Consider the following 66,193-nt stretch of genomic DNA (forward strand, 5'->3'; position numbering starts at 1 on the left):
CAGGTGCTTTTTGTTTGTGGACTTGTGGGAGCAGCAGAATAGAATATTTATTTAAGTATTCATTGAGAGGCAGAGTAATAGGAAAAAGGGAAGCAAAAGATCTTTTATATACAACAGGAATAGTTTTTAAATTAGAAAATTCAAGTGAATATTCTTAGTTTAAGAGTTGATAATTTCCCTACTGAATTTAAGATTATTTCTGGCTTGTTGGCACCCATTTATCTTTGAGGCATGTTCTATTATTTTTCATTCAGCCTCTGGAGTAGGTTTCTAACAGGATTTGAACACAGTCCAGGTTGTGGATTCTTTTGCAACAGAAACTTCGGTATATGTTTGTGTGAAAAAAATACTCAGTTATCACTCAGAGCTTCTTCAGATGTTACCTAAACTAAGGACCATATTCTGCAAAGATTTTCAGATACCTGATTTTAGCTGAAGAGAGTAGGCCTATTCCAAAGGTAAAAGTTAACACTTGCGTGTTTACAATGTATTTTCTCCAGGCAATTAGAACCAAAACTTGGAAGAGGTGCTTTAGACAAGGCTTTATCTTATTTCTGCTGTATTTATTGATAACAAAGACAGCTAACAACCAAATTTTATCCGAACTAGAGATCCCTAAAACATTAATACTAATGTAGTGGGACTAACTTTTGGTATACCTAGTCTTCCTTCTCACCTCCCAGATTTTTATTAAACTTCCATCTGAGCTCTGAATTTGAGATCTACAAATCAGGGACTAAGTAGCTGGGCTACTTTGTAAGCAGCATAACACTGACATGACATTGCTTAGACACTCCTGCCAAAATCTAATTATCTGAAATTTTCAATCAGGCCAAGATCAACTCTATTTAGATTGATGGCTCAACAAGTAGCTGCTTGTTCAGGTGTAACCAACTCCCATAAACTTATTAATTCAAATACACCCTTACCTGCAATAAATAGTAAAGTGGCACTTGGCACTGATTTAGGAATATGCCAGACTATTGTACTGGTTTATCCACAGACCTTGCATCTTGGTTTAAAGCCAAAGGTGCTGCTGCTGCTGCTGCTGGAGTTTACTTAAGTGAGAAAAAGAAAAGGGAGTACTGCTCTCCATGCCTGGTGTGAGAAAGGTGGTTCTGGTCATGAAATCTTTAACATCCATGGCATGAATAATGTTGGCTTTGACTCCTTTCTCAGCTCTAAGTCTTTTGTTAAATGGGACTTCATACATTCCTCTTCCAGTGTTTTTAATTGCCAATAAATTTTCCTGCAGTAGCTCAGTACACATTAAATGTTACAAATATATTAGAAAATGAAAAAGGAAGGAACTCTAAGTTAGACTTCTTTCTGCATTTAGAAACTGAAAGAAGTAGCCACGGTTTTAAAAGTAATGTCTACAGCAGTTACTGTAGTTGGCCCATGTGTTTAAAGTCATCTTTTCTAGATGTTGTCCTTTTTTTACTAGGTCCCGTATTATTATAATAAGAATAATATCACAACACTTTTAATAGGTAAAAGTTGGGGTTTTTAAAAAATTTAAATGGCAATCTAGATGCTTGCAATAATGTGCATTCAGAATTAATGTATTTAAAAAGCCATCCCAAATCAGTAAGAAGAGTATTATGTATATTTAATACATGCAATACGTACATTTCATAATCAATTTTTACTTATAAAACCCCCACATTCCTCATTCATACCTAATAATATTGAAAAGCTTGAGAATTAAAAAAATGGCAAGTAAAAGTTGCTTGAGACAAATAGACCTGAAAGCTTTTCCTCACACTTTCCCCTACAAATACATACTTGGAATAATAAAAATCTGAGAAATTAAATAAGAAAAAGATTGTCAGAGCTATAAGCTGCTCAATATTTAGAAGAGTTTCTTCCTACCTTTTACCTAAATGTACAGGATGCAAAGCACAACCAGCGCAGTCTAGAAGGAGACAGGAATGTGAGATCATTAAAAGCAGCATGACAAAATGAAGATAATAACATGTTACTGCACAGACCATGCTAATCACTCTTTTATACGCATTCTTTTCCCAGGAATACATTAGAATGTAGTCGATTTGCCATAATACAGCATAACAATCCCAAATTTTCATGAAGATACAAAGATCTTAGAAGCAGACTTTCTGGGGTTTTTTTGTTTTGTTTTGTTTTTCTTTTTGTTTTTGTTTTGGTTTTTTGGTTGGTTGGTTTTTGTTTGTTTGTTTGGGGTTTTTGTTGTTGTTTTGATTTGGTTTTTTATCTCTGAGATAGTACTTTCCATTTCTCTTTACTGCTTAAAACAGTATTCATATTTGTGCTTGATAGAATGCATTATGAATAATATAGATTGAAAGTGAAATACCAATTTAAACATCTATTCTCCATTGTTAAACTTGTCTTTTCAAGTGATTGAAGACAAAACACTGTTAAATACATGAAATTAAAAATCTGTAAATGTTGTTAACATTGTATTAAGTATAGCTGTTTGCAAGGGCCTTGAATAATATTCACACTCATAGAAAAGAAAAATAGTAAGACTGTAAAATTTTATGCTTATAGTATCATTAGATAGTTACAGAAAACAGAAGGGAAAAAGTAATACTGCAGATAAATATTTGCCTTAAGTAGAGCATCCATAATTAGTAGTCGCCTGTGAAAATACCAATGAAATTGCAAACAGTAATTTTCATTCCAGAGGAGTTGCTATACAGATGAATTCATAACATTTTAGAGACAGTCAAAAATGTCTGTAATTAGCACTATAGGGAAACTATTCATAGCAGGATTTGTGGACTATAAAGCAGCAAATGAAGAGTAAATATACAACTGTCTCACCGAAAAAGAACAGAACACAGAAAGAAGCTTTAAATATTATATTTATTAAATACGTGTAGACAAGCTTTAGCTTTGTGTCAAATCAGTTTATCAGTGACACCAATTAAATTTATTCATAGTAGCCTAAAATGTTTTCAGACATTTTCAGAGTATCCAAAGTAGTACTTTGCCTTCCAAAATTGATTTGGTATTTCAGTGGGTATATCAATTTTATTTCAAGTTAAGCATTTTGTACAGTGTGTTGTCAACACTATTCTCATCCCAAATCCAAAACACAACACTGTACCAACTACTAAGAAGAAAATTAGTTCCATCCCACCCAAAACCAGAATAGTGTTTTACTTATTTCAGTTCATGTGATTAGATGAAATCAATTCTATCCTCTTTTCTTGTTGAGATTCTGGGATACTTTCAGGGATATAAATCCATCCCTTCTGGTCTCACATTTTCTCAGTTGGAAATACTTCAGGATGGCATTATGTATCCTGAGACTACCCAGGATAGTTTTCTGATGAAGCAAGATTGTCTTTTTTCTGGTCATTTACTACACATGACCTACATTTTTACTATTTGTTTACACTGTATTTTTCTATGGCAGCAAGAAATTCAGGAAAGGACTAATATATTGAAAGCAGCAGGTGTTCAGGCTTCTCATATTTCTAGTATATTTTTACTTTACACAGGGAAGTTAAAGAGATTGATCTAGATTGTAAAAATAAGATAATTAAAAGAAAAAAGGTTCAGCAATGGGTAATTCAGTAATGGGGAAGAGTAAGTAAGGCAGGTAAAGATCTGAAAGGACTATGCACAAGGAATCACCATCTTCAGTCATAGGCTTGCCAAGATGGTAAAGAGGCTTTAAAGTTGCTGAGAGAGGGGGACCTCTATCCATCCTACTCCTACCAGTTTAATGCCAGTGCCAGCAAGAAATGCCCAGAGTCTAGAGGAGGATCACAGGTCATCATGAGAGCACCTGAAGAGCAGCACAAAGGAATTCCAGACACTCCAGACAGAGAGTTGGCTTCATCAAGGGGTCCAACTGATGTGGCTTCATGCAAATGCTCATAGCATGGGGAATAAACAAGAGGAGTTAGAGACGTGCACTCACCTGCAGGGCTACAACCTTACTGGAATCATGGAGACATGGTGGAGACAAGACTGCAGTGTTGGAATGGAAGGATATAGACTCTTAAGGACAGACAAGGGAGATGCAGAGGTGGTGTTGCCCTCTTGTGAGATCCTGGATCTGAATCTCACTGAATTATTGATATGGGTTGGAACCTACTCACTGTATGTGTGTGCATCTAGGGACGGGCTGGGCCTGGACCTGCAGGTACGTAGCAGAGCCGGAAGGCCTGCACATAAGGCCTGTGCTGAGGGCACAGGGCAGAGCTGGAAAGCAAGGCCTGCTGCCCACGCAGAGCACATGGCAGAGCTGAAGGCCCTGGAGACGGGCCGTCGGTCAAGGCAGACCTGCCCGGTAGCTGACCCACACCACACCCCTGCAGCCTGTGACTGGCTACAGCACAGCTCACTCTGGCCTAGAAGGCACTGACCGGATGTCCTGCCGGGGAGGGAAAACTGAACTCTGTAAATATATGTGGTGTCTCTCTCTCTTCTCCCTCTCCAGCTGGCACCATGTCAATCACTGAATTTTGTTGGTAACTATTCTCCTCTCCTTTCTCTCCTTCTCTCTTTCTTTACCCCTCTTAATCTGTTTCTTCTGTTACTCTTTTCCTTTTCTTGTGGGTAACTTAAAACTAATGAACTGTGTTTTACTAAAGCTGGTACATGGATTGTTTTTAGTGGGTGTTTCCTGTGGAATGGGTATTTGTGCTGCATGTTTTAGTGATATGCTTTTTTTCTTGGTTGTATTTTACTCCTGTAAAAACCTTTTGCCAAAATCTCTCATTTTTCTCACTATATTAAAAAGAACTTCTCTTAGAGAAGAGTGTGTGACTCTTTCTCTGGACACTAATTAGAGGTTTTAACGAACTAAAAGGCTTTTAAAAAAGTCTTAAATAAAAATGTAACTGCTCTGGGCAGTTTATAGCTTAATCTGGAGTGCAACACCTCTATGTCAATGACCAGTTGGAGTGCGTGGAGCTCCACCTGTGGATAGATGAGGAGCTGACTGAGAACTTATGGGTCAGGATTAAAGGCAGGGCAAGGACAGGTGACATTATAGTTTGGGTCTGCTACAGGCCACCTGACCAGGAAGACCAAGCAGATGCATCTCTCCTGGACTTCCAAACCCTCAGGGAGTCCCGAAATGCAGCAGCAGCTAGAGAGAGGGAGAAAGGAGCTGAAAACCTGGAGTTTGCCCTGAGAGCTGAGCCAGGACGGAATGCGGAGGTGGCCATGCCCTCTGCTGCTGCCGTTGCTGCTTCTATCATGCTACTGAGCTGAGACAGAGCAAAAGAGCTTTGGTAAGACTGAACTGAAAGCTGCCTTCAATGTTCTAATCCAAGAGGAGCGAAGATCTACAAGGAAATTCCCTGAAGGCTTGGGCTCAGGGTTGAAATTTCCACAAAGTAAGAATAAAAATCCTGACTGCTACATTTAAATCTGCTGCCCCTGGGAAAAATGGAGGACACTAACCAGTGCCACCTTGGCTGGATTCTAGGCACCCACTAAAGTCACTCTGAGCTGGGAGAGGTCACACAGGCAAAACAAATTCAACGTGGGGTTAATACTAAATTTATTACTAACAAGATCTAAAGAGTGAGAAATAAAACAGCCTTAAACTTTTCATCCATCCCTGCTTCTTTTCATATTCTCCCTCCTCCCCCCGCAGCGGGGCAGGGAGACAAGTCCACCCCCTCGGGCAACAGGTCTTCCAAATCTGCTGTTCTGTAGGTCACTTTTCCATGGGCTGCAGGGGGACAGCCTGCTACACTATGGTCCTCACCACAGGTTACGGGGGGGCCACAGCTCTGAGTCCTTCCCCTACTCCGTGAGGTCCCTCCCACAAGTAACAGTCTTTGATGGACCTCTCCAATGTGGGTCCATCCCTCAGGCAGTAGTTCTTCCATATCTACTGTCCCGAGGGTCACTTTTCCATGGGATGCAAGGGGGGGGTGTCTCTGCACCCTGATGGTCCTTCAAAGGATGCAGTCCTTCATAGGGTGAGCTGTACCAATGTGGATCCCCCACAGGGCCATGAGCCCTACCCGGGAATAACCTGCTCCGGCGTGGATTTTCCTCTCCACGGGCCACAGGAAGGACTCCGCTCCGTGCTGGGCCTTCCACAGGGGGTAACAGCCTTCTTCCATGCATCCATCTGCTCCAGCGTGGGCTTGGCTGCACCAGGGCGGGCCACTCCAGCCCCGGCCTGGCTCAACTCGGCCGGGAGGGAGGGAGGTCAGTGCCCACTGGCAGGGGCCACTCTGCCGCCCTGGCCTAGCCCACGGGACACTCCCCCACCCCTCGCAGTTCACCTTGGGGGCTTTGGCGCTGTCGGTGCTATTTGGTTCCTCGGGCAGGACGGGCTCCAGCATGGGCTGCTCACAGGGCGGGCCCAGGGCTGTGGGGCCGCTCTCTGCAGGGCCGCACACTCTGGCCCTGGCCGCTGCAGGGCCGCTCCCACATGCCCTGGCCCTGGCCCCAGCCCTGGTCGCCCCTTCGCAGAGGCCGCCCGTGCCTGCTCCAGGCTAGGTGCGGAGAGGCCCAGGTCGGGCTGCCGCCACCTTCCCCCTTCCCCCGCCGCCGCAGTGGGGGAGGCGACGGGGCCTCCCAAGAGCTTCGATCAGCTCTCCCCTGGCTCGAGAATACTTCTGTGCAACAAACTTGTTCTTAAATATGTTATCACAGAGGCGCAATTATTGACTCTCCCTTGGGAAGCAGCAGGAAGTCCCTCCTGTAGCCAGCTATCATTGGCTTCACTGGGGGGGGAAACTTCTAGCAGCTTCTAACTGAAGCCACCCTATGTAGCCCCCCCCACTACCAGAAAAAAACCCAGCCACCTCAACCGATGACATCTCCATAGACAGATAGGAGCAACGTCATGTTCATGGGAGACTTCAACCATACCAGTATCTACTGGAAGGACAACACAGCAGGGCGTAAGCAATACAGGAGATTCCTGAAGTGTGTTGATAACTTCCTTCTCCAAGCGATAGAGGAGCTAAGAAGGAGAGGTGCTTTGCTGGACCTTGTTCTCACCAACAGGGAGCACCTGGTGGATCACGCAAAGCTCAAGGGCAGCCTTGGCTGCAGTGACCATGAAATGGCGGTGTTCAAGATCCTTAGGGCTGTGAGGAGGGCACACAGCAAGGTCACTGCTCTGGACTTCAGGAGAGCAGACTTTGGGCTCTTTGGGGATGTGCTTGGCAGAGTACCATTGACTGGCATCAAAGCTGCATCTTGGCTCTTTATCACTGTATGAGGTAGAGCATAGTCTACGCTGACAGAATAATAGCTATGCAAGGGAACAGGATTGGCTGGCTTTTAGATTTAGATAACTTTTAAATTATTCAGAATCATTAAGTTACATACATTTTTATCCTGTGAAAACACATGTCCTTCCACATCTGCCTCAATACACATGGGTGTAACTTGTAATACATAATGATTCAAATCAGCAGTTTGACCTGTTTAGGCAGACTGAGAAGAAGTGATGGAACTATGCACATATATATTTTTTCTACATAGATCATAGTTCAGTTTTAGGATCCTGTTCTGGTTTAAGCCCAACTGGCAATTAAGAACCTCACAGCTTGCTTACCTCACCCCCAACCCTGGTGGAATGGGGAGTAGAATCAGGGGAGAATGGGGAGCACAGTTTAATAATTGAAACAAAGTAAAATATATTAATAATAGTAAATAATACTAATAATGATAATAAAAAGTAAAACAAGTTATGCACAATACAATTGCTCACTACCCACTGGCCAATGCCAGACCCAATCCCTGAACCCTCACTGGCCCCCCTTCCAGATAACTCCCCCAGTGTATACACTGGGCACGATGGTCTATGGTGTGGAGTACCCCTTTGGCTGGTTTGGATCACCTGACCCAGCTATGGTCCCTCCCAGGTGTTTTTTGTTGCGTACCTCCTCACTGGCAGAGCATGACACACAAAAAAATCCTTGGATAAACACAACTTAGCAACAGCCAAAACACCAGTGTGTTATCAACATTATTGGCATACTGAATCCAAAACACAGCACTGTACCAGCTACTGAGAATTAACTCTATCCCAGCCTAAAACAGAACAGATCTTTACCAAAAGAACTATGTCACATTTACCTTTATGGTGTTAGCAAACAATTCTCGTAAATACCGCTGAAGATTATTTTCTTGTTCTCCTGACTTCAGATATCCACACAGTGTCATAAATGGGTATTGAAGCCCTGGAAAACCCTGTCACTGTACACAACACGCTAAGGTAGCACGATTGTTTTAGTCTCTGAAAAAAAAGTTTTGAATAGCGGGGGGGTGGGGGTGGAAAGCATTCTTAATCTGTGGAAAGAACCTTCATTTATTCCCTAGCATGGTCATAACAAACATAAACAAAATGTAGTGCTCTGCTTTTCTAGATAATATGAGATCCTTCAGTTTTGGGAAGTCTAGGACATCACTATAACAACAGGAGGTTGCCAAATCTTGCTACATTTGTTATATTTTCTTGATGACATTGACATTGGGTAATATGGATGCAGAAATGAGAATGACTTGGATTCAAACAAAATCGTCCCAGAAGAAATCTTGAAGAAATAATAAAAAGTAAATTATTTTAGTAGAATGGATCATGATTTTTTAAAATATATTTTGCACTCTTCTGTCTTGAGACTTCACCAGCCTGCTTATTATTTGAGACTTCCACCTGTAAATCTGTTCAACTATCTGGAATTCATCCTAAATGTTTAATTTCTCTTATGTCAGCCACTGATTTAGAGGTAAGCCTTAGGCATGCTGGAGCTGTTCCAGTCCTTGTGAGCAAAGTACTTGCATTGAAAAAACCTTTTTTTTGTTCCTAAAGATTCAAACCCAAAAGAACTTTTGTCAAAGGCTTTGAAAACAAGAAACTCAAGAACTCTTCCAGAGTCAATACTGCCACATGGACAGCTTCTGAATTTTTATATTTTTTTTCCTGAAAACTGATCTTACAGTTCCACTAGAAAATGCTCACATCCAAAATATAACTAATAAGGAAAAATTCTCTGTACAATAATTAGGCCACTAGTAGCTGTTGGCCGACGTAAGGTACTGAAACTTTTGCAGAAATGGCTCATGGCATGATGTTCAAGGATTCATTGTCTTGGGACACTTGTATATATGAAAGTTAAGTTGAGTCTATAGAAGTCACTTTCTCCTATTAATTAAAACGAGGAGATTCCTGCAATCTCCTTGTCCCCCCTCTAAAGTCAATTGACATTAGGGGAACTGAACAACAAGTAAAGAAATTTTTCTTTCTCCGTTAACTAAAAGAGAACACTTTAATGATAAATTTATACTGCTTAATAAAAAAGTAAATAGCAGCTGGGTACAGATGAAGCACTGACCTCTCAAGAATTGACATTGCTTAATTATAAACTTAATTTCCAGATATATTTGGACTGCCCTGAGGAGACATTTCCAGGAATTCCCTAGAGAGTGGGCTAGTCTAAGCACCAGTTGGCCTTGAGGGACTGTATCCAAGCCCACTTACTTAGCAGCACAGCCAAAGTCAAATATTAACCTTCTGTACCGTAAACTGGGGCTTCTGTGACTGTCATCACCTTCCACTTCTGTTTTCTTGTCAGGTTAAGGTTCCCGAGCTTTCCTGAAAATAGCATAAAGAAAAGATGTTTGGAACTGGACAAAACACTTGAAATTCTTTCATTTTCCTACATATTCATAGTTCAGATTACGTCTAAGAATAACAGTAAAGTGCTGCAAGAAAAGCTGAAAAATTGTCCTGGCACCAAGAGTCATGTCTTTTTCAGGTGGTATGAAAAGACATCAAATGGAAAAAACTAAACAAAACCCAAACAAAATAAATCACATAAGGTCATTACAGATAGTTTTTGATTGAAAAAACCCCCACCTGGATACTCTGGTCCTGAGTCACACCCTAAACTGTTGCTGTTCCCCAACCTGCTGCAGCCCTCTTTTTAAAAGGGAAAACTTAGCATGTTTCCAACTCGCATGGACATATTTTTGAATAAAAATTGTCTGACTCCTGTCAGCAGCCTCCTGTCTCTTGCTGTTCTGTCCTGCCCCTGTCTATGGAGATTGCCATGACTGTCCTGTCACAGAACAACTCTTAGCACACTTTCATGACATCAGAGATGTTCTCCTACAAAAGCCAGACATAATCCTTGTAGATTAGTCCTGTCTCTGTGGCTCTGCAGGGCATCCATAGAATAATAGAATGGTTTGCGTGAGAAGGGACTTTAAAGATCATCTACTTCTACGCCCCCCCCCCCTCCCCACCATGGGCAGGGACACTTTCCACTAAACCAGGTTGCCCAGAGCCCCATCCAACACGGCCTTGTCACTACCAGGATGGGGCATCCACAACTTCTCTGGGCAACCTATTCCAGTGCCCCATCACTTTCATAGTGAAGAATTTCCCTAAGCCTACCCTTTTTCAGCTTAAAGCCATTCCCCCTTGTAAAAAGTCCCTCTCCAGCTCTCCTGTCAGTCCTTGTTTCTAGGTACTGGAAGGTGCTATAAGGCCTCCCTGGACCCTTCTCTTCTCCAGGCTGAACAACCCCAACTCTCTCAGCCAGTCTCCAAAGGAGAGGTGCTCTAGCTCTGTGATCCGGCTTCATTATTGCCAACCATGTACAAATTGCAGAACTTGCTGTCCTGACTCACACCTCTGCACTTGCACAAGAGCCATCGGTTTTCCTTAGCCATCTGTGTTACACTAATTTCTGATATGCCTTTGGGGCTATGCACAACTGTGGGTATCTTTGAAAACAACTGAGCTTCTTAACATCCCTTGGCACTCTCATGCAAGCGCCTTGCTGCTATGTCGAAGGTCTTCTGCAAGCGTTACTATTACCTGCTCTTCTAGCAATAGTAAAATGCTAAACTCATGTTTTCCTTATGATGATATGAGAAAATGCCTTAATTGATCAATCGGTGGGCCTTTCTGGCTGGCCCACTCCTGAATATGCTCTCATCAGCCTTTCCACAGAACAGTCACCACTTGCTTCTCTTTCAGAACAGTCTGTTTTACAGGACCCAGCCCTGGGAGATGAAAACACTGTCTGGTTGTACCAGGGCTGCCAGTTACACCTTGATTCCTTATGGTCCTCCCTTGTTGAACCTCAGGTTCTCCTCCCTTACCTTGCTGGTGTGACCCACCTGGTGGGGTTATTGTAGCAGTGTAACAAACATGGTTTGCCCAAAATTTTCTGTAAGAGCATAACAATACTGCAGCACTTGTCCAATTTGTTCAGTCCATAACATCAGATAAAGGGTGAAAACCAAAGTTGCAGCATACCCAGTCCCATGGGTTTCTTTTGTAAATTTGCAAGTGGATTTTATGGAGATGTCCAAATGCTATAACTACAAATACACTTCTGTAATCATAAACATTTTCTTAGGATGGGTAGAGGTCTGCCTGTGTAGAAACAGGCAACTACTGTCACCAAGAAACTTTTGAGAGAATGCATCATTTTGATTCCACACAGTGGAATACCCCTGGTACTACAAAGAAACCAGGGGACTAATTTCTCAGGATGTGTTGTCCAGGGGTTCTGTAAAGCCCTACAAATCCAACAGGATTTACACTGTGGAGCTGTTGAAAGGAAGAAATCTGTTTAAGAAATATACTGGCCAAAATATGTGAAAAAGCTGGCCTGAAAGGGCTGGATACTTTTCCTTTGGCCCTAACATACGTCAAGATCACTGTGAATAAAAACATATGCTATGTCCATTTGAGGTTATAATGGGTCAACCCATAAGGTTACTGCATATCCCACCTAACCCACCACATAGATCCAAGCTACAGGTGACTGTTGAGGTTATGTTGAATTACTGCAAGGCTCTTAAACTGGGAAGACTATTTGTTCACAGGTTAAAAAAAAATAATCCTTCCATAACTTGCCTCTGAATGCGACACTGTTGGGGACCATAGACCTGAGTCTACACTGAGGTGCCACACAGATGACTCAAGATAGACAGCATGGAATCCATACAGATGCTCTGTCCTCCAACAGTGGAAAGTCTTTATATCTTCGTATAGACTATTAAAATAGCTTTCTTCAGTTGGCCTACCATTACACTAAAGACTTAAATGTTTCAAAATGCTGGGTGTGTTCTCATATCCCTCTTCACTCTAGTGAAGGTGTCATCATGCTTCCCATAGCATGTAATTTGTCAGTAAAACAACCAATCCGGAATCCCCTGAGGGCAGAAATTCCTTGTCCAAGGTCATCCTCACTGAGAACAACTGGGAACCGATCCAAGTTGATCCAATAAAGACATGCATGAAGCTTCAACTCCTACTCACCAACTGGGATTACTTGCACCTGGGAATACTTGTTACTTTAAAGCAAATGCAACATGCCACCCGGGACAGAGTACTTCTCAAAACTGCAGGACATGATAGGATATTGCTTCTATATGTTTCTAAAGTGTTTTTAACAAAAAGAATGGTACTCTACCTTTCATACATAGATTACAATGCTACAGTACAATTTCACACTCCTCATCAGAAAAGAACCTAAAATAATTGTATGAAATTAATGGGAAGTGTATTTTTTCACTCTTTCTCCTTCCAACATTCTGCATGGAACCAAACCCATTGCATTATTTATCTGTCAAATAGAAAAGTTACAATTGCTTATATTATTTTAAATCATGCTATTCTGAGCTTTTAGTTTAGATTTTATGTTTTAAGGAATATTTGAAGTATCTAAAAAGCACTGAGGAAAAACCATGAAAATATCAAAATCATGGAAAGTGGTGCAACTTAATCTTCTGTATATGTACTTGCGTATATATCCAAGTGTAAAAAGTTACCACAGACAATTGATCTGTTAAATATCTCTAACCTGGCTGTGGCATCCACACACTATAAATAGCAATATAAATAACTATAATCAACCATGTACACAATTTAAAGAATGAAGGAACACAAATCATCCCATCAAAGGGCAAAAAAAGCATTACACACCACAATTTTTGGGGTTCACCTTGGACTAGGTGTACAATAGAAGTACAAAATCAACTACAATACAAACTCAACAGAAAAAGCCTACAGTCTTCTTTGCCTTAAAGACGGCACTAGTTCAATGGTTCAGTTTCTGACCTTGCTTGTTTACTGCTCCTCAACATGCTATTCACTTCTAGGAGTCCTACTGAAAGGCTTGTGTAGAGTCTCCAGTACCAGCACAGGATCTTCAGTTGAAAACCTGTCTCAGTTCAAAGAGACTGGAATGTTTAGTAAAGAGGATGAGTTATGAGATAGACCAAACTTCTCTCTCTCAGCAATTGTATAAATTCAAAATTAAGGGGCTTTAATCGAGGAAGTGTGGAAAAACAGAAGAAATAACAACCCTTTTTTAAAAGATATACGTATGTTGGCAAAAACAGTAACAGAACACAAAAAAACTAGACAGTAGTCCTGTACCCAAAAGTCCCCTTCAAACAAAAGAAAAGGCCTGAATACTTCTCTGTCTTTAGCGCAGTTCTAATCACGGCCGGCAGGGGGCGCTGTTGGATCGCTGGAGGGGCAGAGCTGCCGTTCTCTGTGTTGGCCTGCAGGGGGCGCTGTCGGGCTCTGGCGGTCACCACACGGGGAGGGGGGTCTGGGGGTGGTCTCGGGCGTGGGAGAAGCCGAAAAGAGAATGGGGACCCTTCCCCCAATGGAAGAAGGGGGAAAGGAAAACAGTCCACCCCCACGGAACTCACTGTTGTCCTCAGATGACGGTGTCCCAAGGCTCCTCCTTTCTTCTCCCAGGAAGCACAAAAACTCTCCGATGAAAATGCAGCAGGTCCGGGCCGGAGACAAAGACAGCCTGCCCGCAAGTCGAGGCCAGCAGTCAGCGCTGACCAGGGCGAGAAGCCAGAAAGACAGGCCTTCTCTCCAACAGCACGCATGCAAGAGCTTGGCCAAACCTGACCTCTCCCTTCTGAGAAGAGCCAGCAAACCTCTCCCCCAAAACTCCTCCCCTCTCCCCCCAGCTTCTGATGGGCCACCCATTAGGAATGTGGTTCGGCCAGCTAGGTTCTTTTGTAAAGCTAATTGCCCCCCCTTTCCATTCAAACTCCGTCTTTCCTACAGTGGGGGCAGGGGGAAGAAAAATTCCCCCCCTTGGATTTCTAACCTATAACAAAACCTCTGGGGATAAAGGGTGCTGAGGTTCCCTAGAGGAAACTGCCATTCTTTTTAGCAACATCTAACAGGAGGAAGTTAACTGCTACTTGAGTGTGTTACATCTGAAGTTACCTACAGTGATTATTTCATGTTCCTAAAAATAAAGCCTCTTCCAAAAGAAAAAAGCTTCTTGTATGCACTTTGTAAAAGACAGAACTCTCAGAACCAGCTCTTTCATCAGACTATTAATACCTGATGTGAAAACCTAAAAACACATTCTCACATCTTCCAGATTTTAAAGAAGTCTTCTTTAGTAACTGATAGGTACCGAATAATGGAACAGTCATAAAAATGAGATTTTTCTCATCACCAAATGAATGTCTGAGAGCATATCAGTGTGACTGATTCATATTTTAGCATTAACTCACCATAAATACCAAAGTAAAGATTACAGTCTACTTTTTTATTTGAAAAGCTTTTATAGTCTTGTTCAAAATATCTCATTTTAATCTCCTATCTCATATAAGTATCTCATATTTATACCTTGTAATTTTAACACATCCAAGGGAATATTCATTAAGGCATTTAATATAATTTGCTCAGATATATCTCTTGGTAAAATACTATTTGATTTTAAGCATATAATGAGGCAAGTATTTAATTCTATCATTTACTGTGCAGCTCTGTCTGCAGTTTGAATGTGACTCTTTGTTCTTTTCTTCAAACTTACTGTTTCCTCTAATTTTTACTTCTTTTTACTTTCATATGTCTTTGAAGATAATTAACTGTGTTCAATAAAACTTGTTTACATTTAATGTTTATTTTGAAGTTGGATGTTCCTTCTTGGATAGAAACTGCTTTCTTCTTTGGAAGATTTCACACAGGTTTCTGTTAAAAAAAAAAAAGGACAAAAAGAAAATCCAGAAGAAATAGAACAACAAAATGACATGAAATTGTGCAACTACTGTAGTGCCAAATTATGGATTAACTGAACATTGTATCAGCTGGCACAGGCAGAACACAGGAACAACCACAAAACCAGGGAAGAAATGCAAAGAATACATTTATTTTTGTTACCTCACCAGCAGGGGGATCCCCCCTGAACCTATGATTGTAATTGACACTTACAATGCAGGAAGAACAAAAACAATCATACAATTAGCTTCAGTCAAACCTTACAGTACCAAAACATACAAAAATGTCTTTTATATTCTGAAATGTGGCCCAGTCTTTATAACTCATATGGGGCTTCTGTAAAAACAAAGTTCACTTTACTTCTTATAATTGAATGGTAAACATGTTAGTAATTTTCTGCTTCAGACTTTGAAACAAATCAAATTCCATGCTCCAGTATTAAAATGTATGCTTTCCTATATTTTAAATTATTCAGTTTGTACTTTACTGAAAAAAATTGTTAGTATTTAATACAAAAATTTCTTCTTCTGCAGCAATATAATGTTTCAAAGGCATGAAGTCACAGTCAGCTAAAATAAATTTTTTCTTTTAAATTTACACATTTTTAGACATAATGAAACACTACAAAATTTTCTTGTCTATTATCCATGCCATAAGCAAGAAAGTTTCTTAATGTTTTCTATTTGAATGGCAGCTCCCTTGCAGTTTTCGAATGCTTATGGCCTCTGTTCAAATGTGTAGGTACCAAAAATATCAGAGAAACACATTGTTTTTACAGGTGTCATTTTATTCCCTTTACAGAAAGGAATTTAAAACTATCAATTTTTCTGTTGACTGTGATGAATCTGCTTCTTCCTGAAAATTTAGAATTACTTGCCTGATAACCCTGGATGACATTAAAAAGCAGGCAGTATCAGATGACTGAAATGAAAGAAGGGACATATGATACCACAGGATATGCAAAACCACTGGAAGATTCTCAGGATCTTCTTTTACAAATGGTTAAGTGCCTCAGAGAGAAATTTATAGTACAGATCATATAGCATTGTTGAATAAATGCAGCATACTTGTTAGATGAACAATAGGCAAATACACAGAAACAACAGAGTGGGAATACCCACATTAGGTTAATTTCCCATAAACAGCTGCTGTTTTGCCAGTACCAATTTTCCTTCCCAGTCTAGAAGATATTAATACTAATTTCCTTCTGGTGTGTGAAAATACTTAGAAATAAAGGTAACTGTACAAAGGAAACAGGAAACAGATATGCAAAGTTCTGGGGATGCCCAAGTAGGAAATGTGTGCTGGGAGGGAAATTTCTGCAGCTTATATTGTAGTGATACTGAAACTTCTCTGTAACTACAGTGGATTAGATTTCAGACACGGACATAGGCACCTAGCAATGTTTAGGAAACCTGCTTGACCTCCAGCTGCTACTTCAGAAAGTTTTCAGTAGGTCTTGTGTCATATTTGCATATGTTTTAGTGTTGTGGATTATGTAAAATAGTGTAAGCCTGATACTTAGAGATCCCAATTATTTAAACAGAAGTACTGACACAAATAACACACTACTGTAGAATGACGGATACCTGGGGGAAGGGAAGGGCGAAGGAGGGAAGCAACAAACTTTGAACTTACTTCATTCTTCCCTGTAAATATCTTCACAGAATCTACACTTTTTTAAACAGAGAACATTAGAGAAATTTAGAACATGAGATACACATTCCATTACTCTACCCTGATTGTATGAAGGCAAGTCATAGTTTGTCCAGTTAGGTCAAAAAAAGAGGGTGAAAAGTGTTTTGAGCAAAGAAAAGTAATCTTTCTTGGCACAACGTTTTGGTCTTTACAAAGCATATACATTATCCACTCTCTCTATTCTAGTTGGATCTAAAGAAAATCTAGAGAGAAAGGCAAAGAAGAAAAAAAATAGTAATATGATCCTAAATTTTATTTTGGTGCTTGTGATTTTATAGCACATTATTCACTAAAAAAACCCCACCAAAACACTTTAATAATTCACCTTCAGGAAAAGCGCAAAGAGGCAGCCTTCTTTCTCCAAGTTTGAGAACCATGGCAAATCTGCAAAGACATTTAGCATGCGTGATAATTGAAAAGAAACTCTCAGGGACTGTGCTAGAAGTTTAAAAAGGCAAGTTTTGTGAATTTTCCCGGAGACACCAATCCCACTTAGAAAGGCTTAATTTAAAATTAGGTTTCTCCTTCCATGCCAAAAAGCCATCAGTCAGCACCTTGGTAGGATGCTGCATCCCTAAACAACCAACAAGGTAGTGTTGCCTAAAAGTGGCACTTAAAAGAAACCTCTGAAACTCAATCTATGAGTTTTAGCAGGCAGGCTTTCCTTATTACAGCGTGCTGGATGATTCCATCATGCTAGGTGCCCTGGTAATCATTTTGCCAATGTTCACATAGAGGTATCTTTGTTATACCTTATAAATTTACATTGTGTGAGTATTCATTTTCATTCCCTGCATTCCTGTTACATATTCCTAACTTTTGACAACACTTATTAGCATCTATACATAAGGTCTCTGAGGGGCTTTGCCAAGGGTCTTTGGAGGTCTTTTCTGTTTGGAACCCCCAAAATTCTAAGTGACCGCCTTATGAAAGACTTCAAGACAATTGGGTTGTAGAGTGGTTATAGAGTGACTTGGTGTTGCCTGCCTGGCTGCTTCAGTTCCCTTCTTGTTTCTTTATTTGGCTTGGCTGGTTTCTTTAAATGGAGGCTTTGGTTACACATATGGTACATTTCTGTGGCAAGCAGTGCTAGCTCTCAAAACTCTGTTATGAGGAGCAACAGGATGCTACTTTGAGATATGAAAATAAAACACATGCTTGAAGGCGTTTATGTAATTGCTCTACCCTCTCCAGTGCTCATTTGTCACTTCTGTCACAAAAGCCATTAAGGCCAATCTGAGTTTCCAAGCAGTTATGGGTCTGGACAGCTTTGCAGAAAACTCCTTCTTAAAAATTCTAACAGCAGTTTAGCTGCTGTGAGGGTGCAGGGGGGTTAATGTCTGAACATCGGCTGTTTTCTCTTCTTTAGAAGCCTGGGTTCTGTTGGGGGGAGGGGGGCAGGAGGGCAAGGGCCCCACCAAACGAGAAAGGGTAAACAGCACCCTCAATGAGCACCCAGGAGACCGCAAGCCCCGAAACACCGTGGTTGGCGTAGCCCGGACGGCACTAAGGGGAGCTGCTATTGACACTCCTGCGGCCGCCATGTGACACAAGCCTCCTCACGCAACGTGGTGCCCTTCAACAAGATGGCGGCCTCCCCCTTGCCTCCTCTACCAAGATGGCGGGCCGCACCCCCATTGGCGCTCGCCCCGTGCCACCGCCACGCTATAGGCTGAGCCTCCGGCTTTCTCCGCTCCCCGCTTCTCACAGCCTTGCCGTACTAGCAGTGAACTACATCACCCAGGATGCCCCGCGCTAGGGGAGTTGCCCCACCCCTTTTTTACGCAGCACGGCGCTGTACCCCCGGGCCGAAGGAACGGGGCGTGGTCTCGCGAGAGCCGGCGCGGGCCGACGGGGGGGGGCGCAGGGCGCACCCAGACCGTTGTCGTGGGCTCATGGCGGCCGCGGAGGCGGCGACCGCGCCCGACCCCAGCGGGCTCTCCCCGAAGGAGGAAGGGGAGCTGGAAGACGGCGAGATCAGCGACGATGACAACAACGGCTTCGGGCCCTGCGGCGGCGGCTCCCAGTCCGGCGGCAGCCGCGGTAGCGGCAGCAGCAGCAGCAGGCCGTACTCGAGGCGCCGTCCGCCCCCCGGGCTCCACGGGAGCGGCTCCGTGTCCTCCTCCCCCGGGCGGCCTTTCCCGCGATCACGGCACCAGCCCCCGCCCGACACGGGCCACGGGCACGGCCACGGCGGGTACCGGCCCAAGGACTCGTTCCGCTCCCACCCGCCTGCGCCGCGGATGCCGCCGGGCTCTCACTCGGAGCCGGGCCCCCGGCTCTCCTTTTGGGAGCGCAGCCACAACGCCCTGGACCGGTTCCGCTTCCGAGGCCGGCCGTACCGGGGCGGCGGGCGCTGGGGCCGGAGCCGAGACGGCAGTGACCGGCCAAGCAACCCTCCGGGAAGGCCGCCCGGAGGGGGTGGCGGCGCCGGCTTCAGTGGCAGCCAGGGCTGGAGGGAGCCCTCGCCTCGGAAATGTATCCTTGAGACCTGGGGGGGAGCGGGGGCGGGGTGACCGAGCTGCTGCGGTGGGCCTGGGTGTGGCGGTGCTGCGCTACGTGGCCGAGTGCTCTGGGAAAGGAACGCGTTTCCCTCCTGCTCTGGGAGGGGGATTCCCGCAGCGATAACGGAGAGGGAGGTTCCCGTGCCAATCCCGGGGGTTGGCTGGGGCAGCCAGCCCTGCTTCTCAAGGCTGCTGGGAATCCGGATTACCGCCGTGACCTGGCTTGCGACTTGGTCGATCGGTCCCGTGTAGGGAAAAAGAAAAAACGTAGCCTGGGAGGAAGCCTTTGTCGATTGGATCCCGGGCGGTTCCTTTTCTAGCCCGAAGTGCAGATATTGTGAAGCGGGGTCAGTCTTTGGTGCGGCAGTTTTAATGTGTATAATTAGTGTCACAATTGTAAAGCTAAAACCCTGAGCTTGTTAATTTCCCATATTGGGAAATGAAGGATCTACTGTTTTTTTTTTTTTTTTTTTTCATTTTTACTTCCTGCCTTTCAGAGGCCGTTACACGTAGGTTTAGCTTTAGTCAGTATTAGCTTAGTTGAACTGGGTCTGCACACGCGAAATGTGTTTTATATGGGAGTTCAAAGGAAAGCCATAGTCACCATTCCTTGTAGGATGTTCTCCACTGACTATTCTTAGAGTTGTTTAGGAATAGAGTTCTGATATTTTGTCCTTCTATGAATGAAAATGTTGGGAAAAGCTCCCCAAATTTTTCTTTTTTAGTATAGGAAGAAACAGAAAAAGGTGATGCTGAGAGTAGCTTAGGGCAGCCTGGTTACTTGATGTAACTTCATTGTTGCCTAACTGAAAATGTAAACAAGTGTACAAACCACTCAGAGAGATGCTGGTTAAATCCTATTCTCCAGAATTTTACAGTGTTTTATTGTCCTCCATACCAATAGTCACAGGATGTGTGTTTGCTTGACTGTGCTGGTTGATCCTGGGAGCAGGAGTTTTCCCGACTTGTGGCAGCACTTAAGGCTTTAAAAGCTACTCCTTGGATCCTTGTATTCTTTCAGATACAAGATTATTTATCCATGTAACTTTTTTATTTGTTTAAATGTGGATGGAATATGTAAACTAGTGATAGAGATGCTTTTATTTAATCTTGCCTGGTGCAGTTACAGCATTACTGAAGTCTTCGTTGGAACTCTTCATTTAAGGATGCTGTCTTGAGCGGCAGCAAGTGAAGAACTGATTTGCCCAAGGTTGCACAGTAAGATAATTCTAGTGCTGAAAATAGATTTTAAGGCTTGTAATTTGGAATGTTGCTCTGAGTAGCTGAAGATGGTTACTTTCTGCCTAAAGAGTAATTTTCAGGGCAAATATATCTATTGTCCTAAACAGACCCTGCGATGTTTGTTAATACTGATACCGAGTCTCCTTCCCACTTTTAATGAAAAGAACTTTTAGAAACTACTAATTCCATTTTCAAACTGAAAGTAGAAAATGAGGAAGTTGGAAGTATTTTTATTCCCGATACTTAAGATGCACTCTTCTGTTTAAACATGGTAGAGAATGTTCTAATATTCTTGCTCTTTAATAAGTGAATATTCAGTTTATGGATCATATAGTTAAAGAAGGCCTATGATTTTCTCTTGATACAGGTTCTTTTCTGTATTTTTCATATCCTTGCCATCTAAAGGAGTCAATATTAAGAATTCCTAAATATTAAGGTACCTCTGTGTTGCTAATATTAATGGAGTAGGGGTGTAGTTTATTGGAATGTGATTTCAGAAGAGCTGGTACAGGGAGGCTCGTGGCCCGGAATTGTATTTGAAGTCCCCCAGGAAAGTAAAATGTTTTAAGAGGCTGAGTCCTGGTTTTGGCCAGGAAAGAGTTAATTTTCTTAGTAGCTGGTATAGTGCTATGTTTTCGATTTAGTACCAGAATAATGTTGGTAACACAGTGATGTTTTAGTTTTTGCTGAGTAGTGCCTACACTAAGTCAAAGGCTTCAGTGTCCTGTGATCTTCCAGCAAGGAGATGCAGAAGAAGCTGGTAGTGAGCAAAACTGAGCCCCAAACTTGGCCAAAGTCATATTCCATACCACAGAATGTCATGCCCAGTGTATAAACTGGCTGGGAGCCACTGGTGTCTGCTTGGGGACGGACTGGGCATCTGTCAGTGGGTAGCGAGCAGTTGTATTGTGTATCACCTGCCTTTCTTGGACTTTATTCTGCTTTCTCTTTTGGTTATCTTTCTTTTAATTATAATTTTACTTGGTTTCTATTATTAAACCATTCTGTTTTCAACCCACTTTACCTCAACCCACATTAGCTTTTTCTGAGTCCCCAGTATGGAGGGGAGGGGAGAGTGAGAGAGTGGCTGCGTGATAGTGAGTTGCCAGCTGGGATTAAACCAAAATAGTCTGTTAAGACAGAAATTGCTTACTTGCTTTATCCTTGGAACTAGTGCTTTGCACAATGTTTTGTAGGAATATATATGTAAGTGGAGTAAAGGGCACAGTGGAACGCTTAAAGAATTCTTAGCTTTTAATAGGCTTTTCTCTTTTAATTCCTGGCAACTTTAACATGAAGCTGTTAGATAATCATTCTGCAGTAATTCTTGCATGGAGAATTGTGGAATCTGAGTCTGAAATATGGAACCAAAATGAGACTTTCTATTTCCATTGAATTGTGAACTCTTAACAGTGTACATTTTTCTTTGTTTCTAACCCCCCAGTTTTCCAGTTGCTTCAGTTAGTCCTTTTTTTTGGTTGTAGGATGATGTTTCTCTTGAGTTGATTGAAGCGCAATTGTTTTAATATATATATGCCTCTCTGCCTTTCACAGCACTCCATGGAGTCTTGCATTCTGTGTGTAGAACCACATATAAAAATTTTCTACATATGCAAACCACAGAATTTCTGGTTAACGTCATTGTGGGAGCCTTAATGATTGTATTATCCTGAGCACAGAAACCATGGCAAAATTTTGTCTTATTACCCAACTCTAGATGACTTTAGAAGCTATTGAAGGATTTCAATATCAAATAGTAGTTACTTATTTTTATAAATTATATTGTCACTTAATTAGCTTCTGAATTTCCTGTGACTCAAAAAATCACTAATATAACCGGCCTTTTGAAAGTAGAAGTGTGTTGGAAGTGAATTTGGCAAATATGCTTATTGCATAATTTGGTGTTATATTGCACACAGCTTTTAGTATTTGCAGCCAAATTATAGATTGTTTGATTGCTTTCTGGATTTGGTATAGTTTATCTTTGGTAGTTTATCCTTTTTGGGCTGACACATGAGAAAGTATCGTATAACAAAATGTTTGCTGGTATTATGGAAGTTGCTTTTGTAGGATACATATCAAGATTCTTCATACTTATGTTAGAACTTAACATAGTGAAACATCCAAGTAGTTTGATGCATGTTATGAGCAGAAGACAAATACAAAGTTAATTTCCTCAGAATTCAGCATGTCTGATGTGGGAACAAGCTGAGTCAGTCTGCACCTGCATTTAGTTAATTGGAACCAAATTGGATCGACCTTGGCTAAGTGTTTTGACAGAGAAAATGCTGTGTTTCTCAAAGTGGAAAACCACTTAATGGTCTGCATGTTTTTCTCATGGTGGGACACAGCCACCACATGATGCAAGTGTGAATGTGTGGAATCAAAACAGTAGTTTAGGATGATCCTGGGAATTCTGGTTAACTAAAAGACAAGACCAGGTTCTGTTTATAAAAGAATATAAATAAAAGGGAAATGCTGAAAAAGATCTGTGGAGAAATCCCGAAATCAAATTCTGTGTGTATGTGCAGCCTCGTTTCTTCAGCGCCCATATTTGCCATATCTGACAGCTATTTTAGCTTCCAGTTTTAGTCCATTTATTGTTTTAAGGGATGATGTTGATAAAAAAGCATTTTGCGTAACTGGGTCTGAGTCAGCTGTTATCACAGTGAGGTTGATACTGAAAGTTGATTGAGTCAAACGTGGCTTGGTATCCTCCTAAAAGATTTCCTCTGGAGCGTGATTATTTTTCAAGTGTCAGGTTAAGGTGAGAGGAATTGAAACTCTAATATTGAGAACTTTTAGTCTGGATACAGTTGCCTAAGAATATTTCCATCACCTGTATTCGACAGCATGTTGTTAAGAAAGTCTATCCCTTGGGCATGCGTGGACAATCTTTTCTGAGTAATTAGTAATTCCCAATCCTCTCTAGCATTTTTGAATGTTTTGATTGCAAGTCTCTAGTCACTTTTTTAAGTTCCCTGCAGTTGTTGATTGATTCTTCTGTACTTTTGCTGAGCTAGATTTACTGCAGTGTGTAATTGTGCTATGGCCAGATGTAGCATTTTATGAAAGGATAAAATGAGTACAAATGAATTTAACTAGTCTTTTTCAGAATGTCAGATGGGGAATCAATACTTGAGTTACAAACACTTGAAGTCTGACTTTGTGTGATAGGGAACAATCTCAGCATTACAGCTGTTGTTTCTGGGAGGATGGTGTGAGCAAAAGAGAAGACTTTTCAGCAATTCATTACCTTCTTGTCTTAAGTAGGATATTTCCAATTGTTGGTTTGAGAAAATGTTTATTTAAGCTGTCAATATGTAATAATGGTTATATGTTTTTCATGCTGTTTGTATTTATAAAGGATATTTTTCAAGCTAGCCTTAAGGTAAAACAAAAATGTAATAGAATGATCCTAATTTACATTTGTCTTAATTTAGTCTTCAGTGGTACTATCGCCACTGTGTTAAGGTTATACATGTTCTTGTCTTAAATTTCTTGACCAGTAATTCAGCCAAAACTTTTGGAAGGTCCCCATCTAGAAAGCAGAACTACTCTTCTAAAAATGAAAGCTCTGTGGAAGAAAGTTTTGAGGATCTGCTCTTGAAGTATAAGCAGATACAATTAGAACTTGAACACATTAATAAAGATGAAAGACTGGCTTTGAGCAACAGGGAAGAAAATGAACAACAAGATGATGATAAAACAGTGGACACCGAGGACCAAAAAACTGTAGAAAATGACAGTATTAAAACGGATACTGTAAAAGAAGTACCTCCTGAGGAGAAAAATCCGGTTATGGGCTTTCAGGCATTTGAACTGAAACCTCTCAGACAAAAGCTGCCTACTCCAGCTGAGAGGAGCAGATTAAAAAAAGGCAAAGAAGGAATGAAACAGTCCTTGCAAAAATCTGAAGTTACAGAATCTGGCCAAGGTAAATACTTGTAAAGTTGTTTTAGCTTGTGAAGTTCTATTTGCTTGCTATTATTATCATAGTATTTATCAGGTGTTGGGGAAAATTTTACTTTATGAAAATGTTAAAATTTCTAAGTTAAAGGTTTAATGTACTTTTGTGTTTTGTAATTCCTTCAATTACATAAGCATGCTTGGTAGCATGTTTTTCATTTTTTTTTTTGTTTTAAATAATGTATTTTCTTAGATTGATAGTTTGGTAGAAAGCATGGGGACAAGACTTGAAGGTTTAATTGCTGTGCACGGTAGAAATTGTTGACTTTTCACTGAAAGTTTTACTTCTGCTTTTCCCTTGTTCTTTCTTGCAGAAGCAAAATGTGGTTAATTTTTAGCTGAAAAGAGAACATTTAGAGACCTCTTTTTCTGCATTTCATCTTTGTTTGCTTTCTTTAGTCTTTATAAGATATTTTCACCAGGATTATTTTGGTCATTATTGATATCCACGAGTAGTGAAGAAATCATAGGCCAGGAGTAGAAAAGGTCTGTGTAAGAAATGCAGCCAAAGGGTAGAGTAAGTGTCTTGTCAAAGATAGTTCTGGACTGCAGACCAAAGAGTGTAATTGCTCAGATGCATTAACCAGTTCATGAGAAACAAGTGGTTGTGTCCAGCTGACCTGTGGTAAAAGTCCTTGAGCTTACTACTAAGTCTGCAGCAAAATAAGACAGCTGACTTCAGCTCCCTACTCTAAGGCTTCATGTAGTTCTAATAAGTGTTTGCTGTGGTTGAGGGTGGTGCTTGTGGATATCAGTTGTCATCTGATGTTAAGTAATTTGTCAGTGTGTGTCAACTGCCAGTTTGAGTGGGAAGAGACATAGTGAACGAGTGGATTAAGAGCACTGGTGTGTAATTAGGAATGCGAAGAAAGGTAGGACTAGAGCACTGAAAGTCAGAATTACTTATGTGTAACTTCAGAATGAGACTTTGGAAGACAGAACCAATAAAGAAAAGAAGAGAAAACTGATAATTAGTAATCAAACCGCCTTATTCTAGGTAATTGTTCCCTCCTGTGTGTTTCCTATTAATAAAAAGAAAAAATAATTCTGATATTCTTTAAGAGGTAATATAGTTTTTATTGGTAGACATGAAGAAACCAATGAATTTTTGCCATAGCCTACGGGAAGACAACATAGCAGGGCAGGAGTAAAACAGCTATTTAAAAAGCAAAACAGTCTCAGAAAAAAATCCAGCTTCAGAATGTAACAGTACTGAAATTGAGAATACAGTTCATACAATAGTGAAAATAGATGCTATAGTATATATAGATAATATATATGCTATATATATTATATACTATCCTATATGTATATTCTATAGATACTTTAATAGATGCATATTAAGAGCATTTAATTTTTGCATGTCGCTCAAATGCATGACGTGAATGATGTGAAAGCAGAGAGATTATGTATGAGTGCCTGTTTATGGCAGTGTAATACAGCCTTCCAAGGAAAAAATCACCTGATCTGAGTTTTTGCAAATTCACATGTATCAAGTGAATGTATGCTATATGATTATGCATGTTTTGGGAAATCAGCAAAATTTGATTTTCCTGTTATATTTAAATGGTGTACTGGATGTTTCTACAGACCTGTAGCATTTTTTAAGTTTCATTTTTGTTTAGGTGTAATGTCTTGGTATGTTTTAAACAGTGCCTTTCTGAGTGTGCCTTTCATAAAATGTTAGGAAGAGTAAAAGCTGTACAGACTGCAAATTTATTTTCTACCAATTTGAATGATGGGAAGGAATCTCTCTTTGAAGAAAGACTAATATAGGAGAAGAGCACCAAACGTCCCTAAATGTGTACTTCCTTCCTCTGGTGCATAAAACATATATATCTGTGGTTAAATAAAAATTGTGTAATTATATATTTGCCATCAATTATATTAATAATTATTGGCTATAATAATTATGTAACACTACAATATATACAGCATTATGTATGTTATATATAAACCAGTATGTTAATATGTGTGTACATACATTACAATAATCAGATGGTTATATTGTGGGGAGTCAAACAAATTAATATGTCAATATCTAAATGTTTAGTGGGATATCATTACTGTTTACTATTCATTTATATAGGATAACCTTTTTCTGTTTCCATTTGGTGTGAAATGGAGCAAGTGTGTTCTTACTGCGGCTTTGGGCCCTTATATTTAATTCTGCAAAAGAAAGACCAGTTACTCAAAATAGCTGCCAGTGGAATATGAGATGCTCAGGACAGCAGCTGATACAAGATGGTAGTATAAAACAGATGGCGAGAAGTCTTCTTTTTCCCTTCTCTCCAGATCCATTTTTCTCTGCTTCTTGGAGAAGTATCGACCAACCTTAAGGCAGAGAATTATTAAGAAATGACAAATACTGCTTTGAGCTTATGGTGTTATGATGATGTGGATTTCATCAGACATGCCCAGTTTATGGGAATGTTTGTTAATGTGATCTTACATGTACATGTGCTATTCTGTTTTAGACTATGTATCAATTATACTGATAAAATAGGTTTGTATAAATTAAATTTTGCATATTGTTTTAATGTGGCTCTGCCTCTTGAGAAACAGCTTGCTCAAAAGTGTGGTGTTTTTGTTTTTGAAAGGTACAGAAGACAAAGAACAAACATCAGTGCAAAAGCTTAGCAGTTCGGATGTTACATCTGAAAAGGTAATGAAGTATTCCTCCATAGGTGAGGCATGATTGCATTGTGATACTCTGATGCCTTTTTCCAAATGGCAGTCTAGAAATGTCCCAGTAATAGAAGCAGTTAATTTTTAACAAATGACATTTATTAGTAAAGCAGGATTTTTAAGCCTTCTTTTGATAAGAACATTTGGGAAAGACTTCAAAAGACCTTGTAAAGAAAAAACTATTAAATGATGTTTCTTGACTTTTTATCTTGTCCTTTCTTCTGTTTTCTTCTCAAGAAGCTGCTTGATGATGAGGAGGAGATGTCTGAGTTGCAGCTTAGACTTCTTGCACTTCAGTCTGCTAGTAAAAAATGGCAGCAAAAAGAACAACAGGTGATGAAGGAAAGCAAAGAAAAATTAACAAAAATGAAAAGTGTAACGCAGAAAGTCAAAGCCAGTACAAAAGCACATTCGACGAAAAAACCTAGTGCCACAGGTAATAAGTTTAATGTTACTGATATGGCTGTCAGTGGCATGGCCTCAAAATACTCCCTATTTCTTGAAACCTTGAGCAATGAGCCTTTAGTTGTTTTAAACCCCCATACATCTACTCAAAACTCTTGAATCTAGGATTAGGTGGAACCAATTAGATAAGGTGGAGTTAATCATGTATCTTTTTATTTAAAGGCAAACAAGCTGTGAGGAAACAACAGACAAAGACATCAAAGAAGATACAGCAGCAAAAGGAGCTAGACAGGCGTCAGAAAGAGGAAGATCAGAGGAAACAAGAAGAAGAAGAGGAGAGAAGAAAGAGAGAAGAAGAAATCAGAAAAATTAGAGACCTCTCAAATCAAGAAGAGCAGTACAATCGATTTATGAAGCTAGTTGGAGGAAAGAGGAGATCAAGAAGCAGGGTAACAATTTTGTTACATAGTGTTCTGGTGTTACATTTAGGATTCAGGAATGATTTCTGTCTTGCCCTACCTGGTTCTATGTGTCACCATCCCATCTACATCCTCCCCCTTTTTTCTCTCTGCTGTCCCTACCCCCAGAATAACCAAAGCAGAACAACAAAAGCTCCAAATATTTCGGTATTTACAGTGTTTTAATCTCATGCTAGATGGGCATTCCCTTTAGGTTTGGAAAATCAGTTTTGTATGAGTCGTACATTTGCAAGTCAATGGTAAGGCATGTTTCTCCTAGAGACACTTTGGATGTTGTGATCAAGGAGCAGTCTGTAATTTAACACTAACTGATGCATGAAACTTTCTTGTCTCTCTTCTCTTGGATTGCAGGATTTTTTTCTCCACATTTTCAAACTTTTTCTGTCTATACTTCAGTGGCCTGCTTCTTTTGAAATGTCGTTTGAGGGTTTGGTTTCTTTGCAGTAATTTTTAATAGTAGTATTTCAGTTATTTTGTCAGGGGATAACGTATGCTCAGACACAAAAGATTATTAATTACTTTAGGCCTCCTACAGGATGACAGACTTCTGTGAAATTTATGAAGTAATAGAGTTACTGCAGTGGTTGTAATGCTGCACTTGTAGGCTGTTCTCATTCTTTCATTTTGAGGTTAGCAAAAGGCACTTGATTTACTAATGTTCTGTCTCTAAAACGTTGGTACATTACAGAAAAAATGACTGTTTCTTCAGCATTCTTTCAGCATGGAAGCAGTACAGCTGCTGTAGCTTGATGCTTGAAGTGCTTGGAGCTACTGATGCTGTAAGGAGAAATGAAACAGCATCTAAGAGAATTGGGACTCCCTGTTTGAGGTCATGATATAGAAGAGTGTTTTATTATAAATATTTAATTATAATAATACTGAGTGGAAAATTGAGACTAAAAATGTTTGACTGTAAACAGTAGGAATTCTAAAAGCTACCTAAGTGTCTCCTGTATGCCTCTGAAAGGTAGAAGCTGAGGAATCTACGAAGTCATACTTAGGTGTTCTGCATATATTTGGTGCTGAACATTGATTGGCATCCATATAGTGTTAGGAGTTCTTTAAATAATCTGATTTATGAGTTGGCAGTTTCTGGGCTTGTCTCAGAGTGGTACATGGCTCCTTGTGGGACAGTAAAAAGATTCTCTACCTGAGAATTGTTTCTCGGAAGTGTAGCTCAAGTGGTTTTGGTAGTTGTCATGACAGATTAACAGAAATAATAAAGCATTTAATTCTCTTGCAGCGTTTCAGAAATATATAACCTTGCCAGTTTACCAAATATATAATTACCTAATAGGTATTTAAAAATTTCTTCTGTCCATCATAACCCCCTCTCCCCATCATCGTGGAAGAGATCTAGTTTTAAAACTGTTAATTTGTCCAGTCACTACCTGCGATAGATTTGATTAAAAGGTTTGTTCTTTTTGTACAAGAAAAATAAATTGTATTTATAAAGCAATAAAAGACAAAATTGTAAGGGCCTTTTTCCAAAATATACTTCTTAGCGGTTTGTTCTGACATAATAATGTAAGATCAGCTAAATAAAATACTTTCTTTGTGTATTTAGTCTTCAGATACGGATTTGAGATGGTCTTTGGATAAGCAGTCTACAGAGAGTGCAGGAGGCATATATCAGTATGATAATTATGATGAAGTTGCTATGGATACAGATAGTGAAACTAACTCACCAGGTAAGACTGATTTACAGTTTTCTTCTGGAGTGATTGGTGAGAATAGGTTAAAAGCAGGAAATAAACCATTCTTTTAGAAAGAAGGTGTTTCAGATGTCTCAGTTCTAGAACTAACATTTTAAGGTTAATTCTAATTCTGTTTTGTTTTAACGTTGACTTTCCATCTGTGCTGGAGTGGTATTTTTTAAGGTCTGCAGGGTTATACTGTTCTCATTGTAGTGCTGTAGGTTTTATTCTTGTGCGCTCCTAAGCAGCTGTTGCAGGAAGTGAGGTTCCAGGCTCTTGACTGGATAGACAGCAGCTTTGCAGGAAAGGGGGAGGGTGTCCCGGTGAACGTTGGGTGACATATGGGTCAGCACTACGGCTTTGGGTGATAGAGGCCAACTGTCACTGCACTGTAGCACTGTGACTGTGAAGGGTTGGAGGGGGGCTGGTAAACACTGAGACTGTGGCAGCTTTCTGGTTTCACAGTAGGAGAAAGAGAGTGACATACTAGAAAGAACCTAGCAAAGGACCTTTTTGACTAAGTGAAACTGTTTCAGGCCTGTTTTTCATAGAGTTCATTGTGAGACTGGAGCATTTGGCTGATGGGAAGAAGACCAGGAGAGCTGAATTTGTGTTAAGAAGGCGTGGGAAAGCTTTTGCTCCTGTCTTCAACTACTTAGTGGGCAGTTACAGAGAAGGCAGAGCCAGACTCTACAGTGGAGTGGGCAACAGAAGGACTAAGAGCAACAGTTAAATTGTAGCAAAATAACTTCGGATTAGATATAAGGGAAAACTGCACAGAAGGTGGTCACATACTAGAACAGGTTTACTGGAAATGTTGAGGAATCTCCATCCTCAAATATACTTGGAACTTGACAAGTCCCTTAGCAGTCTGACTTTGGGGGCAGCCCTTGTGCTGGGACATATATCTCTTTCAGAAGTCTCTTTCAGCCTAAATCGTTTATTGACTCTTGAGTTTGAGGTGCATTTTAAGGTTTCCGTGTTCCATCTCAACATATGGAGTATTGAGAAAACGTCACTAAGCATACTACTTGATTGACTACTTTTATTCTCTTGCTTTACATCTTCCACCTTTTTTTTCCTTTTTATTTCTTTTTCTTCTTTCTTGTTAGCCTTCCCTATAGTTATTTTGCTAAAGTACCACACCTGCTACTTTGTGAGCTAAATGAATCTTTTCTTGATAAAGTATCTCAAACTCTAGTTTTATGTTTCAGAATTTATCAGCTGTGCTTTTGGTCTGCTTCTGTCCTAGTTTGTATTGTGTTGTATTTTTGGTGGCCAGTAATCAGGAGACTGAGATAGCTTGTTTTAAAAGGTAAATTCTTGCAAATTAAATCCAATATGAGGGCTAAGTCATTACCTTAGCAGTACTATTTGGCTGTACTTACACATTGTATGTAAAATAGAAAAAGTTCTTTTTATGTACATATATGTAAGAAATAAATGCATTGTACTATGTCTGGTGTTACCTTTGAAATTGGTGCATAGTGAAAACATTTGTCTCCTGCTACATTAAATCAGTTGAAGTATAAGCGTGAGTTGCTGTTTAGTAAATACCTGTCAGATTTCTTACACTCAATATTTTTTTTAATTACAGCTTCTTCCCCAGTGCAACCTCCTTACTTTGAATGTCCAGTAGGATATTTTCCACCTCCAGTACCACCAATTTCTTTGCCACTACCACCTCCAATTCCAGTAAGTAACCTTGAAAGGAGTATGCTTTTGAAAATGTTGATAATTCTCATTTCTGATTTATAATGCTAAAGTTAAGATGAAATTTAGATTCTGTTTTTGATACAGTTCTCTATTTGATGACCCCCTTGAACTGTCTGGTAGACTTACAGTTGCTTTTTTAAAACTTCTTTTTAATCTATCTTTTGGCTGATCCAATTCTTGTTTAATGTAAGTTTTCTCTATTGAATTAAATTTTTCTTTTTGTTGTTAGAAGCTGTGCTTTTTCACACAGAAAGCAAAAGTCGTCTGAAGTACATAAGGAAAAAGAATGAATTGGAACTGTTAGCATAAGGCAACTTTGCCTCTTATCTGTAGCCCATATGTGTAGATAAGCTTGTTCTCTGACTTTTTGCCTAGAGGAGGGAAAAACCGAAACTATGGCTCATCAGTCTTCTGTTCAGACTTTGTCCTTTTGACTGTACGTTGTCTGTCTTCTCACCCACAGATTCCTCGTGGAAATAGAATTAGTGTGGGGTTTTTTTCCCCACCAATTTTCTTTGCTGAATGATTGTTACTCTTCTTAGTAAAGCAGTAGAAAGTTGCCATTCCCTCTCATGACAGCTTCTGAATTTTTGACCAAGGGAAACTAATTTTGTTAGCTAAGACAAATTCATAAAACTGTTTAAAGACTGCTGTTCAACTATATTTGTGTGGCTAGACTGTATCTGGTTCAGAAGTCTTATTTAGTTTGTATGTCTCCACAGCTTCCACTCTCCAGATGTAACCTTGTTGTTTCCATTAACTTGTGTGAGTAATTGTTTAGTGACAGCCTTTGACTGTGATCTAAATGCAGTTTGAATTTTAATTAAACTGTCACAGTTTGTTACTTTTAAACCATGAAACAATTTAGGTCTCAAACTCTGTTAAGTAATCATAAAGCAGTAGTAATTTTCACGTTTCAAACCCTTGTTTTACTTCCCAGCCTGTACCGTCCTTGAGCCATCTCTACATGGAGGGTATTCCTTGTGTTTCTCTTGAGACGCCTCCACCTCTTCCCCCCCTTCCCCCTGAAGAACCTGAACAGCCACCTAAACCTCCATTTGCTGATGAGGAAGAGGAAGAAGAGATGCTCCTAAGAGAAGAATTACTCAAATCTCTAGCCAACAAACGTGCTTTCAGAGCTGAGGTACTTCTTTGGTTTTTGAATGTAAGCCTCTAGATGGCAATCTTAACCAAAACTTAAAAGTGACTTGCTGATTGAGGATTACAGGGGTTTTATGCTGCCTTTCTCATCACTTTAAAAAAGAAATCTACAAAAATGTCTCTGAATTTCCATCACCCTCTGACCCCTAAAAGAAACTGACACAAAAGCTACCCTGGAACATCCTTTGAATTGTAAATTGTAGCTTACTGTTTATTTCTGAAGAAATTATGAAACTTCAAGGTGCTGAAAATTGAGTAAGTTCACTCGAATGGGGATTTTCTGCTGGAAAATGTTTATTATTTATCAACTGCTCATTAGAAAGCAAGACAAGTAAGTTTATCTTAGACTTCTGTCAAGAGGAGTTAGGAGAAGTTAGCTGTTTTGGGTTTTTTTTTTTGTTGTTTTGGGGATTTTTTTTTGGAATGAGAAGCAAAGTTTGTGGTTTTGAAAGTATACATTGGTTTTGACCTTATTAAAAGGTTGTGATCTCTTGCAACTGACCTGTGAATAACTGGCATGCTCTTGTGTGCCTTTTTGATATTACTGCAGAATTGCAATGTTTGTCTAATACATTTGGGTAGTCTGCCTAAATCCCAATTTCAAATTCCAGGGCATATATGAAAGAGTCTCATTTATACTGACATCTTTTTAAATAGCTGTATTTGGTGTGTATTTTTAAGACCGTATTTTTGATTTACTTTTTTAGGAAACATCAAGTAACAGTGGTCCACCTTCCCCTCCTGTTCCAGATAACTTACAGTCTGTGCCAAGAAGCAATCTGTCTGCTGTCAGTATTAATACTGTGTCTCAGCCACGGGTGCAAAATACAAAGTTTGTTAGAGTACCAAGGCTTCCACGAGCGGTGATCACAGTAAGGAAATACTGGTGCTTTCTACTAATAAGACTGTGAGTTGAAGGTGACCTCACTTCAGGTGAACAGCAAGTTCAGACTTAGGTATTCTAGTGATACGACACAGAAAAGTGGAGCTTCAGTTAAATATTTGAATTATTAGCAACTTAGGTAATCCATATGCTCTTCTGGAAAGAATTTGACACTGAAGCAAGAATTTATAGCTTAGGAGAGCATCAAAACACACCAGCATGCAGTGAACTAAAAGATCGTAAATACAGTTCTCTTACTTTCTTTTCCAGATTAGCACAGACACTGTTGCCAAAGACGACGTAGTCTTGCTCTTTCTCGTGCTCCTGGCTATCTTTGCTCTTTGTCCTGCTCCCTTCTTTGAAAGTGGGGTCTGGAGCATCAGTGCCACTGCTTAATTATTTAACATCCAAAACTGGTTAGAAAGCTAACCTTATGCGGGAAAAAGTACTTTCCCTCTAGGGGGAGTTGAGTTTTTTCAGTGAGCAGTGTTAACATGTCTGAGTGTGGATGGATGAGAATATTTGTGAGGAGTGGACCAGTGCCTTGTTCTGTCTTCTTGCACTAACATAAACTGAGATTTCACCTACCCCGTCCTGTTGTCGTGCAAAAATGATGCAGCTCTACTACATTTAGAAGTAGTAAATATGACTCATATTTTAAGAATTGTCCAGAAAGAGAATATCAAAAAGAACTGAATGTGGAAATTGAGTATTTTTCATTTTAACAAGCAGGGTTTTTTTGATAGGGTTAATGTTTTAAAAACCACTTAGAGCTTTGAAGAGGTTCTGTCCTGAGGTAAAGGTTAAATGTATAACTAAAGTTGTCCAGACCTACAGTGGGAGATGTGAGAAGAGCAGTCCTGGAAATGCGAAATAAGTTGTTTTTTTCCAAGCTGTAATTCCAGAGCATTTGAGGTTAATCTAAATTGTCTTCTTGTTTCTGCATCTTTATTTGTGCTGGAATTGGCAGTTATCTGATCTTCAGTGAGTGTTTTAAGTTAGTGATTTTGGCAAAAAGTGATTAATTTTGTTTCATCTGTTCTTTACATACTATTGCTGTTCTGCCAATTAAACTGTCTCACTGTAAGGTCAGCTAAGTACAGCTGTGGGACAAGAGGCATCACAACTGTGTAGCAGAGAGATGAGGGAGTTCTGGTATGTCTGCCACATTTCTAATGCAGATTTGATTGATTGTTACCTCTCAGTTATTTGAGAAAATTTCTTGCAAATGACAGATGATAAGTTTAATTACAATTGAAATAATTCAGTGAGTATAGGAGTTAGAAATTTGAGATTTGTATGCTATGTCCATGGAGATGTAAGTATTCCCCAGATACTTGGGAATAGGTTTGGCACTTTCATCTTACTGCCAAAAATGCGTACAGTATTACTTTCTTGTAGTGGAGATGTACAAATGCTTATTTTTTTTCTTATGTGGAATTGATGTGCCATAACAAAAGGAGTTAACCTCCTTTTTGTCTTCTAGTAAATATGTCCGCAGTTATACCTGTGCCTCTAACTTTTTCTTCTTTCTGTAAAACTTTACATTCTCCCAACAGCTTCCAAAACACAAGTCTGTTGTGGTTACCTTAAATGACTCAGATGATAGTGAGTCTGATGGAGAGCCATCTAACTCAACTAGCAGTGTGTTTGGAGGACTAGAATCTATGATAAAGGAAGCAAGGAGAAATGTTGAGGTAAGCACTATCAGCATTTTAATAAGTTTATTTGGTAATGATTTTGCTTTGTAATTTGGTCAAGAAATACTAGATTACATCAGAAATGGGCGAGAGTGAGTATGTTACTTGTGTCTGGACAATTACATTGTAATTTGGATTGCGCAAACTAATCAAAATAATTTTTTGTTGGATGGCATCCTGAAGGTAGAATTTGTAATATATTTTGGTTTGATTTTTTTTTTCAATTAAAATTCAATGCATCCTTAAGCAAAAAGTACGGCCTGAAAGATCTTACTGACCTTGCACAGTTTTAAGTTTGTGCTGAAATGCCTCTTAAAAATGCTAGTTGGTAGCTCTATTTTAAACCAGTGTGACTGGTATTGACTTGAATCTCATTGTAACAGGCATCAAAAATCAAAGCCCCTCCAAAATCGGAAAAAGAAAATGATCCAATGAGAACTCCAGAGGCTCTACCAGAAGATAAGAAGATAGAATACAGACTTTTAAAAGAAGAGATTGCCAGGTACAACTGAGTTTAATTGTTAGTGTAAAATGTGTATTATTGGTAGCCCTTTACTAGTTTACTTTTGTAATTGGAAGGAAAATGTGAGTTTGAAAACCTTCAGGTTTTTCTCTCATGCAATTTTTAGTAGGACAACATAGAAGTCTAAAGAAAATCCTTGGTTATGAACTGACTTACAGTAGTTGATTGCAGTTGTGGAAAGTACTTTTTCTTTTAACTTTAAATCTTGTTCTGCTACTCTTTTTGAAGATTTTAAAATTATTGCGAGTATACATCAAAATGAGTGTTGAAGCTGCTGAAAATCTTTCCTTTTAACATTTCTGTTTCAGTCGTGAGAAGCAGCGCTTAATTAAGTCTGATCCACTGAGGAACAATTCGTCCCCTGCAAATTCTGATGGTGAAGTTGATGGAATTGGGAGAATAGCAGTAGTGACAAAACAAGTCGCAGAAGCAGAAGCAAAGCTGAAGAAAAACAGGTATGTATTACACTGTCATAAGTCCTACCTTCTTTACTTAGCAGGATGGAAATAGTAAGTAATGTTTTTTAACATCTAGCATTTAAAGTACAGCAAATGTTCAGTTTCCTGTTGTCTTGAGCTATTCAGCCTTTAATTCTGTTGCTGTGCAAAAGGAATTGTGTGGTAGTGCCAGTGTGGTGTTTGGTAACTTTTAAGTGTGGTTTGTCATTCTGACTGTTTTTAACTGTGTTCAGTGGTTAGAATATGATCTGTGCCACCTAATAACTATGAAATATGAAAAAATGAGTGTTCTTTTCACTATTGGTACACTTTGAAGTTAGTGAGTTATGCTTGATGTGTATATATATACATATATATACATATACATGTGTGTGTATATATATATATATGAATGAGTGTTTCTGCAGAATAGGTATGCTGTTTGAATCTTTCCCTGTGTGGCTTTTCTCTTTTAGCATGCCTCTTCCATGTTTCCCACCCTTATTTCAAGTTACTGTGGAAAGTATAAGTGCTTTGCATCCTGTTCTCAGCTTCTCTTGCCACTGGATTATTTCTGTGTGGTCTTGTGAACAAACTGATTCGTGGTCAGTCATCAATTGAAGGACAGTCTTCCCTCCTCCCTTTATCCACAACCATTTACTCAAGTGTTTTTCTTGCTTCCTTTAATGCATTTAATGCTTTTTGTATTTATCTACTATTGTGGCATAATATTATGGCTTTTAATCTGCTCATGTGCATATGCGTCCTAAGGAGGAACTGGGTTGTTACTTAACAGAAAGCAAGAACATGTGTGTTTTGGATGTCATAATATTAAAAACAGTATTAAAGATACATACATACATTCCTTCCCTTGTCATTGTAACTAGAATGTTTTCATCTGCATTATACTGACATGCTGAACTTGGGATGCTGAAACCTGCTGTGTGTACTAACAGTATTTATTATGGATGTTAAGACTGGAGAAACTTCAGTTGTTGTTGAAGTGTGAGGAGAGCTGTGTTTTTAAATAAGTGGGGTTTCAGAGGAGCAATGATAGCTGTGAGCAGCTCCCCTTTGGAAAAAATCTTATGATGTACCTTTTCTACTTCTAGAATGCTGTTGATGAAGGATGAATCTGTCTTGAAAAATTTATTACAACAACAGGCCAAGAAGAGAGAGAATGTTCGAATTGCTGAAAATAAAATTAACAAACTGGCTGAACAGCTACAAGCAACAGAGAAGATCTTGAATGCTAATAAGGCATTTCTCAAGAGACTTCAGGAACATGTAACTTGCACTCTGAAATGTTTCTGTTTCCTAGAGTTGGAAGCCTTGAAATGGGAAACCTGATTTTTGGAGGCAGTAGGCTTTCTTAGAATTAACCGTTAATTCCCATGTAGTTATATTATATTTCATTGATTCATCTAATTGTATTTTATTATGTGGTCATATCTGTAAATTTGCACCTTACTGTAGTATTTTGTTTGTTTATTTGATTTTTTAAGATTCATAAAGTTCAACAGAGAGTTACAGTAAAAAAAGCTCTGGCACTGAAATACGGAGAAGAACTTGCTCGAGCAAAAGCGGTAGCAAGTAAGGAAATTGGGAAACGGAAGCTAGAGCAAGATCATCTTGGAGTAAGTCAGTGTGCTCTTAAATCAAACTGTACTTGAAAAAGAGTAGCAATTTTGATTAAGAAAATTCAAATGGAATTTCAGGAAAACATTTCAAAAGCACTGCAGGGAATCTTCCTAATGGTTGTGTGCATTTTTGAGGATTCAACAAAAAAGGCATTAACGAGTTGAGAAAGAAAACTGTTCAAAGCCTGCATTTCTATGGTAGGGGAATGCTGTGCATAAATAAATAAGAGGAGCTATGTTCCTGTGAAGGAAGGCAGGAAGTACTTTACTGTCTGTAGGCATCAATGATTTTGTTAAAACTATCAAGCGAAGTTGCTGAAGAGGGGCGGGCTCTGATATTGTTTTGAAAACAAAATGCAGAAAAGCAAGGCTAAAATATGTTTGTAAATTTTTGCGTTTGCACTCCCAACATCACTGTATGTACTTGCTTTATAGCTCACCTTTTAAGTGTGGCCAAAACTTCTGTTTAAGCCTGTACATTATGTAGGCTAACTTTTATTGCAAAACCTGCCAGTTGAATTGTGACAAACTCTTTTGTGGTTTTTCTGCTGTTTGTTGAAATCTTCAGACAAGACTTTTTAAAATATGTTTTTATAAATTCTGAATTAAACATTTTGCCTATTTTTTACTTCGTGTCAATAATCAGTAGATGAGAAAATGAAATAAAAGGAATTTTTTCTTTTCAGCCAAGCAAAATGTTGAAATTGGAGACCTCCCCTGCATCAAGTCCGAAAAAGCATTCAGCAGAATTGATCGCACTGGAGAAAAAACGACTTCAACAACTAGAGTATGAATATGCTCTTAAAATTCAGAAATTGAAGGAAGCCCGTGCGCTTCAAACCAAGGAACAATCAAATGCTACACCTCATGCAGAAGAGGAATCTGAATTTACATTACCTCAGCCATCACTTCATGACCTTACACAGGACAAGTTGACTTTGGACAGTGAAGAAAATTACTTTGATGATGAAGTTCTGTCTAATTCAAACCGAGAACGAAGGAGATCTTTCAGAGAATCTAATTCTTTCACTAAACCAAATCTTAAACACATGGACACTCCAAAGCAAGAAACTATAAACAAAATTTCTAAAAAGGCTTCAGAGGAGCCTGAGCTCTTCCTTGGGTTGAATATTGATGAACTGAAAAAGCTTTATGCTAAAGCTGACAGCTTGAAAGAGCTACTGCTGACAAGTACTGCCTCTATAGTACCTAAGGAAGATCTGTTGTGTGGTCAGGTAAGTGTTTTACAACTAAACATGAAGCTTGTCTTTATTAGGTGGTGTTGCAACTACTGTGTATCTGTTTATCTGTTTCCTAGGAAATTTCAGTGGACGTGGATTTTCTTACATCTCAAAATAAACAAACCGAAGTGAAACCATTTCCATTTGGACCATATCGTAGTCCTCTTCTAGTATTTAAATCCTACAGGTACGAAGACTGTAGCTCTTTGACTTGTGTCTGTTTTCTTGTTCAAGTATTCATCACTGCTCTTTCCTAGATACCCAGGCATGTACAGAAAGACTAGGCGTGACAAACTTGACTATCCTTAAACAATTTTGTCTATTTTATGGAATCTAATGATTTTAGTCACGTTTTCTGGTATGTACAAGTCCCTTGTTTTTGTGCAGTATGCTGCTTTACATTGCATTGCATGCTGCTTGATATAACTAAATTAAAAATAATAGTTAAACACTTGAAAACAGGATTTTTATATCCAATATGAATATGTAAATCCAAGAAGCATATTTCAGTTATGCAGTCTCTGAACTTGGCTAGGATTTACATTGTCTGAGTCGAGATTTATCCAGTCATTTATTTTTGGATTCCTGCTCAGTGGAAAAAGGCATGAGCACAGTGATTCATCCTGACTTGACATTAACACCTGCAAATGTAATCAATTTGGCACATCTGTTTTTTGACTAAAGAGAATTTTGTTCCTACACATCAAATTTGAGAAAACAAAAGTCTGGAATTTACAATGGAGCAGTTGAATCCTACCATATGTTTCAGGTTTTTTATTTCTATGCTCTTAAGTAGAGAAAGATGGAGGATGCCATCTTTACGTGAGTATTCTTTTTAACTTCGTGTAGGTTGTTACTTCAATTCCTGAAGGAACTAGAAATCCCGAAGTTGACGTAGTCAAACTTTAGCTAAAGATCTAAAATAAGCATTAGTCTGCTCAACTCAGACTGGGTTTTGTTCGCTTACACATTGTAAAATCTGTTCACTGTTTCTTCAGGTTAATCTTTAGCAATTCTCTTTACATTTTCATTTGATGTCGATCTTAGGCTGCCTAGAGCATGAGATTTTCTAGAAACTACTGAAATGCAGTTTCAGTTGTTTGCTTTCCGTACTGGGTCATTACTACACTTCCTGTTTTCGTATGAATGAAGTTCTGCACCTAAAGAAGAGAATACTAGAGCAGAACTTATTTAGATTGAGAAGTACTGTGGTGTTCTCTTCCTCTTCCACTTTTTCTTTACCTTCTTCTTAACTTGTAGGTTAATGATGCTTTTGGTTAGTAGCATGGTTTTGGAAATAATGAGATTTAATACAGAGAAACTGAGCTTTGATTATTTTTTTTAGAGAACTGATGTCTTGCCTTGTACACTTCATCAGAATAATGTGCTCTTTCATTTTAGGTTTAGTCCGTATTTTCGAACCAAGGAAAAACTGTACCTCAGTTCAATAACATATAGCAATATGATTGAGCCAAAACAGTGTTTCTGCCGCTTTGATTTAACAGGCACATGTAATGATGATGACTGTCAGTGGTGAGTTCTCTTTAATTTTCTTAATTTCAACTATACTTCTCTTCTTGATTTCTGACTGTCTGAAATAAGTATGGCTTTCATTTCTTTAAAAGGTCTGGATATATGATGATATGCACGAGTTCTGGGCAAGGTTATTTTTTGATACCCTATTGCAGATACTTAGTTGGAAGGGAAAAAAAACCCTTTTATCTAAGCCATGAAGAAAAAGGAGGCTCTTTAGATGTATATTTAGAAAGGTAGTATGGCCTATTAAAGAATATTTCATCTTTTGGTTACCTAGTAATTCAGATGGGACTGGTCTCACTTCATAGCTTCGTAACTTCAGGCTATCATAGAACCTTAGGAAGTGGTTGATACTGTTAAACACACTAGAGAAGAAAAGCATACACCAAATACATAATTAAAAAAATAATACTATCGTAGTAGAGTAATTCTAGTTTTCTGGGAAAATACTGGCTAAATTTGTTTCTTGGAAGACTGGAGTTAAATTGTATTTTAAAAATCACTTGTTTAACAGTGTTGTGCACTTAAAAATGGATATGAATTGGTTAGGATTAAACTCAATTTGGAAACTTATAATTGCTGGAAAAATATAATAGGAGTGAACTTTAGCTCTTCTGGATCAGCTTTTAGCTGTTGTCACCAAACCATCATTTGATTCTTCTAAATAAAAAGTGATATCTAATTCTTGTAACTACCTTATTTGAACTGTGAAGTTCTACATACTGTGGTTTTGTGTTATTGCAAAATGAGTGTATAGACATGTATTTTAAAGAGTAAGTGAAATAATGGGGACTAGGATTAAGTTCCTGATGCAGACTTAAGTTTAGAGAAGGCCTAGATATATTTGACCAAAATGTCAAAGCGAGCTGTAATGTTTTCTTTGGGTATCATTTTCTTTATGCCTCACCCAACTGTGCACTAAAACAAACTTTCTTAATAATTTGTTGCTGTGATTAATGTATTAATTGCTTATTTGTTTATTTTAGGCAGCACATGAAAGATTGCACTCTCAGCCGCAAGCAGCTGTTTCAGGATATTCTGTCTTACAATTTAGAACTGATTGGCTGCTCAGAAAAAAGCACCGATGAGGAGATCAGCGCTGCCACAGGTTTTTAAGAGTCTTTTGTTCACTTTGGTATCCAAAGATTCGCTTCTGAAGGAAATGGCTTTCATTAAAAGCCCTGAGCACAAGGATTTTGATGTGAAGCAATATATGTTACAACTATGTGAAACAGTAGGTTTCTTCAGTTGTCCAGTTCAGTCCTTTGTAGTGGTTAATTAACCTTGGTGTCTTTACAAAAAGAAAAAAAATCATTGTTCTGAGGAATATTTCACTCAATAAAGTATTGCTGGGATTCAGGGGACTGGGGAGGAATGAGCATGGCATCTTTCCCTCTTTCCTTCCTCAGTTTTGTAACTACTGGACTGATCTGTTTCAGTGGAGCTGGAATTTCATAACAATGCCTTTGCCATATAGGCAAGTTGCCAAAGAGAACTTAGTTATTTTTTCATTTCTTTGTGCTAGTGTGTTAAATTACCATACCTCTTGAAGCAGTCACATTTTATGAATTTAGCATATATTGTGCTGAGTTGCTGTTAAGTTACTTGAATGTTTTCATTTATATATTTACCTAAGCTACAAATATTCTTGTTTCAGAAAAATATGTTGAAAAACTTTTTGGTATAAACAGAGACCGTATGTCAGTGGATCAGATGGCTGTTCTTCTGGCCAGCAATGTCAATGAGAGTAAAAGTCACAGTAAGTAACTTGGTAGATGAAATACAATATATATAAACTTCTTAAAACTATGTAAGTACCTTGGTGATTTGGTAAACCAAGAATATTTTTTTGTGTTGCTTAGTTTACCTTGGTATTATAAATACTGATTATGGTAAGTTAAAGACAGCAGAGTTTGTTTTAAGGCAATAATGTAATAGTTTTGGAGTGCAATTTGTAGAAATTACTTATGCCCTTGATCACAATAAATTTTAAATAAGTAGTATTGAAATGTATACACTTGTGTTGTACTCATAGAATCTTTTTATCTAAAATCTAAATCTAAAACCGTTTTGTTCTTGAATACAGAAAAGGAAAAGAATTTCTATTACTTTGTTTACAGCACCTCCACATACAACATGGAAAGAGAAAAGGAAGTGGAGGCCAAAGTACTGGAGAAAACCCCTGTTAGATAGTAGCAGCAGTGAAGAGGAGCAGTTTGTTGGACCTATTAAATATGGTAATCTGGATGTGTGGCTTGAATGAAAAAGAGCACTGAAGGAAAATACCTATCAACCTCTTCCAAACACCTGATTTTCCTAAGTAGTTCTTGAAAAAACTAGTGATTTTAATAGCTCTCTTGGCTTTATACTTCCTGCATGCAAACTTTATTTTCCATACGTTTTTGGGTAAAGTTTGATATAAGTCGGTTGTATTTATACCAGATTCTTTTTCCTGTAATATGTGACTGGAAATAAAGGTGGAATTTCTAATTACCTGTTATTAAAGGAACATAAGGAACTAATTCCCTAGAACGTTTCAGCTTTGTCCGTGTATCATTAGGATTTTTTAAAATTTTTATTCCACCCTGAACCCTTAAGATAACCTTGTGTGTTCAGTTATCTTAAATTCTTACAGAGTTACAATTTGGTGTGAGGTCAGCAGTTAAAAAGTTGCTGGTAAGCAGCATTTGAGACTTGGAAGCTTGCTAGAGTGTCAGTAACATGACTGTTTCACATGTGACTCATGCAAGTAGGAGCTTTTGGATTTGTTAGCAAATCTTCTAAAAAGGATTTTTAGAGACTCAGAATTTTTCTTTGTCAAATGGGTCTAGTTCCTAATGCTGCCGAAATAACTGGCTTAGTTGATGTCTCTTGATCAAGTCAGCCTTTTAGGGCTATTTATTTTTTTCTTCACATTTGAAATATAACCAGTTCTCAACAAACAGCATGGTTTTAAGTTTTAAAGGATGTTGAAATAACCATATTTTGCTCTGGTCAGTAGCTCTGTTTGAAATATATAAATGCACCTCTTGTGTGAGTTCTGATCTTACAGGTCACTTCTGTTTCGAAAATAAACTTTTTTTTTTTTAAATATTTTTTGCAGCACATCCCACAGAACATAAAAAAAGAGTTCCAGTGCTTGATGCCGTGGTCACTCCAGATGATGTCCGGTATTTTACAAGTGAGACTGATGACATTTCCAACTTGGAAGCAAGTGTCCAAGAAAACCCCTGTGATGTACAACTTTGGATTAAACTTGCATATAAATACTTGAATCAAAATGAAGGGTATGTCTCCTGCATTTTAGATTGGATTTTAGACACTTGCTGCATTTAGGTTTTATTTAACCATGCTGCTATGATCAAGTTTCCTTTTTGATATTAAAGAATTTTCTTTAACAGCACCACAAATAATTTATTACTTAAGAGCAGATTAAAAAATAGATTAGATCCGATTTCCTGCTGTACGTAGTATTGCATATGAGCAATAAATTGCACTGATGGTTTATCTTTGGGTGGATTCTGATTCAGAATGGAAGGTGATGGAAAGCAGTGTGGGAGAAATAATTGTTCATGTTTGAGAAGTGCACAACTTAACGTGTTATAAGATTACAGTGGAATGTTGTACTTTCAGTGGTCAAGTAGTGGACCAATAAACTCAAATCAGTTACTCCTCTACTACAGAGTGAATGGTTGGAATAATGTTTGAAATTACTTACATCAGAAAGCTTTCTTATAAGAACAGTTCTGCTAGGTGGTTTTATCCCTGTAGAAATGGCCCAGTTGAGTGCTCGGTTTCTTATTTTATATTTTTTAACTTTTGGATTTCTAAGTTTCTATAGCTTCTCTTCCTTAAAATTATACTGCAGGGTACCATGTTTATGTTGGCAGTCACATCATTTCAGTGGGAATTCTGTCATGATGATTTCATCCATCATGACGATTGACTTCAGTTTTAATAATGAGGTACTGACTTAAGTAACTGCAACAGGGAATGGAGAGGAGCAGCTCTGCTTTACGAGCCTCGTTTAAACTGTAGATAATGGAAAAAGTAGCAAAAGATCAGTTCAGCTGTATCAGTAGGTGCCTGAACAATAGAAGGGATAGAACTGGAAAGGCTGGTACTCAAAGGAAAATACTACCAGCAAGTGGCAGTGTAAGAAGAGCACACTTAAATATAAGTGTTCTTGGGAAGTGACCAAGAAAAGAAGGGAGAAAACCTAATGGAAAACAATGCATCCTTTTCTTTAAACAGCCACCTCCTCTCTCAGTACTCTGAAGAAACTTGAGTGGTGTGGTAGGTGAAAGTCGTGATAGAAGGGGTTGGGAAAGCTTCAGACTTACGGTTAATTCTGTTACTTTTATTTTGGGACTTCTTTTCCTCTCTGTCTATGCAAAATAATTTCGAAAGATGTTTTCAGAATAAATGTGGCCTCAGAAGCATTCTGTGGTTTTATGCGAGTTTGTCTATGAATTAAAGCTCAGCTTTGTGGTTTGCAGTATAGTCAGTTATTTGAACAAATATTACTCTGTGGATATCATCTCATGATAGTTATCTCAGAAAGTAAAATTTCATTTTTTTAAATGGTTTAGAGGCAGAGAACCTGTATGATATGCTTATGTTTAATGACTGTAGAAAGTAAATACAATAACTTACTTTACTATACCTTTGAAATTCCTACTGAAGTTCTTAATCCTGTGCAATGTAAATGCCTTTATATGCTTGCAGCTTGAGAACTTTGCTTACAGATGAATCTTACCCATTTTCATTAAACTGGACTCTTATTTGAATTGGCACTCTTTTCCTATTTCTCTCGTGTTTCTGTGCACTGTGATAATTGCACGTAATAAGCTTTGAAGGGTTAAAACCTACTGAAACTTTGATAGTAAAGGACAACACATTTAAAAAAAAGGAAGGCTAAGTGTGTATGACTTCCACTCTAATTCAAAGCGTTCATTTTCATATTTGATATTGTGTAAGTCATTATACCAACACAGGTGATGCAAGTGCTTTTCTTTTTAACTTCTACAGCTCATCATCTGAGTGTTTAGATTCTACTTTAAATGTTTTGGCTCGAGCCCTTGAGAACAACAAAGAAAATCCTGAAATTTGGTGTCATTACCTCAGACTTTTCTCAAAAAGAGGAACCAAGGAGGAGATACAGGAAATGTGTGAAACAGCAGTGGAATATGCTCCTTCTTATCAAATCTGGTGGACAGTAAGTAAAAAAAAAAAAGCGTATGTGAAATGTTCCTGTAAGTGTGCATTTTCTACTGTAGAAAGCCAGTACATATGACAGGGAAAGTGTGAAATGAAAAGCACTGTAGGTTTTTGAAAACTCAGAAGTTGCTCAGAAAATGAAGCGACTCAAGTTCTGCTTGCAGGTTATTTGTAGAAATCATCACTTTTCCTCAGGTAATAAAAGTTATTTCAAATCAAGATGTTTTGTTGCTTATTTTTTGTTTCTTAGGCTTTGCAAAAATTGGCTATTAGTTCTTACATGTATTAAAAGTGGTATATTTTGAGGTTTAATGTGAAAATTTGGTGTGAGGGAGGGAAATACAGTTCATAAGATAGTGAAAGACACTATTCAAAATCTTTGATTTCTGTGATTTTTAAACATTGGCTTATAAGCTTTACTTGTATTCTGATTGTTATTATTAATCTGACTTATTTCTCTCTAGTTTTTGAATTTGGAGAATTCCTTTGATGGAAAAGACTATGTATGTGGGAGGATGTTACAGTTCCTAATGGATGTGACAAGGGGAGGAGAAAATCCAAATCTTGTGTCCTTTCAGCTGCTGGAGACTCTCCTCTACAGGGTTCACTTAAACCTGTTTACAGGAAGACATCAGAATGCTCTTATTCTGCTGCAGGTAACTCCTGAGTTACACCCCAGGAGTGTCTTCATACCTTCACCTTTTTAATGCCTGTGACTCTGATAGTTTCAACTTGAGAAGAATTGTTTCTTCCACTAGGAGAATTCCTTCAGCAAGTAGAGGATTCTGTTTTGAGATATGATGCCATTGTAAAATCTGGATATACCTTTAGGGTTTTTATCTATTTTGCCTTTTTTGTGTAGCTAATAGCCTAGACCACTATGTTTCAAAATAATTCCTAGGGACATGCTGTATTTCCTGACTTCCAGTAAGTCATTGAGCAGTTTTTGCAGTGAAGGCCCTGTTGAGTAATGTATTGCCTCAGGTATTCAAAATTACTACAGAAATTATCAAACCTGTAGTTCTTGGGAAAAAGCATAGTATGATATTATCTAACAGTATTACCCTGCTCTCAAATCTGGAGACTGTTTAAATCGGATTTTATTGCTCTCATGAGCTCCAAAGTCACTGAGTTACCTCAGCCTAAAACTGTGACTGTAGAAAGAATTTAGGTGACTTGTTATTTTTGTGTAGGTGATAAAAGTGGTGGCTGAGGGTGAGATGGAGTGCTGACATCATCCTCTCCCCAAAGTGGGAGCTGCTGTCCTTTCAGTTGCAGGTTTTTATTCCTCCCAGCAGGTGATGCCTGTTGTTTGCTGTAGCCTGACATGTTATTCGAGGTTTGAGGCCCTCGCAGTTTGGTCTGGCTCCAGCTGGAATGGGAAGGTGCAATGCTATGATGGCTTCCCCCAAATGTACTGAGAAATGTAATTCTGAATTACCAAAAAGAACAGAGGGAGAAGAAACTCTCTGTCAAATTGAGACGGAAATCTGGAGTGTATGGGAGAATAACACAGATTGGTTTCCCTTACCTTTCTGCAAAGCATAATCACAAAGCCAAACACTTTTTTGACACTTTCTGTTTCTTTTAATATTAATCTGGAATGTGTAGTTGAAAAGAATGTCTTGAGGAGTGATTATTTAACCATATTTAAGTAGCTGCTACTTCAGAGTAAATAGAAGTTTGTCTCTTTAGAAGACTTGAAAGCAATTTTTTTGAAGTAAATATTTTCAAGAGCGAATAAGTGAAGTTGTTTTGAAACATCAGTTTTCATCTATTTCAGGATGTGTGTCCTGCTGAATTTTGTATAAATTTGCAAGTACATTCATTCCCTTGAAAGTGCACTCTTTGACCATTCTGCCTTCTTGCCCAAAAAATGTTGGCACATCACTAGTCATGAGATTCTGTTCTGTTTCAGGAGCAGTTTGTGTTTAGACTTTATCTAATTGCTTGCTCCAGTTGTTTTACGTGGGATCTGCTGATTTAACTGGACTATTCTATCTTTGTGTATAATTAGTTGAAAAATTGGAAACAATATCCTTGTTCTTGGTAAAGTTTCCAAGACATTTTTTAAAACAGTATGTCTAGAGGTGGTGGTTGCTTCAGTTGATTTTTGACTAGCTGTAGCTTAGTAGCTTTATAGCTAGACCTTAATAAAGAAAAACTCCAAACTGACCAACAACCCCAAACCCACAAAACCTAGTAGGATATATTAAGCTGAATCCAGCTTGTAGATGAATTGTCTCTAGAGCTAATGTATTACTTCTGTGGAACTGGAAGTAACTGGAGAATTAATCAGAAAAATGGAACACGTTGGGAGATGCATGTTTTCAAGGTGTCTCTCTTTCCAAAGGAACAACCTTCTGCATTTTTTCTGAACCTGTTCCTAGAAATCATCCATATGATTTGCATAGTCATGCATTCACATAAACTGAATATGATGATGATTGATGTAAAGAATTAGTTCCTGTCCTTTCTGTGGAAAAGATTTGAGAATATTAAAACTCACTCTTCCTGTTTCTTTTTCTGTTCTTAAATCTTAAATGTAATGTATTTCTTTTAACCTTTACAGAATGCTTTAAAATCAGCAAATGAAAAGATGATATCAGAACACCTTACTGTAAGTGACCGTTGCTTGGCTTGGCTGGCTTACATACATTTAATTGAATTTGGTATTCTCCCAGTCAAGTTCTATGATCCAGCAAATGTCAGTCCTTCAAGGATTGTGCACAAAGAGCCATTTTTAATACCATGGCAAACAGTTCAAGATGTGAAGACTGATCCTGATGTACTGTTAGCTATGTTTGAAGGTAAGCTTAAGGAGGTAAACTACTTCATACATGTTTTAAATCAAGAAATATTATCCAACTTCTAGAATTTCAAGGCAGTGCAATATTGCTGATGACTCCGTTGAGCCATTGGATTAATTCAGTGAATATTTAATTTTGATTTGAATGGAGCAGTGAGGAAACTCCATGTTCTCGTGTCCTTAACAAACGCACTGAGTTTTTTTGTCTGTGGTTCGAAGCCACAGCCTTATCTTGATAGAATATGACGGTTCAGAGAAAAAGACCAGTCAGTGGCTTGTGACTGCTAGTTTTCTTGGGCTTAAGCAAGGATAAAGCCAAGCTTCTGTCGTCATTCTTTCTTACCCTTTCTCGTCTTAACAGGATGTGTTTATTGCAAAGTTATTTTCCTGGAATGTTGTTAGTGTATTTCCTTAAAAGAGGTAGAGAAATGCATGTCTTTATCTCAATTCAGAGTTTAAATAGGCTTTTTTTTTTTTAAGATGTAAAATGAAGATATTAGAAGAAATTGAGTTCTTGATTTGTGTTGCTGCCAGAGGTAGACTTTATAGTAGCAGACAAATGCTATTATGTAGCATTTATAGATGTCAGTACTTAGTGTGTTAGCCAGCAGCAGTATTGAGTTGCCACTGAGAATATGCTGCAGGTGGTAATGCAGTGTGGAAATACTCAAGGATCAATGGAGTAACCCAGCTGTGGGAGAAAAGGCAGTGTAGCCATGATAATGGGGATAACTCTTTATGATACAGAGAAGAAAAATAATATCCTATATTAGCTTTTGTCTCAATAGCTTTCAGCAGCTACGCTGGAAATCCTGGGATGTGATTTTAAATATAGTGATATGCTTCTGTCTGTAATATTGCTTTAGTGTTTCATTGGTAGGAAATTGTTTTTAAAATGAATAAGAGATGAAACTGAAAGATTTTTGTCCTTGCAACATGGTTATAAGTGTAAAGACAGCTTTTCTGAAGATTGTCTTTTTCTAATAATTTGGAAAAGCAGCACTCTCAGTAATATCTTTCCACACTTACGTATTTTCATTATGTTAAAGGAGACTTTTTTCATGTTAAAACTTCAAATAACTTTGATGTTGCCTGAGGTCTAAAGGCTTCATTTTTACTTTTCTTTTAAAGATGCGGTCAAAACATGTACTGATGAAAGCCTTGAGGCTGACAAAAGAATAGCTGTTTGCTTTCCTCTCTACAGAAACATGATAGCTTTGCTGAAACTTCTTGAAAGGTAAGTTGTTTCAAGATGTTTTTGATTGGAGTACTCAGCTGTTTTTTTTGAAAATTTATCTTTACTTTTCTTTAAGGTGGGAGTCTGCTGCAGAACTTTGCAGGTCTTTGTTGGAGCTCTGTCCTAGCAACTGTCAGCTCTTGGAGAGTTTGGCCACCTTATATTTGCAGATGGAGCAGAGTGACAGTGCCTACAAGGTGTGGATTGGAGCTTTTGAGAAGAATCCTCAGAATGCAGAAATTTTTTATCGGTTGTGTAAATTTCTTGTTTCACAGGTAATACTCCACTCCAAAACTAATTTGTTGGTCTGCTAGATTTATTAAGTTCAGATTTTGTGTGTTGTTTGAAATACTCATCAAATGGATTAATCTTAATTATATTTTTGTAATATCTAGTACTCCTTTATGTAGATGGGAAAAGTATAATTGGGAAGATAAGTGAAATTATAAAAGATAATAATAGAAATTATATAAAATCATAAATTTATAGTTTAGATTGTTCTAATTCAGTGTTAATATCCTTAAGCAAGAATAACAGAAAGTAAAAATAGAACCTGTAATATTTTTTCAGCTTTTTTCTGCTGCCTGCTGAGTGACCCGGTTAGACTTCATTCTTGAGAGAATGAAAACAATGGAGCATTGCAGAGATAGGCACACCACTTGTTATTTATTTTGGTTAAGTTGTTCTTACCATTTTCAGATTGATGTCTGATTTTATTTTTTTTTAATTTAAAACCCAAACAACAAAACAGGAAAGATCAAGCAGTATTCTTCCACTGTTGCAAGACTTTGTGGCAGCTTTCTTTGAGAATACATGCCAACAGCATGGTCCCATGGATCTCTTAAGGTACATTTAGAGTATTTTTTTAATTTTGGCAATATTGGCATTTTCTTGAATAAGAAGAAAGTCTAGAACTTTTAAACTCTTCTGTTTTTTAGCTTGGCATGATTTGCCAAAACTTCAGTGAATGATGATTTGGTAGTTCATAAGGTTTATACTTGTTTTTGCATAGACACTAATTTGTAAACCTATGAACATTTAAAGATAAAATAGTAAGCAAGTTAAATGTCTGGATTTGGGCAATGAAAATCAATCATATATATGTGAAAGTTGGTTTTGGTTCCCCCCACCCACCCACCCTTAAAGCTGGGAGCCTAAAATTGCGCATCTAAAACACTCTATTTAGGCACTTGAAAAAAAGCTCGGTCCAGAGGTTCAGCATGCTATTAATCAGATTATTATTGATGAAAAGACTCAGGTTTGATATGTAGCCTGATGATTTTCCACTTGAATTTTAGCACCTAATTGAGAGACTTCACTGAAGTTTTGAAATATGCAAGTTTCTTATGACCAAAGTAGATGCTTCTGAAGGCCTTCAAAGCAAAAACCTTTTGTGCTAAAGCTTAGGCAGCTGAGGTTTTGTAATGTCTAAGTTAGGTATTAGATTTTATTCCTGCTTACATTTGTTTACATGAAATTTAGTACTGGTAAAGTAGTCTAGTTGATTGTATGTAGGCAATTCTGTCATAATGTATTTTACTTGGGCCAGGGAAAGTCTCAGATAAAAGTCAACATTTAGTTCTGTAAATAATGAGGGAGTAAATGCCTTCTATATTAACTATTTCTATATTTCTATGTAATGCTTTCTGTATTAATTGTATCTAGTTAGAATTAAACTAAATCTAGGAAAAGTGTGTATTTTTTAGTATTTTTCATGAACTGGATTTTTGAACTGATTGTTACATCTACATAGCAGTCTTCTATGTAGGATGATATTCTCATTTACTACTACTTTTTTCTCTTGTAGATATCTCTTGAATTTTCCAATGCCAATTGAATTTACATCACCCCTCTATAAAGAACATCTTATGGATGATGTTATTAACCAGCAAATCCCATATCTGTGGCAGATATACTGGTGAGATTTTTGTAAAGAATTTCTGAGAAACAGCTCTTGGGTCTGAGTAAATTCCATTTTCAAAAAGCAGAGTATTTATTATTTGCCTAAGGGTGTATCACTTTGGGTTCTTTCCGTAAAGGATCTGCCAGTCCTTAGAAAACCTACCAACCTGCTTCACAATGGAGATAATTTTATGAAACTGAATTGCATGTCAAATTCTACTCTTGAGAAATCTTTCAGAAATTCTGACCTATGGGAACAGTAATAGGTGTGTTCACCTCAAAATGATTTTTTTGGTTTACTTTTGTTTTAGGTTGCTACTGCTAGTAGTGTTGTTCTTTTTCCTGGCTTTCAGTTGCCTCCCTATTATTTTACAATAGTTTCCCCATTCTGTTTAGTCCTGGTCTCCCCACCTTCCTTGACCTGCTTTTTCAGCTCTTCATGGAGAGAAACCCCTCCACAGTAAACTGACCTGATCTTCTGCAAGAGATTGCAGAGGAACACATCTTTGTCATGTATACACAATCTTCTTTTTTCATTTCTTCCTTTTGATAGCAGCAGTATACAGGGTTGCCAGACACCAAAGTACTAGCCATCTATAACTTACACTAGTTACATAACTATGATTACTGAAGTGTTGGCTTAGGCTGTTTAAGAAGTTTACGACTTCATGGTCTGGGTTTGTCAGTCTTCAGAAGTAGTTATTTGGCTTTTAAGATATGTAGAAGGGGCAAGGATGATAATGCTTCACATACTGATTGAGGACTCCTCAGAACTTCTTCACCACTCTTGCTTATAGTTTTTAATTGGTGTACAGGTAAAATCTATGGTTTTCAAGTAAACTTAATCTAAACCTTATATAAAGGTTATCTTAATGTTTTCTTTTTGTATTGTCCGTTAATACCAACTGAAATGCCTTTTTTTTTAACAGAAAGTACCTCTTCACAAGGTCAGTTTTGGGTTTGGCACTTACACAGTAGAAGCGTTGTTACTAAGACACTTGAGGTCACTCTTTAGTCATAAGGGACCTTGTCTTAAGCTCAGGTGCTCCTGTATTTTAGCACCTGCTTCTAAGAAGGGAAATTAGTGCTCTTGTATTAAATGCCTAAATTACTTTCAGAGCTAAATTACTTTCAGAGTGTCTCTCTTTCAGTTTTGCTACAGTAAGTGTCTAGGTATCTGGGCCTGCAGATCTGTCCTTTCTTTCTTCAGGTACAGAGGACAAAACATGTAAAAGTTCACTTTTAGCAACATAAAATAGGTTGAAATCAGCAAAGCCTCAAAGCTCATGTAAGAGTGTTTTACTTGGGGAGATCAGTGTGTGTACATGTGTGTGCGCACAAATGCATACACTCGCTTTTTTAGAAAGAGTAGCAATTGGTGATTTAGTGCGTAGTTCTTGGGGAAAACAAGTAGAATCAGCCACTCTGATTATATGACCCTAGTCAGGAGGGTTCTGTAGCAAGGTAGCAACATCAGCCCTATCTTTGTATTTCTGTAATCTCTTTCATGAGGTTGTTAGTTTTTTTTGGGGTTTTTTTTCTCCTCATGACTTAGTGAAAGTCTTACCTTTTTACCACTGTAATTTTACACTTTGAAATAAGGATTGTTCACAACGTCTTGATCAAAGAATGTGTCTGCTTCTGTCTTTGGTGAGGTACTGTATGTTGGTCTTACTGTATGTTTTTTTGAGAAGCTGTTGAACAAAATTAAGGTGGTTTTTTTTTTTTACTTTTCTTGTCAAGTTTCTTTTTTTTCCTGATGTGATCAGGGTGTTTCTGCCCCAGATCCTGGTAATACTTGTTTCAGAACACTAATTTTGTTGCCACAGTCTGATACTATTTCTCAAGTGGCTTTAATCTGACTTTGAAATGTATTGTTCTGGAGCTCAAACAGAAACTCAAGACTTGTCTCCATTCTGTGGCAGTTAGAGCATTCATATTAGAAGGATTAGTAAAAGGGTACTTTACAGGAATAGAAGATAATTCCTAAGATTTAATTTGTTTTTAAGGGTTGCATTTTAAACTGCATGGTTGCTTTATTATTCCTTGTTACCTGCTTTTGAGACTTACCCATTTTAATAAATTGACTGATAAATTAGTCCATGATACTGCTAAACTGAAAACACTGTTTTTTCTTGCATCTGAGGATGGGAAATTCTTCATTGTGTCTTACTCTTAGTGTGCAATAACATGTATTGTTTGTGACATACAACACTTTATCTTTTTATGTAAACAGTTTGTGCCAGTCTATTCATGCGAGTGTTGGTGAAGCACTGGATGCTTATGAAGCAGCTCTGGGGGCAGTGATGCAACAGGAAACTGTTCAGAACATTTGGTTAGAGTAAGTTCGTAAGGGAAGAAAGTCAATTAATCTCAACTATTAAGTGAAGGCTACCAGAACCATCTATTTTTTTTCTTTTTTCTTCCAGTTACCTTGTTTTTATCAATAGCAAAGTTGTTGGATCCAACAACAAGGTTCAAGAATTCAAGCTTTTTACTGATCTAGTGAACAGATGTCTGGTGACAGTCCCCACACGATACCCAATTCCGTTTAGTACTGCTGATTATTGGACCAATTATGAGTTTCATAATAAGGTAAAAATGCATCTGTGGACAGTTTAAACTAAAGAGGCTGATGACCTGTTAGCAGGTACCTGTAATCTACTTGTTCAAATACAGCACCAGTAATATATGAACACTGTGAAAGCTAGGAGTTACTAGGAAAAGAAGCAACGGTCTCAGGGTAGTAGTGTTTTGAGCAGAAGAGTATCTAGCAGCAACCTTTTGAATAAAGGGTGTGTAAGGCGAAGACAAACTTTATGCCATGTTGTAACACTGTGAATAGAGCTGTTAGTGACAAATTATTTTTTTCTAGAGAGAAGAGAAAATGTATAAGGGAGGGCAGATATGGCTGAGCACAAGTGGTCTGCAGAGCTATAATACTGGCAGATGGAAACAGTATTTACGCTGTCATTTTTTTCTTGGAAAGTACAGTCGTTGAGAAACAGAAGGAGTAAAGTTATGAGTAAAAACAAGTTGAGCAATTACCCAAACAGACTAAAGCTTATAGAAATCCTGGATCCCATTTTGCTAACATGCAGTGCGTTTCTCTTTGCTCACTAAATGCAGGCTGGAGGGACTAATATGTGGTGCTAGCAACTTGACACTTTTTATTGTACAAATTGATTTCTGTACCCATGAGTGATAAGGTTTGAAGGTGGCAACTCCCTTTAGTCATAGTGTTCATAGTTTGTCATTCCATTATTCTTAGCAAAGTAAGAGCTATAAAGTGGATTAATGTTTATAATTCAAATTCTACAGGTAATTCTTTTTTATTTGAGCTGCATTCCAAAATCTCAGCATTCCAAAACCTTGGAACGGTTTTGTTCTACCATGCCTACTAATCCTGGACTTGCACTGAGGTATGTAAAAATACTTAGAATCAAGACCAACAGACTGTTAACATAACTACTGTTTTTTGTGTAAGACGTGCATGATTTGCTTTCCACCATGGAAGTAAAACTCTTCGTCTATTATTGCATGTTGCTTGAGGCATATTGTGCCTTCTGACATCATCTCAATCTTGTGTTTGACAAGGTTCTATTCTATCTACAGACAGGTTATACTTATACAGGAATTAGCTCTGCATTGTACATGATCAGTGAAAGTGGTCAAAATTTCAAGTGTGTAGAGAAATGTCAGATATATGTTAAAATCTTGTTGTTACTTGTTGATCTATTACAAGTACAATTCTGGCATAGAACAAACAGAAATGGATACACCAGTCTATAACAGTGCACCTTAAGCACTTGATATTTATTTAGCAAAGAGAAACCAATATTTAAAAAAAAATCTTATGGGAAAAAGGACCAGTAAATGTAAGCATTGCACTGATTCTTACTTGAACAGTATTTCAAAATGCGCTCTTCCAGGATTAGGGAGTCCATGTTTTACTGTATTCAGGTGCACTGAATGCATGAGTATTTGAGTAGTTTTGAAAAGTCCCGAAACACTGTTCATCATCAACAATGACCCCAAAGAACTCAAAGCAAGACTTGAAATGAGCGTGTGTGGTTGTGGGCGTGGGGAGAGTATACCTGCCTTTGGCACATGAAGTTGAATGACTTAATTTTAAACCAAGTTGCGATTCTGTCTAGATGGAACTTGCAGCTCCCTTAAACAATGTTGATACTGCATGAAATGGGTGAGCAGAACTGACTAAACAGTACTTCTAGCCACATGACTGTAAAACTAATTTACCTCCTTTCAAATGTGCAGTTACTTTGTGCATGCTAAAAGTGGATTTGTATTCCACTTGTAATTTGTAATGTGCCAAGATCATATTTTCTCTCTGATTTTGTACTTCTTAGTTATTCTCTGAAAGTGTATTTTAACATTTTTGTTTTGTTTTGTTCTGAGAGCATGATCAGTTAATATTGTATATGGTGGCTTGGGTTTTTTCCTACTTGCAATTCTCAGCTCAGATTAGGTATAATAGATTTTGTATAGTGTGTTTGTATCTTTGGACAGCTTTTATGGTCCAAGTGATTAGAGCAGTGTTCCTTTCTCATGAATACCTTTTACAGACTGCTTCTGCGATACTGGGAGGAGAGCAATGTTCAAATTCTGAAACTACAAGCCAAGATGTTTACATATAATATCCCAACATGCCTGGCCATCTGGAAAATGTAATGCAACAATCATACATCTGTTTTCATAGATATTGCTTTTGTTTATAAGGTTTACATCACAAAGGTAAATCTGAAATGTCCTTCCAATTGGGCTTGTACTGGAAGCCTCTCTTTCATTAGCTTATTATTTAGAGAGTAACTGTTTGTTACAGCAGACAGAGGTACTGTCACTTCTTAAAAATGAGAAATGAAATTTCCCTCTTGGAGAAACTTATGTGAATGGATATTATGCAGATAAATATGAATTATGTATTTACAAGTTGCCTTTTTAAATTCAACTATTGACTTCTGTCTCCCCCCCTCTCTACCCCTCCCCTTTATATATCACAATAGCAGTATTCTCCATTATCCAGTGATGCTGAACTGATCTTTTTCTTCAGTGTTTGTTCATAATGGGGAACAACTGAAATGTCTTGCTCATGTAAGGTTGTTTTTAAAAAATGGCTATTTTTATCTTTTCATGTAGATTAACCTCATTGGAATTTAGTCAGTTTCTTCTCAAGGAATTAGTAATTCCATTCCACAGTCAATATTCTGCCACTAATGGCACTTAAAATAATTCAAGAGTAAATGTTTGTATATATTTCTTTTCCTCAGAGCCATTGCTGCCGAATGCTTTCTAATGGGACAAAGAGAAGTAAGTCAACACAGTGTACTAAAATGAGTAATTATGAAATTCTATAAGACTTCTCATATCTTGGCTTTATCCAAAGCAATGGTCATCTGTAAACCCAAGATTCCTAGGTAGTTGAAATATTCTTGTTTATAAACATCACAACATTTACCTCAAGTGTGAGAAATGTCTTTGACAGTCACGGTAGAATGGATTGTATAATGAATGAGTACTTGGGCATACTGTTTCTGGTTATCTTTCCCTTACTGAGAGGGCTGTATTCTTCTCCTATTTGATTTTTTTTTTAATTTTTTTTTTTTTTACCTGGAGGAAATTGCTAGAACTTAAAATACAGTAGAGGGAAGAAAGACTTGTTTTGCTGAAAGATGCTAATGACTGTCTTTACAAGTAGATAAGAAAGCTGGAGAGGAACTTCTTACAAGGGCATGTAGTACTAGGACAAGAAGGAATGGCTTCAAACCAACAGGTTTAGATTGGATATTAGGAAAAATTACTGTGAGGGTGGTGAGACACAAACAGGTTGCCCAAAGAAGATGCAGATACTTTATGCCCGGAAGTGTTCAAGGCCAGACTGGATGGGCCTTTGAGCAATCTGGTCTAGTGGAAGGTGCCCATGCCAGGGGATTTGTAACTAGATGATCTGTAAGGTCCCTTCAAACCCAGACCATTCTTTGGTTCTGTGAAGTAGTTGGAAGAGTGGGTCTGCCAAATGAGTGTATGTGAAGAGTTTGAATAGTTCCTGACCACCCAAAAGACATCAGTTCTTTTTCTCCAAAAATAACAAGGTTACTTATTGGTACTTAGGGAAGGGGAAAATCACTATATACAAATACAAGAGGTTTTTGGCATAGCAACTGAATCACATTTCAGTTCAAACAGAATGATCTGCCTGGTATTGCTGCTATCAGAATATTCTTCTGCCTGTGGAAGGATGCTATGTATTTGGGGCTAGGGGGTTATCATGAGGGCCTAGATTTGTGACTCACCACTTGCTTGTGGTGTCTTTGAGCTAACTTCTTTGCTGTATCTTGTTTTGTGTCATTCTTTTAGTGACTTCTTAGCATCCTTCTTTTTTTGTCTGTGGTCTTTCTTTTGAATCCGTGTTAAAGCTTAACTGATCCATAAGGGATAGCATGGCTATTGTTAGACTTGCATATGAAATATTTTCTTTCCTTTTTTGCTGTCCCCTAGAATGTTTAAGAAGAACATCCCCCAAGCAGAGTTATTTGGTTTGTAAGATCAAATAATTCAAAGTCAGGAGATATCAAAGGCATGGTTGCCTATTCAACCTTAATTCTGTCTCTGTGTTGGTTTGGTGTAATCTGTAATTAGTCACAGATCCCTGCTTCAGTCATTGTATTAGATGGACTACATCTTAAGGCACTGCCTATAAGTAAGGCTGGTGACTGAAAAGATCCCTGAAAAGGCTGGTGACTGAAAAGATTTGTTTGGTTAGAAAAATATATTTCAAATGCATCAAAAAGAGGGCCTTTAAAGAAAATGAACCAATTAAAATGAAGGCATATGTGAAACATTGTAGCTGGATTACACCCAGAAGAAATCGCATGGTTTTCTTCTGCAACCACCTCACTAACTATATGGCATGTGGTAAAATCACTTAAGAAGGTACACACAGTGCAGTTGGGGTTTTTTTGGGTGGGGGGGTGGAGGGTCTTAGTTTGGGATGTAGTGAGCACTTAAAACTGTTTACACAAATCAGTGATTGTTCCAGATAACTAGATTTTCTAGTAAACAAGAAGGATATTGGTTTAAAATTGAATTGTAATTCAGATTCTGGATTTCCTGTTCCTGGAGAACCTGTCACTTATTCTCTTCAGAGGTCACGTAAAGGTTTGTTAAAAGAATATAAAAATGGGTACAAGTATTTAAAATGCCAACAAATACCTCCCCTAATGACTGATTGAAGCTGGTACTTTAGATACCAGTAGTTGGAGACTTGAGTAAGTACTAGCATTAAATGTTTTGGTCCTCTATTTTAAACAATAAAATGGTAAAACCATTTTCTTCGAGAATTGCAAAAACTCAGACTGATTGTTAAAGTACACGTAGAGGCTGAAAGAAAAAAACCCATGAAACAGTTATTTTTATTGCAGGATTGGGATGATATGCAATAAACAAGACCTTGAGACTACATATTGAGTGGTGAAAGAGAAATATTCAGTAAGCTGCTTCATTCTCTGAATGTGTTCCATCCTGTGCAATGAATGAGGCAAGAATCTTGTGAAGAAAAATACAATGTACTCATGTAACTAATCATGTTCATACAAGGGTCAGAATTAAGGTCAGACATAAACTCACCTTTGCTTTTAGTAGCAATTTAATGCTTTACCTCAAAAGTATTTTAAAAATTATTGCAAGAGATTTTTGTGCTTCAAATCATTCATTTTGAGTGCATGAAATTTGCTGACTTTTAATACTTGCCTTTATTTTGCAGGTCCATCATTTATATCAGAGAGCCCTTCAGAAGTTACCTCTATGTGCAACACTGTGGAAAGATGTAATGTTTTCTCCTTATGATTCAGTTTGAGGTTTCATATAAATTTTCTGCATATCCCATATCCATAGATGTGGTGATGCTCAGGCTCTGGCTAAATCTTATATCTGCTTCCCCCTCTCTTTCAGCAACTCTTGTTTGAAGCATCAGGAGGAGGTAAAACTGATAACCTGAGAAAACTAGTTTCCAAGTGCCAAGAGGTTGGAGTCAGCCTAGATGAGCTTTTAAATTTAAGCACTTACAGAACAGAAAACAAGAATTACTGAACACTCAGTATGGTCAGCCATAAGTCCTATAAAATGCCAAAATCAGTTGAATGGTTCTTCAGGCTGATCCGTGCCCTAAGATCTGTGTAAGGCAGATGAGTATTGCTGAGCATATCAAGTCTCCGATCTGCTTTCCTTGAACCTGGAAGCAATTAACATGACCACCTTCTGGAAACATGAATTCCCTGTCTGGCCTTGCTTCTGGGCCCTGCCAGATTCTCATAACGTCATCTACGTAAGTATAGTTAATCAAAATGACAGACTTTATTTTTTTATGTTTTCTTTTTATTTACTATTTTCTTTGTTTTGCTGTTCCTGATTCACTTGACACTCTCGCTGATGCCTGAGAGATATGTGTTTCGGATTAATTTACTGGGCTGTGTTTACAGTAAAAAGCAAGTAGTCCATTTTGGGTTTTTCCTTTTTTAAACCTTTTTTGAGACTTTTTCATTACAGGATTTAAAACAAAAGCAGCCGCTCTTAAGGAAAGTGTAACTGCCGTGGCCACAAGTATGCTTCTTGCACTTGAAGGCTCTAAGAGGGTTGCTTACTGCCCTTTTCTGCATTGGACTCATGGCAGAGACTATTAAACTTGAAGATTAAAGAAACTATTGCAAATGCCAGTGCATCAGAACCTAAGAGTGGTCAATTATGTGCAATTTTTTGTAAAGAAATTTTAATTTATAATAAAGTTTAACAGTTTAAAGAAAAATAATACTGATCTGTTTTGTTTTGGTACTACCTTGGGGTATTACAGGTGCTTTCACAGAGATAATCTCAATACAAGCTGACTTCTCAAAAAAAAAATCGGGTGTCTTTTTTAATTTTGATCAAAAGGTAGGCAAACGTGGTTGAGCTGCCTATTGTGGATGTAGAATAACTACATCCCTTGTTTTTTTTTCATCCCCTTGCCTCAGGTACACAGATGTTTGTCCCATAATGACTATACCTATCAATAATACCACTTCAGTAATGGGAAATGCATTTTACATTATCCTTTTTGCCTTAAATGAAATGAGGCCCACTTTCCAAAGTTGCTCCATGTACATTGCAGAGAGATGCTGTCAGCCCGCTGAACCAGTGATGAGGCTGTTCACATCAGGTTGGCTTTCCACCTGTTTTTCCATCTGTGCAGAATCATATCAAAAGATGGTTGTAGTACCTATTGCATAGATGATTTATGAAGATGCCAGTAAATGGGTTGGTCTTCATGTTTGAGGCAAAGTGGTTTGTGATGTACAGCTTCCAGCAGCTTTCAAACCCGTTACTTTAGCTCAAGTTAAGCATGCAGACTACAAAACCGGTATCAGAAAAGCTGACTCAAACCTGTTCTTCGTTGTAGTAGGGTAGTATCTTGGGTTTTTTCCACACTTACGTAGTATGACACAGACCACAAAAGTGCAATACTTAATTTTTTTAAATTAAAAACACCTCAAGTTTGGTAAATGATGGCTTATATCGCCCAAATATTTTTTCATAATTTGTCTTTAAAACTTTTCAGATAAACAGGTATTTTTCTGCAGCAGTGTTTATTTTAGTGGGATACCATTTTACCTATTCCACTATTAGAAACAGAAAAGGTGTCAAGGGTTACAGCACTTTAATGCTGCCTTGTGTGTTCCTTACCTTGGGCTTGTCTTACACTTAGGGCTCTTAACTTTGTGACCTTTCTTGCTTTGCTGTACAGTGACTTTATAACAAAAGGCCTCATGGCTTTTCCTGAAGAGACCTTAAGCTTTACATTACTATCAAGGATTAATCATGGATACACTACCTTAATGGCTTCTCACATAGCTGAAGATAAGGGCAGGGGGAACCAAAACCCCACAGTGTTCTGGCTTACACTGGCCTTAATCCATATTGTTTTGATTAAAATACTCATAGGTTATTAGTGTGGCCTTTTGACCCAATTTTGCTTGATGGTATATGGAAGTGGCTAACCATAATGGGAATTGTTAATGTAGGAGCTGACATGAAGAAATAGGAAGAAGCTGTATAATTTTTAGAGCAGCACAAGCGTTTTCTTTCACCAGGCAAGAAATAAAATGCACTGCTGGGTAATGTAGAAGTGCCAGGAAGAATTTAGTGTTTCCACAGGTCTGCACTTACCATGGAATCCTCTCTAGGCTTTGGTATTCTCACAGCTAAAAAGAGGGATTTCTGTTTCTGAAACAAAAAAGGGGGCTTTCTATCTATCATTTGGGGAACTTAATTCTTCACCAGGAAGAATGGAATTTACCAAAGGTATTAATCTACATATTAGTCTTTCAAATTAGTGATCTTTCCTAAGGACTTCTATAAGAAATTTCTGATTATGAGCAATAGTGGTGAAGAACTGGGAATTAAGGATAACTCCAGTTAATCAAGCAAACTGCTAGCAGCTTAAGAGGAAAAGTAACTTTAGGGGGAAAGCACAGTAATTTTTTTGTAAAACCATTCTGTGTTCAGAACGGTTACTTTATGAATAGGGATTTGATTATTTGGTCTTTTAGTTTAAATCTTTCTGGAAATAAAGTCTAGATTTTTAATAGTACTGCACCAAACTATTCCCACTACAGTATTCTTAATTTTCTGGCTCTTGCAGAGATGACACAGTATTGAACAAAACCTTCAGCTGCATTTATTAGGAAGAAAAATAAATGGAAATTATTGTTTGTTTTAGGTAGTAGATTCAATGAAGACCTACATGAAGATAATCTCTTTTGGTATTAGTCATTTTACTGCTTATCCAGATCAGTTTCTGGGATGGCATGCTGTTTACTTTTCACAAAAGTTGCATTTCAGCCTCGCTTTGTTATAGATGTACAAAGTGAGGGTATGTTTTAAGTGCAGAGGGAAGCAACGAGGGGAGGTAAGCAGGAAAGTTTTAAAGAATTGTTTAGGTAAGAAATTTAGATAGAAAGGTTACCACTGCCCTGCTGCCTTCCATAAGTTTTGGTGTTCACCTGCACATAGGGGACAGCTGGTGCTCTTACATTCTTACAGTTAGATTCACTACCAGGCGGCGTACCTGACAATCTGTAAATGAAACAGTTTTCACACTGTGACTTACAAACAGTTTTTTTCGCTGCTTCTAGAAATAACTTATTTTCATTGAATTACATTAATTTCACTTTAAACATGCTGCTTGTGTTTGAGGCCCTTGGGCTGCCTCTTACCAAATAATAGAAGAGCATCAGCCTGCTCTTACTGCCTGGGACTGTGTGGCAGAACCCTGTGATGTCCGTTTCCCTTTACTTACATGATTCTTCAATTCATCTAAAAGTTTCTTAAACTTAAGGGGAAAGGAAGAGGGGAACAAAGGGAATTGCAGAATCTTGTGCTGAGTGAGAAACAATGCCAGGCACCTGTACAGCCTGGAAAGAGCTTTGCAGTAAAGGACCCGGGAGTCCTGTGGACAGCAAGTTGAACATGAGTCAACAATGTTCCCCTGTGGCAAAGGTGGCTGCCACCCTCCTGTACTCCCTTAGGAAGAACATACTCAGCAGGTCAAGGAAGATGATCCTTCTCACCAGCACTGATGAAGGCACACGTGAAGCAATGCATCCTGGAGCACCCCACGTATATTGAAAGGCTGGGACTCTTCAGCCTTAAGAAGGCTTGGGGGAAGTGCTTAGCAATGTGTAGAAAAGGATATAAAGAGGACAGAGCCAAGCTCTTAGTGGTGCCCAGTGGTAGATCTAGAAACATTAGGCAAAACTGAAATGTGAGAGGTTCCGGCTGAATATCAGGAAACGTTTTTTTTACTGTGAAAATGGCCGAGCACTGGCCCAGGTTGGTCAGAGAGGTGGTGGAGACATTAAAAAGCTGCCTGGGCATAGTCCTGGGCAACTGGCTCTAGATGGCTCTGCTTGAGCAGGGCATTGGAGCAGGTGATTTCCAGAGATCCCTACCAGCTTCAGCCATTTTGTGATGCTGTTATATTCCTGGTGTAGGTAAATCTGTGTGCTTTTGTCACCTTTGTCTTATCAACCTCACCTGCTCCTTAATTGTCTCCATGCTCCTTTAGTCAAGTGCAGAAAGCATAGGGCCAGGCCAGCAGTCTTGGTCCTTTCCTGTCATCTCTGGCTCAGGCAGAGTTGTGAGCATGTAATCTTTTGCACTTGGGACTAACTTTATAAATGCTTCTTACCTTAGTATATACAGTAGCTGAAGAGCTGGCTATGGACTTCATAGTTTCTTTAATGCTTTTATTGAGGTGCTGCCCCACTGGACACCTTTTGTTCTATATAGTCAGTGCAGTGATTGCTGATAGAGACTTCCTGCCCAGTTTTATTCATTCTGGAGACAGCCGATGCCTTCAATGAAAGTTGTATTGTAGTTTTTTTATTTTAGCTTTTATTTAGATGATTGGCAGAAACAAAAAGTAGATGGTTTAAACTGAGAAGACTAAGGAGGTGTTGATCTTGTATGGCAGGTGGTTGAGACCTTTCCTCAGCTCTGAGAGGGCCAGGTGTAGAACTGGCTTGCTTTCAAAATCCTTCAGGCATATTCTTTGTGCATCTGTACTGCTGCTGCTGTGCTCAGTAACTACTACTTGAAGGAAGTAGCTGGCTTCTCAAAGTAACAATATCCTGCCAAACATTAGAAATTCACATCATCTTCAGAGGAGCTAAGTGAAAAGGGGCAGTGAAAACTTCCACATCGTGCAGCTTTCCCAAAGAGCCTAATTACAGCTCAAGCCCCCAGACATCCATTGGTCTGTGGTACTGTCTTGCATGTATACCATGTCCAGCTGGATGCTTCCACAGTATCCAAGATTGAGATTGTGTTAATAATGAAAGACAGGTGCTTTTCTCTCTATTCAGGAAGAATCCTGGATTTTACTACAAATGTTCTGTGAGATGGGTTTGTGTCCCCAAGGCTCCAGAATGCTCATCATAGAATCATTAAAGCTGGAAAATACCTGCGAGATCATCAAGTTCAACCTTTGACCTAATACCACCCTGCCCACTAAACCATATTGTGAAGTGCCAAGTCCAGTCATTTTTTCTGAACACTTCCAGGGATGGTGACTTCACCACTTGCTGGAGAGCCTGATTCTCTTCTTAAGCTGGTCAGATCCCAACTAAGCCCCTTCCTCCTCACAGATAATTTGAGTTCACATCCCATTAAATATCATTCAGAATTACAGGGCAATGAAGTTTCTATTTTATGTCAATAAACAAGAAGCCTGATCACCCAAATTTGTCATGGAATAATTCAGCTGAGGGATGAGTCATCTGATCAACCTTTTAGCATTGTGAGCTGACTTCTTCCATATGAACATGGAAACGCATTCTGATTAATAATGTCATTTATTTCCACTAGTAATATTTCTTAGGATTTCAAATATAAGGTTCCCAAGCAATGGTCGGCTAGTAAAACCAATTGCAAACCCATTTCCCTTTGCAGTTTTATGTTGATGATTCTGGTCACATCTCTGGTAGACAGCTTTCTGTGCTTTGGTTTTGTCTTTTCCCCTCCCAATGGCCATTATCTTCCTGAGCTGTTGTGTAACAAACTGAACTCCATCGTCTTGGTTTGAAGGACATTGTTTGTGGGTCCACAGAAAATCACAGTCTGTTTTAGTGATGCTGATTTTGGTGAATAGGGAGAGTGTGTGATATTTACATTGTTTTAGGAATGCAGAATTCTTAACAAATTGCCCGTAATCAAGCCCATTTATGTTTATGGAGTTTCCCTGTCAGTTCTTAAAACCGACTTTCAGCTTCTGGCTAATAAAGTATTTTATTTCCTTGGTGCTGGGAGTCTCAAAAGGAAATAATTTGAATAATTTTGCTAGATGCTGTGTCATATTCGTGCATCTGAAAGATTTCAGAGGTAGTTTCTGAGTTGAATGTAAGCATCTATGTTTTGTATTTAGTTACAAGATAATAATTTTGTGCGTTATGTGTCCAGTGAAGAGACTGTTCATTGACTATCTCAACCTACTTTATCTCACATATAAGATACACTAGTTAGATCTCTATCCTTTAATGGGAGTATAATTGTACATGCTCCTAACTAGCTCAGATACAGTACAAAGAAAGATGTAACAGCACTGACTTCAAAAATTTTCAGCACTTTCAAATCCTTTAGAAATTTGAACTAGGTTACTGATGTAGTTACAGTGCACAGAAATAGATGGAGCTGCATCTTGTCTGGGCAATCTAGACTGAAATCAGCGAGTGTCCTTACACGACCTGCCATTTCACCTGAGACTGGGGAGCATCCTACCATTGGTTTTAGGGAATGGTCAGGTGAGAGCAGAAAAGGTTTGTTTTCCAGAACAGAGCAGGAGTGTTAGCTTATCTTCAGGATGGCCTAATCTTTGCAAGGAGCCAAAGATAAAAATTTGGCTTAAAAGAGGATATAAATGTTAACTGCTACTTTTTTATTGCATGCAACTATTTATTGTTGTCCTACCTGAGT

At 38.3% G+C, this 66,193-nt stretch overlaps 2 protein-coding genes across 5 annotated transcripts; one reads left to right on the forward strand and one right to left on the reverse strand.

Annotated features, from left to right (window-relative positions):
* Positions 1 to 14,532: 14,532 nt before the first annotated feature.
* On the reverse strand, positions 14,533 to 17,230 carry THAP2 (THAP domain containing 2). The gene is given in 2 exon segments (XM_027721979.2): positions 14,533 to 14,840; positions 16,724 to 17,230. Coding segments are annotated over 2 exon segments (390 nt in total). The 5' UTR covers positions 16,850 to 17,230; the 3' UTR covers positions 14,533 to 14,576.
* Positions 17,231 to 18,541: 1,311 nt separating this feature from the next.
* ZFC3H1 (zinc finger C3H1-type containing) lies at positions 18,542 to 60,494 on the forward strand. 4 transcript variants are annotated; one of them, XM_027721910.2, is made up of 35 exons: positions 18,542 to 19,162; positions 23,948 to 24,367; positions 27,000 to 27,064; positions 27,328 to 27,523; positions 27,715 to 27,941; positions 29,539 to 29,662; positions 31,266 to 31,363; positions 32,325 to 32,528; positions 33,253 to 33,417; positions 34,988 to 35,125; positions 35,512 to 35,630; positions 35,960 to 36,106; positions 37,201 to 37,375; positions 37,594 to 37,725; positions 38,415 to 38,963; positions 39,047 to 39,156; positions 40,371 to 40,502; positions 41,492 to 41,613; positions 42,163 to 42,264; positions 42,626 to 42,742; positions 43,609 to 43,792; positions 45,537 to 45,723; positions 46,190 to 46,381; positions 48,298 to 48,535; positions 49,666 to 49,771; positions 49,848 to 50,046; positions 50,523 to 50,617; positions 51,579 to 51,689; positions 53,910 to 54,014; positions 54,103 to 54,268; positions 54,995 to 55,095; positions 56,260 to 56,361; positions 56,962 to 57,001; positions 59,454 to 59,516; positions 59,642 to 60,494. In XM_027721910.2, the coding sequence occupies exons 1-35, from the start codon at positions 18,580 to 18,582 to the stop codon at positions 59,777 to 59,779; spliced, it is 5,952 nt and encodes a 1,983-aa protein (XP_027577711.1). In that variant the 5' UTR covers positions 18,542 to 18,579; the 3' UTR covers positions 59,780 to 60,494. The 4 variants fall into 4 exon arrangements, with proteins under 4 accessions (XP_027577711.1, XP_039247242.1, XP_039247243.1 ...); XM_039391308.1 differs by having other exon boundaries at positions 27,006 to 27,064; positions 27,325 to 27,523; XM_039391309.1 differs by having other exon boundaries at positions 27,006 to 27,064.
* Positions 60,495 to 66,193: the final 5,699 nt, after the last annotated feature.

This window comes from Pipra filicauda, unplaced genomic scaffold (assembly GCF_003945595.2).
Source record: "Pipra filicauda isolate LSUMZ 115617 unplaced genomic scaffold, ASM394559v2 scaffold93_size3172892_pilon, whole genome shotgun sequence".
NCBI classification, from domain to species: domain Eukaryota; kingdom Metazoa; phylum Chordata; class Aves; order Passeriformes; family Pipridae; genus Pipra; species Pipra filicauda.

Coding starts and splice junctions, on each gene's coding strand:
- ZFC3H1 (XM_027721909.2), top strand. CDS start 18,580: ATGGCGGCCGCGGAGGCGGCGACCGCGCCCGACCCCAGCGGGCTCTCC. Junction 24,368..26,999: donor AGTTACAGAATCTGGCCAAG/GTAAATACTTGT, acceptor TGTTTTTGAAAG/GTACAGAAGACAAAGAACAA. Junction 59,517..59,641: donor GTGCAACACTGTGGAAAGAT/GTAATGTTTTCT, acceptor CCTCTCTTTCAG/CAACTCTTGTTTGAAGCATC.